This window comes from Phyllobates terribilis, unplaced genomic scaffold (assembly GCF_046119375.1).
Source record: "Phyllobates terribilis strain yellow unplaced genomic scaffold, ASM4611937v1 Scaffold_4__5_contigs__length_816908805, whole genome shotgun sequence".
Lineage (NCBI taxonomy): Eukaryota > Metazoa > Chordata > Amphibia > Anura > Dendrobatidae > Phyllobates > Phyllobates terribilis.
In genome coordinates, this window is record NW_027362764.1 from 228,915,808 (window position 1) to 228,987,896 (window position 72,089).

The 72,089-nt window shown below is 42.8% G+C and overlaps 1 protein-coding gene across 3 annotated transcripts; it reads left to right on the forward strand.

The window, feature by feature from the left end:
* The first annotated feature begins 12,974 nt into the window (after positions 1 to 12,974).
* Positions 12,975 to 31,495, forward strand: CCK (cholecystokinin). Of its 3 annotated transcripts, none has more exons than XM_073678122.1 (3): positions 12,975 to 13,126; positions 15,043 to 15,294; positions 31,108 to 31,495. In XM_073678122.1, the coding sequence occupies exons 2-3, from the start codon at positions 15,045 to 15,047 to the stop codon at positions 31,245 to 31,247; spliced, it is 390 nt and encodes a 129-aa protein (XP_073534223.1). In that variant the 5' UTR covers positions 12,975 to 13,126; positions 15,043 to 15,044; the 3' UTR covers positions 31,248 to 31,495. The 3 variants fall into 3 exon arrangements, with proteins under 3 accessions (XP_073534223.1, XP_073534225.1, XP_073534224.1); XM_073678124.1 differs by having other exon boundaries at positions 31,111 to 31,495; XM_073678123.1 differs by having other exon boundaries at positions 13,067 to 13,214.
* The last annotated feature ends 40,594 nt before the right edge of the window (positions 31,496 to 72,089 follow it).

Here is a 72,089-nt window from a genome sequence, read left to right on the forward strand (position 1 = left end):
TTGAATGCTGTTTATGGACCATGGCTGTTGCCTTAAAATGCAACTATGAAAATCTCAATAAAATCTTATTAGAACACCTAAACTATACTAATACCTGTGGAAAAATGCTGGGCCACGTTAAAAAAAACACTGTATCAATATTTAATTTGACAAGTTACAGCTTTACTTCTTCTAGTCTTAAGTATAGTACTAGGTGAGAACTTTGAGGACTGTACTGTATATTGTTATTATTATACAATTTATTTTAAAATCTATAGTTTAAATAGTGAAAGAAAATGTTCCTTCTCTAACCTTGCAGACCCCTTCCATAATTCCAACTAGATTCATTTTCAGTAGGCCTTTATATCTCCTTTTTCTCATTAAAGTTGCAAAAATGTAATGCCAGAAAACATTATTTGGGTAATGAAGAAATACACAGTTGTAAGAAAAAGTAATTTAATTGCATTGATTACTAATAAAATGTGGTCTAATTGTTATATAAAACATAATTATCAACAAACACAATCTAACTAGTCTAATAACACATAAGAAGTTGCACAGTTAATTTCTTGTATTAAGCATATTGCGTAAGCATCCACAGTGTCAGGAGGAAAACTCCATGAGTTAATTGGCCAAAGGTTATTCAATTATGGAGATTTCCTATGTGATGTATATACAGCAGTCTCAGTGGATCCTATGCGATGTATGCAGCAGTCTCAGGCTATGTGCCCACGTTGCATTTATGAAGCAGAAAATTTCTGCTGCATAAATGCAAGTCCTCTCCCGGAAAAACGCATGCGGAATTCCGCACGCGTTTATCGCGCATTTTTCGCGCGTTTATCACGCATTTTCCACATGCGGAATTGCCTTGCGTTTTTTATGCATTGGACAAAGGCAATTCCGCTTGCGGAAACGCGAAATTAAATGACATGCTGCGGATTTTTGAACGCGGCATAAACGCTGCGGAAAAATCCACAGCATGTGCATAGAACTTGCGGAATCCCATTGGGGACCATGGGGTGCGGATATACATGCGTTTTTCAAGCGTTTACGCTGCGGAAATTCCGCAGCATATACGCTTGAAAAATGCTGCGTGGGCACGCAGCCTCAATGTCTCCTATGTGATCTATACAGCCGTTGCAGTGTCTTCCATGTGATGTATGCAGCAGTCAGTGTTTCCTATGTTATGTATATACACTGCTCATAAAAATAAAGGGAACACTTAAACAACAGAATATAACTCCAAGTAAATCAAACTTCTGTGAAATCAAACTGTCCACTTAGGAAGCATTACTGATTGACAATCAATTTCACATGCTGTTGTGCAAATGGAATAGACAATAAATGGAAATTATTGGCAATTATCAAGACACCCTCAATAAAGGAGTGGTTCTGCAGGTGGGGACCACAGGCAACATCTCAGTACCAATGCTTTCTGGCTGATGTTTTGGTCACTTTTGAATGTTGGTTGTGCTTTCACACTCGCGGTAGCATGAGACGGACTCCACAACCTAAAGAAGGTGCTCAGGTAGTGCAGCTCATCCAGGATGGCACATCAATGCGAGCTGTGGCAAGAAGGTTTGCTGTGTCTGTCAGCGTAGTGTCCAGAGGCTGGAGGCACTACCAGGAGACAGGCCAGTACACAAGGAGACGTGGAGGGGGCTGTAGGCAGGCAACAACCCAGTAGCAGGACCGCTACCTCCGCCTTTGTGCAAGGAAGAACAGGAGGAGCAGTGCCAGAGCCCTGCAAAATGACCTCCAGCAGGCCACAAATGTGCATGTGTCTGCACAAACAGTTAGAAACCGACTCCATGAGGGTGCTATGAGGGCCCGACATCCACAGATGGGGGTTGTGCTCACAGCCCAACACCGTGCAGGATGCTTTGCATTTGCCACAGAACACCAGGATTGGCAAAGTCGCCACTGGCGCCCTGTGCTTTTCACAGATGAAAGCAGGGTCACACTGAGCACATGTGACAGACGTGACAGAGTCTGGATACGCCGTGGAGAGCGATCTGCTGCCTGCAACATCATTCAGCATCACCCGTTTGGCAGTGGGTCAGTAATGGTGTGGGGTGGCATTTCTTTGGAGGGCCGCACAGCCCTCCATGTGCTCGCCAGAGGTAGCCTGACTGCCATTAGGTATCAAGATGAGATCCTCAGACCCCTTGGGAGACCATATGCTAGTGCGGTTGGCCCTGGGTTCCTGCTAATGCAGGACCATGTCGGACCTCATGTGGCTGGAGTGTGTCAGCAGTTCCTGCAAAATGAACGCACTTAAGCTATGGACTGGCCCACCCATTCCCCAGACCTGAATCCGATTGAGCACATCTGGGACATCATATCTCGCTTCATCTACCAACGTCACGTTGCACCGCAGACTGTCCAGGAGTTGGCAGATGCTTTAGTCCAGGTCTGGGAGGAGATCCAACAGGAGACCATCTGCAACCTCATCAGGAGCATGCCCAGGCATTGTAGGGAGGTCATACAGGCACGTGGAGGCCACACACAATACTGAGCCTCATTTTGACTTGTTTTAAGGACATTACATCAAAGTTGGATCAGCCTGTAGTGTGTTTTTCCACTTTAATTTTGGGAGTGACTCCAAATCCAGGCCTCCATTGGTTAATAAATTTGATTTCCATTGATGATTTTTGTGTGATTTTGTTATCAGCACATTCAACTTTGTACAGAACAAAGTATTCAATGAGAATATTTCATTCATTCAGGTCTAGGATGTGTTAAATGAGTGTTCCCTTTATTTTTTTGAGCAGTACTTTTATTTATCAAATGAGTTGCAAAATGAATAGAAAATACAGACCAGACATTGTCAAGGTTAGAAATAATGATTTTTATATGAAAGAATAATTTTCTCCTTCAAACTTTGCTTTCGTCAAAGAATGCTCCCTTTGCAGCAATTACAGCATTGCATACCTTTGGCATTCTAGCTGTTAATTTGCTGAGGTAATGTTGAGAAATTTCACCCCATGCTTCCTGAAGCCCCTCCCATAAATTGGATTGGCTTGATGGGCACTTTTTGCGTACCATACAGTCAAGCTGCTCCCACAACAGCTCAATGGGGTTGAGATCTGGTGACTGCGCTGGCCACTCCATTACAGATAGAATACCAGCTGCCTGCTTCTTCCCTAAATAGTTCATGCATAATTTGGAGGTGTGCTTTGGGTCATTGTCCTGTTGTAGGATGAAATTTGCTCCAATCAAGCGCTGTCCACAGGGCATGGCATGGCGTTGCAAAATGAAGTGCTAGCCTGCCTTATTCAAAATCCCATTTACCTTGTACAAATCTCCCACTTACCAGCACCAAAGCAACCCCAGACCATCACATTACCTCCACCATGCTTGACAGATGGCGTCAGGCACTCTTCCAGCATCTTTTCCGATGTTCTGCGTCTCACAAATGTTCTTCTGTGTGATCCAAACACCTCAAACTTTGATTTGTCTGTCCATAAAACTTTTTTCCAATCTTCCTCTGTTCAATGTCTGTGTTCTTTTGCCCATGTTAATCTTTTCCTTTTATTAGCCGGTCTCAGATATGGCTTTTTCTTTGCCACTTTGCCCTGAAGGCCAGCATCCCGGAGTTGCCTCTTCACTGTAGATGTTGACACTGGCGTTTTGCTTGTACTATTTAATGAAGCTGCCAGTTGAGGAGCTGTGAGGCGTCGATTTCTCAAACTAGAGACTCTAATGTACTTGTCTCGTTGCTCAGTTGTGCAGCAGAGCACCACTTCTCTTTCTACTCTGGTTAGAGCCTGTTTGTGCTCTCCTCTGAAGGGAGTAGTACACACCGTTGTAGGAAATCTTCATTTTTTTGGCAACTTCTCGCATGGAATAGCCTTCATTTCTAAGAACAAGAATAGACTGTCGAGTTTCACATGAAAGTCCTCTTTTTCTGGCCATTTTGAGAGTTTCATAGAACAAACAAATGTAATGCTCCAGATTCTCAACTAGCTCAAAGGAAGGTCAATTTTATAGCTTCTCAAATCAGCCAAACCATTTTCAGCTGGGCTAACATACTTGTGCAAGGGTTTTCTAAATATCCATTAGCCTTCTTACACAGTTAGCAAACACAATGTACCATTAAAACACAGGAGTGGTGGTTGTTGGAAATGGGCCTCTATACACCTATGTAGATATTGCAATAAAAAGATGTTTGCAGCTAAAATAGTCATTTACCACATTAACAATATATAGAGTGTATTTCTGATTCATTTAATGTTAGCTTGATTGAAAAAAAATGTGCTTTTCTTTCAAAAATAATGAAGTTTCTAAATTACCCCAAACTTTTGAACGGTAGTGTATATATCAATCTCAGAGTCTCCTATGTGATATATGCAGCAGTTGCAGTGTCTCCTATGTGATGTATATAGTAGTCGTAGTGTTTCCTATGTGATGTTTGTATAGCAGTCTCAGTGCATTTTTTGTGATGTATACATAGCACTATGTGTCTCCTATGTGATGAATAAAGCAGAATTTCATTATATTCTATGTGATATACCTACAGCATAGTCTAATAGTATATTATATGATATATACAGAAAACTCAGTGTATCCTATGTGATGTTTATACAGCAGTCTCAGTGTATCCTATGTGACGTATACATAGCACTTTCAGTTTTTCCTATATAATGTTTATGTAACAGAGTCTGATTGAATACTATGTGATGCATATATAGCAAGGTCTCATGATAGCCCATGTGATGTGTACAGCAGTCTCAGTGTATCATTTGTGATGTATACAGCACAGTCTCATTGTATCCTATGTGATGTATATACAGCAGTCTGTGTCTCTTATTTGATGTATATACAGCAATCTGTGTCTCCTATGTGATATATACAGCAGTCGCATATACTCCTCTGCAGTGTATACAGCAGTCGCAGATTTTCCTTTGTGATTTTTATGCAGAAATCTCAGTATATCCTATATAATGTATACACAGCATCTTCAGTCTGAGTGCATGCTATGTGATGTCTACAACAGTCTCTGTATCTTACGTGATGTATACAGCACAGTCTCAGTGTATCCTTTATGTTGTATACTTCAGAGTCTAAGTGTATCCTATGTGATATAAATAGCAGTTTCAGTGCATTCTATGTGATTTTTACAACAGTTGCAGTATTTCCTATGTGATGTATAAAGAGCAGTTGCAGTGTCGACTATGTATGTATACAGCAGTTTCATTGACTCCTATATGATGTAGACAGCAGTCGCAGTGACTCCAACGCGATGTATGCTCCAGTCAGTTTATCCTATGTGATGTGTATCCTATGTGATGCATATCCTAAATGATGCATACAGCAGTCCCAGTGTCTCCTATGTTATGTAAACAGCAGATCTCCGATTGCTTGAGTTCTATAAATGTAATGTGATCAGTGATAAATTTCCCATTTTGCTCAGACATCCATTAAAATATGCATCTGTGTTTGGAACAACTTACTGCTGCGAGCTGTTCTTTTCAAAACTTGCCCTCACAAAGATTTGACAACTCTCCAGAGTAGAAACATCATCAATGCCACCTTTAGTCTACCGCGAGCTGCCGGCAAGCCAAGACAAGGACACTGAGGGCCATCAGAATGTAAGTATATATTTATTTTTTACCATTCTTTCGGTCACACTATATAAATCCATGCCGGTTGCATGGATTTATATAGTGTGACCAAGTTGTCAAGCACTTTCCAAGTGATGCTAAAATCACTTGGAAAGCGCTTGACAACCCGCATGCAGAAATGCATGCGAAGAACGCTTCACTTCCTCTTGTCCCTGGCAGGAAAAACGCATGTACAATCCGCATGTACAATCCGCATGTACAATCCGCATGCGTTTTTTCTGCCAGGGAGATGCAGAAATGCTCAGGAAAAAATCTGGAGCATTTTTGCATCGTGGGCACATAGCCTTACATAAACTGTCTACAATTTGAAAAAAACATAACTTTTCCTTTACTGCATTGGAGTGGAAACTATGTTAAGATAACTACAATAGCATCATAGACAATGTTAAAAAGAATGAGAAAAAAACAAGGGTAATAGTAAAAGTCTTACTGAAGATTCTACAGACTGCAAAAATCTCTGTTCATTTGTCCATTATTAGAAAATATGGAATAAGAATAATGTAAAAGAAAAAGCAGTAGTCCATTATCTCATGCTGAAGAATCATTAGAAGATTGCAATTAGATCAATTGCACATAAGTCAATCAACTTACCAATGGTTAAAAAGATTTAAAAAGATTTAGATTTGTTTTTTTGGAATAGTCAAGTTAAAGGGCCCGATATATCAAGAATGGCATTGTTAACGCTAGTGTTGATGAGGAGATGGGCTGGAGTCAGACGCTCCTGAATCATGAAGAGGCATACGGCTCATCATGAATCTGGATTATGGAACAAGTGGCATACACCTGTTTGTGCGCTTCCCAACAAATCCTACTCATGAATTTGACGAGTAACGGTCACCGCGCCCCTATCCTGCCCCAACTCTGCCCACTTTGTCGAAGCAGGGCAGAAATGGCGTGAGACAGCCACAAGTCACATAATTCTAGCGAAGCCGGCAGTTGCGCCAAAATTATGCAACATTTCAAAGCTTTTTATGCCAGAATACTGGTGTAAAAGCTTTGATGAATGGGGCCCAAAGTCTTGACCTTAACCCTGTCAAGGTGTTGCAGCATAGGACTATGCATTCAACATATATCCCAGAAATAACGATAAACTGAAGCACATTTCCAGAAAGGAAAGGTCCAAAATTCATCTTCAAGGTCTTGCAAATCAAGGACTGGGCAGGTTGGGAGCATATTATAAAACCATGGTTTGGGTATCTTACCATTGATGGTTAATGTATTTTCATAAGTAAGATGACGATGATGATGACGACACTTCAGGATAAATTAATTACACTATGTCACAACTTCATGAGGAAATCTTTAATATGTCACCAGTCATGACATTTCTTTCTGAAATATAATATTCTTTGAAGCCCTTATTTATAATGATGGCAAAAAATTGAGAATACTCCTCATTTCAAATACCTAAAGCAACGTGTGCCTTTTATTTAATGAATGTTCCACTGCGACCAGAACACTCTTTTATCATAGAAAGAATGCTGAATCATACTTTGTATTTAGATGAGTATTTGACGCATTCATCCCTTTAAAGTTAAGGGTATTTTTTTTTCAATTTGGACGTCATTCTGCCTCTCAATATGAAGCTGCATAATTCTGAAGAGATTGAAATGAGAGGCTGCACATCATCTCTCCCTATCGTATTAAGGTACATGAAAAATATGTTAATTACTGTTAATTAAAATATTATGTGTGTGTCAACAACAATAATTTGACCTTATTGTTCTATGATAGTATGTATTTTCTAGCATTGTCACTCAAGAGCCAATCAATTTATAATGTGCTGTGTGTGGCTTGGGAACTTTTAAAAGAGCTGGTATTTCAGTTGGTTAACAATGAATTACTTTATATATATATTCAGTGCTATGTAAAAGTATAAAATGCCTTCAAAAATAGAATTGTTAATAGTTTATGAATTACAAAATGGAAAGTAAAGCACAAAAGAGAAATCTAATTCAAATCAATATTTGGTGTGACCACCATTTGATTTCAAAACAGCATCTATTCTTCTATGTACACTTGCACCCAGTTTTAGAAGAAACTCGACATGGAGGTTGCTCCAAACATCTTGGAAAACTAACCACAGATCTTCTGTGGATGTAGGCATGTGCAAAACCTACTGTCTCTTCATGTAATCTCAAACAAGCTTGATGATGTTGATATCAGGACTCTAAGGGGGCCATATCACCTCTTCTAGGACTTCTTGTTCTTCTATAGACTGAAGATAGTTCTCAATGACATTGAGATCATTGTGTTGTGGCAAAATACCTTTTGACCCAATCAGATGCCTCCAAGACGGTCTTGCTTGATGGATAAGTATCTACCTGTATTTTTCACCATTGAGGATACCAAGATAAATTAAGTTAAGTACCACAGATGCAGTGTCTGGGATTACATGAAGTGACAGAATGATTTGTACAAGCCTACATCCACAGACGACCTGTGGTTAATGCTCCGAGATGTTTAGAATAACCTCCCTAATCAGTTACTTCAAATACTGTAGAATGTACCTAGAATAATGGATGTTGTTTTGAACACTAAGGATAGTCACACCTAATAGTGATTTGATTTAGATTTCTCTTTTGTTAATTCACTTTGCATATTGTTAATTAATAAAAAATAACTATTAATTCTATTCTTGAAAACATTCTTACTTTACACCCTTTTTACACATCTGCCTTAATCTTTTGCATAGTACTGTATATGTATTAATATCCATATATATTTTATATATATTTATATATACATATATATATCAGTATTTATTAAATCACTAAAAATGATTATCACGCATTGAAGCCTTGTAATGATTTGTCATCAATTTAATGTACTTGTTGTGCTTGATTGTAGAAAAAAAGGGTTTGTTTTTGGAGAAATGGCGCCATATTTATTTATTGGCTGTTTCTGGTATTGTAAATTTGTAACTCATTCACTTCCTTTTGAATTGGGTTCAACTGCAACAACAGATGCAACCCATAGATAAGTGGTGCTGTCTCTTTTCTAATCACCTAACAGTTGAACAGAAGAGTGACATTTCTTTTTGGCCACATAAACAGTTTTTGAAAATTGGTTCACTTAAAAGCTATTTCCAAACTCTATGGCCCCAATTCATCACCCGCGGTTTTGTTGCTGGTCTTGATGTGTGAGGCTCCTGATTCATGAAGAGGCACATGCATGAAGTTGCAAAAACTTTGTGCAAATCTGAGTTGGGAACATTTTTGCAACTTTTTGAAGCTTTTACGCCAGAATTCTGCCATAAAAGCTTTGATGAATCAGGGCCTATATATTTTTACAAACAGAAAAGACTTTTGTTGTTCGTATGCATATTCTTTCCTGTTCCCTGTTGTTCTCTATTCACCTCATAGAAGATAGCCACGGTACTTCTGTGGCTGGGTGCACAAATAGGATCCTGTCCCATAGATTAATAGACAAAAATTCGGTAGTCCAGATAGTTGTGAGGTGAGGTTTATTATAAAGAGCAATCCAGAATGGTAGCTCTCCTGCATTTTGCTAGCGGTGGACGCCGCAGCATCACACAAGAGCTGAGCTTCTAGCAGTCTCAATATTCCAATGTGTGTACTGATGAAGGTCTGTTGCTGACCGAAACGTTTGGATTACTCTTTATTATAAACCTCACCATTGCATCTATCTGGACTGCCAAATTTTTGTCTATTTTCTCTATTCACCTGACATGATGACTGTGATTTTAGTGGTTTCGACATATCACTTTTACTGCTACAGCTAATGGACCACTGGAGTCCGATAAACACAGACTGAGTGGGTATTTTAGACTATTTGCAACTGTTAGCAAAAAAAATGGGTTGGATAGCTACTCTTAAACCATATGCTGTATTCATGTGGAGGCCTATGGATATACATTCTGCATAACACGTCAAACATCAGTATGAAGCTTTCATCCCTGACATAGTTACATACTGTAGTTCTGGTTCCAGTAAGACATTTTGATATTAGGTTATTGGTGCAATATAGCAAATATTCACTAAAGAAGAATGAATTAAGAAGAATGGTTTGTCTCTAATGACTTTTACTGGCCTGATGACATAACCATTAAAGTCATAATGATCTTGTAAAAGACACCTGTTAACGACAGTGCTCTTCCTGATCGATGTGTAGATATGTCCATGGGGGAGTAGCATTGGGCTGATTTGGGGATATGGAGAGCGTTTAAATGGATTACACATCAGGAAAAAGGCTTCTTGCTGTGTCAACATTATAGATCTCTTAGAGCGCAGTAAATGATAATGTCATGTTTGGAGAAGGGATTTAATCTGTCTCTCATGAGAGTGTAACAGCTCTCAATGACGATGCTTATTGCTGTGTGATCCTGCTGGACAGTGATTAAAACGGAGCAGCACTGTATAGATTTTCAGATGCTTAATCCGGGCAGGCATTGGCAGTGTGCTGGAAATGATATGATGCCGCAATAGCTAGTAAGGATACGCCTGTGTGATGCTGGAGGGGGAAAAAATCAAATACCTGCTTGTAATCCTATTTGTGCTTATAGTCCAGTGATAGACACAGTGAAATAAATCCAGACTTCATCGATTGAACAGATGCCTCTCTTGAATATATAACTCTTACATTATGAAGTGCATTGTCAAAGTATAAGAGAGAAAAAAAATTCAGATCGGGTTTGACACTCAGACATAAACTGCAATTTATCAAGCAGCTTTCGTATAAAACAGTTTGATATGTCGCACAAGTTTGATGCTACTTTTAGTTGCAAAACATTTTTATTACTTTTTGCATTTTTTTATCAGCTGTGCCAAAAGTGAGTGGAGATTAGTGGCAATGGCGTGTCGCTGAGTGTGGCCAAGAAATTCTTCATAATTTACAGCACCAAAGTGGGGTAAGCTAAGAAAGAAATGTACTCCAGTCCTTGACCAGAATACATTTCTTATGTTGATGTGCAGCAGTTGAAAGATGAGTAAAAGTCATTAAAAGGTGCATCTTACGTCAGCGTTCCCTTCGTCCAAACTGGCGTGCAAAATGCCAGTCTAGATGATTCGAGGCCATAGACTGTTCAAACCATATTTAGAAAATATTATGTCTTAATATGTGCATGATTGGACTACTTATATTAGTTAAGGCCTATTTAGACAGACCGATAATCGGGAACATTTGTTTTCTGATTATTGGTCAGTCTAAACTGGTTGGCACTCACCTAGTGAATGAGCAAAATGTTCATTCGTCTGTAAACCAGACATGTGCTCTCTAAGTGCATAGAACAACTGTATTAAAGAGTATCGCAAATATTACTTTTTTTTTATTTTGTACTGATATCAGAAAGTATCCATTTGGAGTACTTATGCTTGCAGTGAAAAAGTCAGATCAGCACCTCTGTCTCACTAACTTTCAGTGGAGGACACAATGCTCAGAGAAGGAGACAGGAGCTTGCCCTTGCAATGCCTGACCAACAAATTCATCAAAATTTGTGACTTAATTTACGTCAGAAATGACGTAACTGGAGTAACATCGCTGGAGAACTGCACACACCACAAACTTGAACTAGGTCTCTTTTGCCCTTTGCTTTGGGGGGAAGCCTATCCCACACTCTGGACTTCTCTGACTTTGTGCAGTGACCATTGCATTGACTTCTGATGAAGGATGTTATACCCATATTCAGTGGGTATGAGATACTCATCATAATAAATCTTATTTAAAGCAATTTCAAGTGCCTTCTGGTGTGCAGTTCCTTCCCTAGAGCAGCTATAGAAATGTTACTCCAGTCTCAGACTGGAGTAAAATCTCTGACAAAGTGCACAGAGGCACACCCCAGTGATAAGATACACCTAATCCATTAAGTGGCATGGTCATCTTAATGAATAAGGTGGGCACATCTTATTCCTCCACACCCATAATACACAACATCAGTCTTAATGAATCAGGCAGGCTCATAATGTTTCATGCTTAATTTTAATGGTGATTGAGTTGTATTCAACAGAATTCCAATGCCAGCAATGGGACTAGTCTACATGTAGTAATACCTCTGCAAACTACTAATGTTAGTTGTACTAGTCATTATAATAAAAACATTAATATAGCATGTACATGATATCTTCGTACAATAAAAGTCAGCAAAATATAAAAAGAATGAGACTGTCAGCCTAAGGAAGAAATAAAGGCAGCCCATTTTCTCCATCCCTGAGGGGATTTGTGTGTTTTTCGTGTTGTGAGTGACCTTTTAAGTGGTATATACTATTCCCCAGATGTATTGGGCATGCATACATATATTTCTTATCTATTACTCTCTATACAGTATGTGCTATATCTACCTGTGCTATAGTTCGGCCATCATATAGATGGGAAGTGAATGGGTTACACTTCTCATTATCATGTGAAAAGGTTAGAGAATGCAGTTGTAGGATCACGTAGTACTAGACATAGACATTATATTCCTCCACTTGTCCTGAACTTCATCCTCACATCACCAGAGGAAAGATGTTGGCGAGTTTACTAATTATTTCCAGTGGGAGATAGACAAGGAAAGAAGTTATGATTCTATGGCCTCAATCTGCTCCACAAAGTAAAGGAACAATAAGCGATAAATATCATTTAGCTGTCATGTGTGGTTTTCTATTGTATGGAAGTAATGCTTAAATCACATTATATATTATACCTTTGTGTTCTGTTTTTGGATAAAGATCTCCCCATAAATAAATCTTGTGCCATTTCTTAAGTCAAATGAATAACTCTCATACACAGCCATGTAGAAGTGTGAATAAAACCCAAGTGCTATTTTCACCTGTTGTTAACTGTGATTATTTTCACATTTTAGTCATTTAAGCAGCTTTATGCAAAAAGAATTCTCCAACACATATCTTATCCTTCTGTAACATATAGGTATAGATAGAAACATAGATTATTTATTCATGCAAAAAAAAAAATATTAACCATTAGTGTACATCCATATATTGTGAGTATAATCAGATATTTAGTCACAATGCAATGAGAAGGTGACACAATGGAGACATATCACAAGGATGTGTCAAGTTTACAATGAAACATTCGCATTTGTAAGCTTTCGAATGTTTGTTTTTCTTGTCGAGCCGGATACCCATGTAACGTGATGAACGCTGCCTTGCAGAATTTCAACAGCAAATTAATAAAAAAAAACATGTTTCTGTCCTTTTTCTCTAAAGCTCAATACTGAGTTAGTCAATCTCCACTGATCATTAGGATGGTCATGGACTGATCGTATAATGCAGAGACTATGTATATAATGACTGGGAGACAGTTACATTGGGGGTGGGTGATGATAGTCATATTAAGAGGTCTATCTGTGGTCTTGCCCGGAGTGACATGAATATGTTATGACCTGATGGCAACCAGGTGGGCATGTAGTGATCCCTTGTTTGCATCAGCTTGTGCAAACAGACGACAGAGAGGGGGGAGTATATAAGCTCCAGCGCAGCAGCCAAGAGCACAGTAACTATTCCTGCACACTGAGCACTGCCCTCTCCTGCTTCTCTTTTGGAAAAGCAGATCTGTGCTGAAAGGTGAGTATTCTGTCTATTCATTGCCATTGAATGCGTCCATCAATGCTATAAAGAGGGAAGAGTATTACTCTACGGAAATACTATTCAGGTAATAGGAACTGCTATTTGAAGAGATACTATACAGGTGATAATGTCTAGAAGAACTAGGAGTCAAAATGTCAGTGTTGTGAAGTTACTGTGAAGTTTGTGGCTTGCAGGTTCTCCAATGAACAACTGATCTTTATCCTCTTTGTCATTTCCTAACCAGATGCTTTACTGGGGGTTTTTATCAATTTTTTTTTGCAGAAAATACTATAACACTATAACACTAGACTGCCTTGATTACTTGATTTTGTAGAATGTATAAATTGAGGACGTAATATATTTTAATTTATGAGTACATGCTGATTATCCTATTTTTTGATATGTCACTTATATAAAACAAAATGTCATATGATGTCGGTGGATATTTTAGAAAGTTGATAACTTTGCCATGCATTAAAAACATCTAAATTATCCATATTTGTATTTACTCTACTTAGTAAGAATCGCACATTATTGGAAAAACATAATTACATTTCCATTTTCTTTTAAACTTGAAATTAGGGGGTCTGATACTTATAGCTGACCATGGTGTCATGTATCCTTAGTATTTACCCAATTATATTTCATTTTATTGACTTTCTTACAGCTGTCTAATTATACCTGCATGTGTAGAACAATGTAAGTGAAAAAATTTATATGAACAAAAATTACACCATTGTGATTATCATTATTGATATAACTATTAGCAGAAAACACTGAGATCTTATTTATACATCAGCTATAACACCTAAAAAAAAAAAAAAAAAAAAGATGACAAAATGAATTATTATATAAAATGATCTCTTTTGGAGAATATGTAAAGACGAGTTATTTTATTAAAGCTGACATTTCATGTTGTGCGCTAAGACAGGTGCTAAATAAAAATATAATTCTTAGAAATGATAATCCGACTGCACGTAGAACATGATATGACAAGATAGCTCAAAGTTAACAGATTGAGCTCAGTATGTAGCAGAGTTAATCGCTGGTGACCAAGGGTCCGCAGGAATACAGAATTACTCCATGTTGATAGATAATTAGAAGTCTTTGACATTTGGAGGAACCTTAAATGCTAAAAAAGAATTAACCATTTGGGTATTAAATAGAAATAATACCCAGAGAATTATAGTGATTGCCTACCAAACAATATTGACGCATGAGGGGCTTGAATAATTTATTGCACCATGTACCTAATTATCATGCATGCAGGAAAATAGGAAAGTCAATTCATTACAAGTGTTAAAACTGCTATGATGACATTTCCCTACTAGTTTTCATGGAGTAGAGGTTGGTTTTAATCTAAAATGTAACAGTCATACGACATGTAGCAATCATTGTCTTGTGTCATCACCCAGGACTAAAAAAAAGTAGATTCTCTGATAATAATTTTCCGTTATCTTGCTACACTGAAATTTCAAGTGTACTGCTATATTGCAAGTATTCCATGAAATATTAATAAGCTGTTGAGTCTCTTGCATAAAGATTGAGCAGTTCTATACTGTTGGATGGACTCTTCTTAGGAAACGTCTCTGTATGAAAAGGTGCTGAATAGTGAAGCATAATCATTGAGCGGAGTCTATAACTGAGGTTGCATGGTGTATACATAGTAATATTTATTTTCCTTTAAATTCTTCACAGTGTGTTTGCCTATCATTTTATGTAAAGCAGGTGATGATATCCTCCGCTCCGTTGCAGCTTGTACTTGTTTGATACTATATGACAATACATATTCAGAACACCTTTATATGTTTTGGCACAATTACATTATTTCATTACTTATAGTAAAATTTTAATATGCTTATTGGACTTTACAACAAATTCAAAATGTATCACGGTTTATAACTTTCCCTTAGCTATGTACAGAGGAATATGCATCTGTGTACTACTTGCCGTGCTGTCTGCAAGCTCAACAGGACAGCAAACTGTGGGCTCTATGAATGAGGATCTAGGGACCCATGAAATAGAACAGCAGAACCCAATACATCACCCAAGACAGATCCGTGCCTCATCTGGCCAGTTAAAAAGCTTCCACCGTTTTGATGGAAATGGAGACCAAAAGGCTAACTTTGGGGCAATGTTGGCCAAATATCTCCAAACCAGGAAAGGTAAGATTAGATTTTTGTGTTAAGATCCTATACCCTATTCATCATAGCTTATTCACTATAGAAAATTCATGCAGTGGATTAGAAGCAGATCAAAGGGCGGGAGAAATTAATAAGTAGATAAAAGCAGAAAGACAAGGGTAGAAAAGGGAGAATAGATAAATCTACGTGATGGCTTAAATTCAATATGATAAATATTCTAAGATACTGTATGTGCCCTATAAATGGATTACTTGATAATTCCCTGAGAAGGTTTTAATTGGACATTTTAATTTGCATTTATAATGAATGCTACATATTTTAGTATAATTCTAGTGGAAAACATAACAATAGCTTGTTGAAAAGCTTATGACTGGTGAACTAGGGTGATGGCTGATGGCCATGTTACCTGGGTGCTGCGTCTAAACAAGCAACTCTGCATTGGTCAATGTGTGACAAAGGACTGGATCGTGGCGGCTCTCATAGTACATAAGTAATACAAAGATGGTGCCTATTCAATCCATACTCAAAAACTATTCAACATGAAAACATTATAGTTAACTTTTTTGTAAGAAGAAAATTTGCTGTTTTCCTGTAATTATCTGCTCGCAAAACCTTTCCTATGAATAGAACTTGGGTTAGTGATTTTCTAATGAAACGAAACATCATGAGAAAATTTAGATCATAGACATGAATCACCTATTCCAGATCTTTTTCTGTTACTGAAATCCAAAAGCTTAGTCTGAGGAAGCTTCTAATCCGGGAGGATGATTGACACTCATTAACCAAAATTAAAGGCACAGAGGTCCTTTGATTTCAATGTGTCACATTTTTTGGTTACAACCAAACCAAAGGATGAAACATATAGCCTACCCCATACTACTGTCAGCAAAAAATAGCTATTACTACATACCATAGAACTGGAGACTATTCTAGAATCTCCTGAATAGAATGGACGATGTTGGATAAAGATAGAAGAAAATGACACATGTTAAGGTCTGGAGCTTTAAATGATTTTCCAAATTTTGCCCCTAAGATATCAGATACAGTATTTTTGTCTTATTCTTTGTTTTATTCTCACTAAATTGGTGCCATTAAAAGTTACATAACTGAAATTACTATCAAAAGCGTACAACAGATTTACCAACACGATATAATTAACTTAATTTATCTTTGGACATATCAAATTTCTTAGTTACTGAAACTAAAAATAAGATACTAAGGTCTCATACAGATATCTGTGGATCTCAATCTGATTTTGGACCGCAATACACAGACTAGCCATGAGTTTCTGAACCTGAGCGTGATAGCCTCATAGAAACATATGAAGCGCTCATGCTAAAATCGGGAGACCCACAAGCCCAAGCATTGTGGTCCGTTATCGGACTGAGATCCACAAATGTCTTTATGACCCCTAAGATTTAATTTGCTGATGGTTTGTTTTGTCCTGATGGTTGAGTCTACCAATTTAGAATTTCCTCATGTTGTCATTTTTGTCTCTTATGGCTGTGAAATTGTAGCTCCACGCTCATCATTGTATTGAGCTGACCAAATATTGCATTACATGATACAATGCGTTTTTAGTGCGTGTTTGAGCATTACCTAGGTAGTCAGCTGGTTTACGCTTTAATAGTCAGGGTCAGACTTGCATGTAAGCGTGATGAGAAATTGGAAGCAGAATCATGTAATGAATTGGGGAATTGTGAGAACAGATGCTGGATTGCTTTCATTCAGAAGTTAGTACAGATGACAGATGCTGGGATAACAGCTGGCATGTGATACACAACATTTATTGGGTAGGTATACCAATGCCAATTTTACTTCAGATGAGGACATCGGTTGTTGTTTGCCAAAATAAGGAAAAGTGGGTGAATTAAATATGTATCAAAAAGGCACATCATTTAAAGAGCAATGTACCTTGAGCAAAACTGTGTATTCACATTTTTAAAAATTAGAGTTAGAAGGAACAGAGCAACCTCTATTCATATGGATATATAAATAGAGAGAGAGATTATATATAGATATATGGATTTTGCTGAGAGTATTTTGGGGTAAAGAGAAAACCTATTGAATTCAAGTTTTTAAGATTTATTGAGGAACCAGAGTGTGCCAGGAAAACATTCCCCACTCCATTATTCCACCTCCACCAGCCTTAACAGTTCACATCTGACAGGAAGGGGTCATCGATTCATGATGCTTGCCTCAAATTGCGACCCTCCCAACAGCATAGTGCAACAGAAATTAGGATACATCTCACCAGGCAATATTTTTTCCACTTGTCAGTGATCCAATTATTGAGCTCTTTTACCAAGTCTTGCTTTTCTGTTTCCTTTAGACAGCAATGCCTCTCAAGCTGGATGTCTGCTTTTATAACCCATGGGTGCTAAGGAGCGATGAGTTGTCAATTAAGACATGTTAGCTGGAGCACAATCTTTGTGTCCAACTGCTATTTGATTGCAATGCCCTTTTAACAGAATGATTCTTTACATCTTCCTCTATTCCTTTTCATCGACAAGATGTTAATGTCCACAGTATCCACTTTTGCTAGCTCTTTTTTCCCCTATTACACTGTTTTCTGTATACTCTCAAAATGGTTGCAAGAGAAAGTCTCATCATGTTAACAATTTCTAAAATACTGGCCCTGGTTAGTCTAGCACCAATAACCACTCGTTGTTCAAAATGCACAGATCAATACATTTTCCCATTCTAATGATGATTCACCCTGAAATGAATCAACAGAAAACTTTTTCACTTGATTTACACTTCTTTGACTTGTGTCTAATAAAGAGACCATTCATTGTATATAACCATGAAGACACAAAGTAAAGCTTAGGAATGATGCATCATTCTGCCAAAGGCAATAGGTTGTGTACAATATGATTTTCCCTGTCCTCTGTTTCTTTTTTCATCTTAGATTGGTATTTTAGTAGTCTAATCTAGTCACATTCATCTACAAGCTTTTCTCTTTCATCCATAGTGATCAGTAATACCTCTTAAGCCCCCATCTCACATAGCGAGATCGCTAGCTAGTTTTGGTGACGCAACAGCGACCTCACCAGCGATGTCGCTATGTGTGACACTTTGCAGCGATCAGGCCCCTGCTGTGAGGTCGCTGATCGCTGCAGAATGTACTGGACCATTTTTTGGTCTTTGCCCTCCCGCTGGTCAGCACACATCGCTGTGTGTGACCAGCGGGACCAACGATCAGGCTGGTAACCATGATAAACAGCGGGTTACTAGGGGCGCACGCGCGCTTAGTAACCCGCTGTTTATCATGGTTACCACTCTTCTACGGTGAGCGGTAACCTCCCGCTCACCGTAGCAGAGTGGTAACCGTGATAAACAGCGGGTTACTAGGGGCACGTGTGCCCCTAGTAACCCAATGTTTATCATGGTTACCAGCCTGCTCCTGCTTCAGCAGGATGGTAACCAGGAGCAGGACATCGTGGAAAGATTCTTTCCATGATGTCGCTGCTCCCCTGATCGCTGGTGAGCCTGCCTGTTTGATAGCTCACCAGCGATCACATAGCGACGCAGCAACGATCCCTGACAGGTCGTATCGTTGTCGGGATCGCTGTAGCGTGCTAAGTGTGACGGGGCCTTTAGGCTTCTTGGACATTGGAGGTGGGACCACTCAGTTACTAGACCCTATAGTAGCTGTGATGTAGGCTACACTGGTAGTTATGCCCATGTTGTCTATGCAATTACAGTAACAGGCATTGGATACTGTTGCTAGAACTATTACATTGCAACCGAAAAAATATTGGGACGCTGTAAAAAATGCGATGATTTGGAATTCTCATATAGCCATATTTTATTCAGAGGAGAACACAAAACAGTTATCGGAAGTTGATAGTTAGACATTTTTCCAGCTCATATGAAAAAAAATAACAATTAGAAACTGATAGCAATACAACTTAAAAAGTTGGGATAGGGTTAACAGGGTTGGAAAAGTAAGTGGTACTAATGAAAAGCAGCTAGAGGGTCAATTTTCAGCTAATCACATGACTGTATAAAAAAAGCTTGTTAGACAGGCAGAGTCTCTCAAAAGCAAAGATGGTCAGGGGTTCATCAATCTGAACAAATGCATCTAAAAATTGTCGATCAATTTCATAAAAACGTTGCGAAATGTAAAATTGCAAAAACTGCACTCCTGCAAAAACTGGAGAATTCCTCGTGCACAAGGGACAAGGCCAACGGTCAATATTGTATATTTCTTATCTACAGGCCCTCAGGCGATATTGCATTATAAACAGGCATGATTCAGAAGTGCAAAACAGTGCATGGGCTCAGTAATACTTCCAGAAATCATTACCTGTGAACACAGTTCGCAATCCACAAATGCATGTGAAAACTTGATTGTGTAAAGAAGAAGCCATATATCAACACAATCCAGAAACACTGCCGTCCTCTCTGGGCCAAAACTCATTTAAAATGGACAGAAAAAAAATAGAAAACTGTTCTGTGATTTGATGAATCAAAATCTTAATTTTTTTAATGGAAACCATGGACGCCGTCCAGCAGACTGAAGATTAAAGTGACCATCCAGCTTGTTATCAGTGCACAGCTCTAAAGCCTGCATCTCTGATGGCTAGGGGGCTATATTAGTGCCTATAGCAGGGGCAGCGTACACATCTTGAAAGGCACCATCGATGCTGAGCAACGTATGCAACAACATATGCTCCAATCCAGACGTCTATTTCAGGTAATGCCTTGCATATCTCAGCAAGACAATTTTAAACCACACAATGCATCCATCACAACAGCATGGCTTCACAGAAGAATTCAGGTAATTAACTGGCCACCTGCAGTCCAGACCTTTCACCAATAGAAAACATTTGGTACGAAATGAAATATAAAATCCAACAATCACCCAGGACTATTGAGCAGCTAGAATCATCAGACAAGAACGGTACAACATTCCTCTCCCAAAACTCCAGCAATTGGCCTCCTCACTTCACAGATGTTTACAAACTATTGTAAAAAGAGGAGATGCTGCAAAATTGTAGACATGTCACTCACTGTCTTAACTATCTTTGAGCTTTTGCCTTTAACTAAAATATTTTTTATTTTTTTCAAATGAAATGGAAAAATTTCTAACTTTGAACTTCTGATCTGTGTTACATGTTCTGCTGTGCATAAAATGGGGATATAAGATTTTTCTAAATCATTGCATACTTGTTTTCTTTACATTTTATATAGTGTTTCAACTTTTTTAGAATTGGAGTTGTATATTTTTTTTTTATTGCAGCTCAAGCAATTTACTTGAATGGAGATGCTGTAATATCAGATATAGTCTCTAGTCATGTGTAGCAAGGTTTAGGGAAAAAGCAGCCATTTCTTCTACAGCCATTTTGAATTAGGTCAATAATCTGGCTTTTCTTCATTGAAATTGACTTTAATCCAAGAGGCAATTAGATAAATTCTTGTCAGTTGTCAAGATGTTCATTGGATTAAAGCAATTTGATTTTGGTACAGTAGATTTACATCAATGGACTGCAATATGAATATTCATCAGAAGTCCACATATGAATTAGAAGTCTGCACCTTACAGGCCATAGGTCACACACCACTAATATTAATGTGTACATTCATTTGTATTCCTAATTATATCTTCCATTTTGAGCTTGAACACAGTAAAAATTTGCAAGAATAGCTTTTAGTGATAATGATAATGCAAATTATTGGTATTACCAAGGAATATTGATTTTTAATTTTTGATAGAAGATATAAATCACTAATTATGTTATAAGAGGCCTGTCCCCAGTTTTCCCAATACAAATTGGATATATTAATTATTAGATATTTCGACCTAATTAAGCTGGTGTATTTATGATGAAAATTCAGTTCAAAGTAGCTGTAAAATCATTATTAAAATAATACCAGCTAGAAAGTGAGAGAGCTCATAAATCAACCATCAAACCTGACTGAGTGCTGCAGCTTGTACTGAGTAGTGTGAGATCTCAGCAGCATAAGGACACTAAACTGCTGTTAGTCAGGCAAGGAGGATAGAGATTGAACAGCAGGAAGGAGGGACAGTGAGGAGCTGTCAGTCAGGATAGGTGGGCAGTGATTGAACATTCACATAGGATTATCCATATCATTTGGACATGGATTATCATGTCAGAATGACTGCATATCAGATCTAAGAGATATGTTTAATAATGTATGCAGTTTACATAGTGGAATCTGGTTACAGATAGGTTTTAATGAAATGTACTTCTTCAAGACACCAGAAAAATTACAAAATATGTTAGAAAAAAATAATTAAGTCAACCTCACCTGATTTCCAATGAGCAGTCTATCCTGATAAAGGTAGAACTGAGGACAGTAGATAAAGAAAAAACTGGACATTACTTCTAGTCAACAGTTGCACTTCAGTAACACAGCCCTCACTGATTATATTCCCTTGCCCCCAAAATGATTTGCTCATTCACAGTCATCTTATCTATAAAAAGTCCATGCTGGATTGTGACACTGACTGAGACACTGTACGTTGAATGGAGCCCTAAGTTCTGATAATACAAGATAGACCATTATTGGAAAATATTGTAACTTTATCCCATTATAGCATGAGGGACCTCTGTACAATATAGTGAACATTAAATACAAACACATGGGCCATGCACACAGTGAACAAGTCTGTAGGACAGTGTTCACACCACCAAAAGACTGAAACACACAAAGACACAGTAAAACAAACGTATAAAAATACTCTGTTGTAAAAAAGTAACAGTAAACAGCAAGTGCTAGTCAAAAGGTGATAAAAAACAGGGTATTTATTTGACACATTTTTTGCAAAAAATGTATACTAAGCCGCTTTACCAACGTCAAGGTAACCCAGATCAGAGCAGTCCCTATCTGATGTATTTAAAAACTGATCATGTGTATGGTACCTATATGAGAAGATCTAACAGGTGATCTCCATGTGGACACGCTGCAGAGGACGGCATTTTATGTGCATGGCCCACAAAGGAGGGGTGGAGACCTCCCTGATCTTGCAAAAGCAAGAAACAAATAAAGTAAACATTAAGTAGCTTAATTTTACTTTGAGTGACTTGTTGTTCGATTAACAATCACATGTAAATCACTAACTGTGGGCCATGCTTGATTACTCGGTTTCTCCATTATGACACAACTATTATCTTTTATAATAACTTTGTAAATGAAGTTTAGATGTAGTTTGAATTTTCCTGTCTAACCAGAAGGTCAGGCTGCTGCTTGTCCATCTTCTCACCGTGCATTGAAGTTCTTCTTATTCTGAGTGGCTGCTGTGTATAATCATGGACCTACCACAAGGCCCAACATAAGTCAAAAAAATTATCAGGTAGCTATCACAGATATACACATCAGAGAGCTTGAAGGGTTATTATTTCCATCTTCATAAATGGTTCTTTTGGATAATGTTTATGAAATTTACTGCTTCTTAAAATTTGCTGCCATTGTTGAGATATTAACCCTTTTCTTTAATTTACAGTTTGTTGCCAAGGAAACCGACCACCGCTGCGGTGTAGCTTGTAAGCACTAAGCTGAAGCTGGCTAGGATTGGGAGGTAACAGGGCACTCTTGCGATCTTGGCCAGCTTCAAAGCAGTGCTTACAAGCTCAATAGAAAATAGCTTGTAAGCACTGTGCATGTTCTGCTGGGTTGGTCAGTCTCCAAGGCAACAAGCTGTAAACAAAAGTGTTAATATCTCAAGAACTGTTAAAAATTTTAATAAGTAGTAAATTGCTTGTATATACAATCAGTATCTGACAATAACAATTTATGCGATGGGAATGACCCTTTTTATTTAAAGGAGGCTTTTAAATATGTTGTCTGCTTTAGGGAGAATCTCTCTGCTCCCTCTCTGGAAGATCTGGTTCACTTGTGCACTGGAGAGACAGCACAATTAGTTATATGCGTCATGTAACGACGGATCACTTCTTTTACACCGATGGTTACCAATACTGAATACTAGTCAATAATTGTAGTAATTTCAGTGTCTACAGAGGCTTTCATATACAGTCATGGCCAAAAGTTTTGAGAATGACACCAAAATTATATTTTCACATGATCTGCTGGCCTCTGGTTTTTATTAGTGTTTGTCTGATGTTTATATCACATACAGAAATATAATTGCAATCATATTATGAGTACCAATAGGTTATATTGACAGTTAGAATGAGTTAATGCAGCAAGTCAATATTTGCAGTGTTGCCCCTTCTTCTTCAAGACCTCTGTAATTCTCCCTGGCATGCTCTCAATCAACTTTTGGACCAAATCCTGACTGATAGCAGTCCATTCTTGCATAATCAATGCTTGCATTTTGCCAGAATTTGTTGGTTTTTGTTTGTCCACCCGTCTCTTGATGATTGACCACAAGTTCTCAATGGGATTAAGATCTGGGGAGTTTCCAGGCCATGGACCCAAAATCTCTATGTTTTGTTCCATGAGCCATTTAGTTATCACCTTTGCTTTATGGCAAGGTGCTCCATCATGCTGGAAAAGGCATTGTTGGGCGCCAAACTGCTCTTGGACGGTTGGGAGAAGTTGCTCTTGAAGGACATTCTGGTACCATTCTTTATTCATGGCTGTGTTTTTAGGCAAGACTGTGAGTGAGCCGATTCCCTTGGCTGAGAAGCAACCCCACACATGAATGGTTTCAGGATGCTTTACAGTTGGCATGAGACAAGACTGGTGGTAGCGCTCACCTCTTCTTCTCCCAATAAGCTGTTTTCCAGATGTCCCAAACAATCGAAAAGGGGGTTCATCAGAGAAAATGGCTTTGCCCCAGTCCTCAGCAGTCCACTCCCTGTACCTTTTGCAGAATATCAGTCGGTCCCTGATGTTTTTTCTGGAGAGAAGTGGCTTCTTTGCTGCCCTCCTTGAAACCAGCCCTTGCTCAAAGAGTCTCCACCTCACAGTGCGTGCAGAAGCACTCACACCAGCCTGCTGCCATTCCTGAGCAAGCTCGGCACTGCTGGTAGTCCGATCCCGCAGCTGAAACAGTTTTAAGATACGGTCCTGGCGCTTGCTGGTCTTTCTTGGGCGCCCTGGAGCCTTTTTGACAAAAATGGAAGCTCTCTCCTTGAAGTTCTTGATGATGCGATAGATTGTTGACTGAGGTGCAATCTTTGTAGCTGCGATACTCTTCCCTGTTAGGCCATTTTTGTGCAGTGCAATGATGGCTGCACGTGTTTCTTTAGAGATAACCATGGTTAACTGAAGAGAAACAATGATACCAAGAACCAGCCTCCTTTTAAAGTGTCCAGTGATGTCATTCTTACTTAATCATGACTGATTGATCGCCAGCCCTGTCCTCATCAACACCCACACCTGTGTTAATGGATCAATCACTAAAACGATGTTAGCTGCTCCTTTTAAGGCAGGACTGCAATGATGTTGAAATGTGTTTTGGGGGTTAAAGTTCATTTTCTGGGCAAATATTGACTTTGCAAGTACAGTAATTGCTGTTAAGCTGATCACTCTTTGACATTCAGGAGTATATGCAAATTGCCATTACAAAAAATGAAGCAGTAAACTTTGGAAAAATTACTATTTGTCTCATTCTCAATACTTTTGGCCATGACTGTAGTTACTATAGACCCCAAACAGATACAATTGTAACATTTTTTTGAAAAAAATACTTTTTTTTTATATAATCAGTAGTCAGTAATGCATTTTCAGTTGCAGGTTCATTTTTTGCTTTAGATTTTTGGCTGTGAACCCAAAAACAAGAAAAAAAAACATCAAAATTTAGATTACCTACTGTACTGTCAAGTACAAAAGGTGATATAAAGAATATCAGCACACATTGGCGCCTATGTGGATACTTGTGTTTATGAACACATCAAAGAAAGAAATCAAAAAATGAAGAATGGTAGGAAAATAGAGGGTAAAATGGAAGGTGAAAATGGATGAGTAAAGGGAATACCCCAGAATTAGTACATCATGTATAATTGAGAAGTGTAAAATTTGCAAATTCCTGATGAAGAAGCAAATGCAAGCTTCAAAGGCAGGTCCCTGGTCCGTCAGCACTTGGTCCGGGTACCCGTGTGGACGGCAAAAGTGCTGCTGGAAGGCTCTAGCTGCTGTTCGAGCCGTTAAGTCCTTGACGGGGACGACAACCAGAAACCGGGAGTAATGATCCACGATGGTTAACGCGTAGACGTAGCCACTTCTGCTGGGGGTCAGTTTTACATGATCCAAGGCTACCAGTTCCAACGGTTGCCGGGTGACGATGGACTGCAGGGGAGTCTTCTGGCTGGCCCGGTCCTTCCTTCTCAGATTGCACGGGCCACAGTCTCTGCACCACTTCTCGATGGTTCCCCTCATGCCTACCCAGTGGAACCGCTCGCGCAGCAGGAACTCCAGCTTTTTCCACCCGAAGTGTCCAGCTCCGTCGTGGTATGCCTCCATCACCATGGCTGCGTCTCTTCGTGTCACCACTACTTGCCAGAGTAGTTCATGCGTCCTGGAGTTAACCATTCTGCGGCACAACTTCCCCTTGTAAAGGAACAGTCGACTCTTCTCTGCCCATAGTTGTTTGGCTTCCTCTGGAGCGTCTGATTCCAGGCTAGCCTCCGGGCGAGTCAGCATCTCCTTCACCAGTCGGACGGCAGGGTCGCTGTCTTGCGTTTCCGCCCAGTTGTAGTGAGGTAAGGGGTTCAACGTAGCAGCCTGCTTACTCCTTACCCGGTGGGAATACTGGATAGTCCCATGACGGTGGAACGCAGGGAGTTCAACTTCTTCCAGTCCCTCCGGATCTTCTCCTCCGTCCGGCAGGTTGGGCATCCTGGACAGGGCGTCCGCGTTGGTATTGGAGCGCCCTGCCCGGTATTTAATTGTGAACTCGTAGTTGGACAGACGGGCCATCCACCTCTGCTCCAGGGCACCGAGTCTTGCCGTGTCCAGGTGTGTCAGCGGGTTGTTATCCGTGTATACGGTGAACCGGGAAGAAGCGAGGTAATGCCTAAAGCGCTCGGTGACTGCCCATACCACGGCCAGGAACTTAAATGAGCTTAAATGAGCTGTAATTTTCGGGGTTCCTTTCGGTGGGTCGCAGTTTTCGGCTGGCATAGGAGATTACTCGTTCTCTCCCCTGCTGAATCTGGGACAGTACGGCTCCTAGCCCGATGTTACTGGCGTCGGTGTAGAGGATGAAGGGCTGGCTATAGTCCGGGTACGCCAAGATTTCATCCCCCGTGAGGGCCATCTTCAGCTGGCGGAAGGACTCTTCTTCTAGCTTTTCCCATTTGAAGGGCGGCTTCTGGTTCTTGGCCTTCCGGGACTGGCCTATCAGGAGGTCCTGCATAGGTGCTGCCTTTTTGGTGAAACCGGGAATAAACCTTCGGTAGTAGCCTACCAACCCTAGGAACTGCCGCACTTCTTTTACGCTGGAGGGGCTTGGCCATCCCTTAATTGCGGTGATCTTATCGGGGTCGGGAGCCACTCCGTCAGCGCTCACCACGTGTCCCAGGTATTGCACCTTTGGTTTCAGGAGGTGACACTTGGAGGGTTTCACCTTTAGGCCGTAACTCGCCAGAGCTTCGAACACCTCCGCCAGGTGTTTCAGGTGGTCCTCATAAGTTTTGGAGTATACGATGACATCGTCCAGGTACAACAGGACCGTCTCGAAGTTTCTGTGGCCCAGACAGCACTCCATTAATCGTTGGAAGGTTCCTGGGGCGTTGCAGAGTCCGAACGGCATGCAGGTGAACTCGCTAAGTCCCATCGGGGTGGTGAATGCGGTCTTCTCCCGGTCCGCCTCTGCTACAGGAACCTGCCAGTACCCGCTAGTGAGATCCAAGGTAGAGAAGAAGTTAGCAGATCTTAAAGCAGCCAATGACTCCTCTATCCTTGGTAAGGGGTACGCATCCTTGTGTGTGATACGGTTGATTTTCCGGTAATCTACACACATCCTCATGGTGTTGTCTTTCTTTTTGACTAAAACTAGTGGGGCTGCCCAGGGGCTACAGCTATCCCGGATTACCCCAGCCTCCTTCATGTCTCTAAGCATCCCCTTGGCGTGTTGGTAATGTGCAGGGGGTACGGGTCGATACCTCTCTTTTATGGGAGGATGATCTCCCGTGGGGATGCGGTGTTCTACCCCCTTGACTCGCCCGAAGTCTAACGGGTGTTTACTAAACACTCTCTCATACTCTTGAACCACCCGATAGACTCCTTGTTTCTGGTGTGAGGGAGTGGAGTCAGTACCCAGATGTAGTTGCTGACACCAGTCCTCCATGTCTTTCTTAGAGCCGTTACCTTCCTCCGGGTGAGATGGAGGCAAGGGTTCCACAGATTGTATAGAATTTTGATTAGTGGTATATAATTTGGCTAGCGTGGCATACCGGGGCAGGTACACTTCCCTCTCCCCGATATTTATTATGCGAACGGGCACCCTCCCATGGCGTACATTGACCACCCCCCGTGCTGTCAAAATGGTGGGCCTACTGTCTGAGTAAACTGGTTCTACCATTGCCTGGTAATCTCTACCTCTCAGACCAATAGCTGCCCGGCACCAAATCATCATTTCACTTTTTGGGGGCATGGCAATAGGAAAAGGGTCACACATTCTTACGCTACCAATCTCACCGCCGGAGAGTTCCACTTGTTGCCGTTGCATCAGTGCCCGGATCTCTTTCTGGAGCACCCGCTGCTCGCCGGAGCTGGCATTCTTGGCAACCTGCTGTAAAAGGAAAATCACCTCTGCAAGACAATTTTCAATTACATTAGTTCCTAGAGTTATTTTTGGGTGACTCTCATGTTTGTCAATATCTACAATGATCAGTCCCTGTGCGGCCAGTTCGACTCTACCAATTTTGATGGTCACCTCTTTAAATCCGATCTGTGGCACGGGCTGACCATTGCTGGCGATGATACTCAAGTCGTCGTCAGGGTAGCGGGTAATATCCGAGTCATTCCAGTACTGCTTGAAGAGCACGTACGGGATGGTGGTGACCTGTGACCCGGTGTCCAGTAGGGCACTCATGGGAATGCCATCCAGTACCACAGGCAAGACTGGACGTCCTCCCACATATCTGTCGCGCCAGTTCGATGGGCCTGGTGATCTTTTTCCTGGGGGTTGGCCCTCTACCCCAGGTTGTGCCCGTTTAAAGAACAGTACCTTTCCATATGTCCGGGTTGATTGCAGCGGCGGCAGATGGGTCGTCCGTCCTCGCTGTATCGGTCACTGGGTCTTCCTCTGGCCGGTGGGGTCCTCCTTGGTCGACGCCACGGGATGTCCTCCGGTCCGGATGCCAGCTGGATCTTCCCTGGAGTGGAAACCTGTAAAGACTGCACAGTTCGGGTTAGCGCAGCAACGCTTTTAGCTAGCTCTTGGACCTGATGGTGTAGGTCTGGAGCCGGGTCATTGTCCAAAGCCTGCGCATCAGCTCCCACAGGCCCTGCTGACAAGGGCGCCGCCTCCTGGTAGTAAGTGGTAGTGGGGCGTCTGTGGGTCACAACGCCACCTGGTGCCGGTTCTCGGAGCACCCGGATGGCTCTGTCCTTGAACTGTGCAAATTCTAGATGAGGGTCCTGTAAGGCCATTGCCCGCAACTGGGTGCGGTGGGCATTGCAATATAAACCCTCTATAAATTGTTCAGTCAACAGCCTGTCCTCGTTTCCCACTCCATTAGGGTCGGTCTGCTTAATGGCCCTCAGGGCCTCTTGTAGGTTGAGTGCATAGTCCCTTATACTCTCATGCGCTCGCTGCTTGCACCCGTAGAATCTAAGTTTAATCTCGGCTGAGGTGCGGGTATCAAAGGTGTCCTTCAGCCGGGTTAGTATCCCTGCGACAGTCTTCCTCCCAGGTGGCCAGGATTTTACTTCCCTTTTGGCTGCCCCAGTTAGTTGGGCCACCAGGATGCTCACTTTTTGCTCTTCTGTGAGGGGGTACACCTGGAAGAGGCTATCCAGCTTTTCTCTAAAGTCATGCAGGGTATGTGACTCCCCTGAGTACTGGGGTAGCCAAGCTGCTCCCGGGATATAGGGCATGGTGAAGGGCATAACTGCAACAGCGGTAGCGCTGGCGGGGGTTGAGGCAGTGGAGCTCTCCTCCGTATCCGACATCTTCCTCCCCCCTAGTGGACCGTGGCCTACCTTGCGATGATCCTGTTCCGTAGGCCGCGGCTCCGCAGTGGATCGTCAGGGTTGAGGACCTTCCGTCGCGCTCCTGTGACGTCGGCGTCTGCTGGGCTCCTTCCAGGACCTTACGCAACGTCCGGACGTGAGGCGGGGCTTCAGTTCTCGCGCGCTTTCGGAGTCCACGCCCCTCTTCTTCCCGCGCGGCGTCCTCAAGATGGCGTCCAATGGCGGGAAAACTCCACGGATGGCGGGAAGAAGGCTGAAGATGGCGCCGGATGGCGGGAAACTTCACCGATGGCGGGAAGAAGGCTGAAGATGGCGCCGGATGGCGGGAATCTTCACCGATGGCGGGAATCTTCACCACTGGTAAGTTTGAACAGTCTTTGCTTTTCAGGCACGCAGTACCCGGTGGTTGCGGGCACGTGATCCTGCCGACTACGCCAAAGTTGACGCGCCCCTGGGCCTGTGTCGCGCTGCGTTGCGCACGCGGGAGCTTACCCGGAGCCGGATCTGTTTAGGGTTGTAGTCTCGTGGCGGTGACCCGGTCCGTGCCCAGGGAGTCAAACTGGACGGCAGTCTGTTAGCGGTAGAAAATGGTTGATGACTACGCCACCCGTTGAATGCAGCCAGGGGGCTGCTGCTGCAGGGCAGACCGCTGAGGCCGGTGGAAGGATGGTGCAGCGTGATAGTATAACCCCCAACGGGAGGGGTATGGCCTCAGGGCAGCCGACGTGGATGATGGGGGTAGCAGGAACCACTCAGAGACGGTATGGTAGCGTTCAGGGTCTTTACTGGTAACAACGATAGACCCTCCCGGAGTACTTGCTAGCGAACGGGGCCTGGTCAGTCCTTGAGCAGATGGGATCTCCCCTGGCCAGGCGTAGTTGTAGGCCTCCCAAGCTGACTGTACTCTTCTGGCTACCTTGCTAGAAGCTGATGTAAGTAGCCCACGTCCCTGAGTGTACCGTGTGGTGCTCACCCGTATGGCCGGTGACTCGGGGCCTTCTAATGGCTTCCGCTCCACGATGGCGGTGCTGGTCCCACGCGTGTGACCGGGCCTTCGGGCTTCTGGGCCAGGGGACCTGAAATCCCCTGCCTGACGGATTCTGCTGCTGGGTAGAAGTTAGTCCCCACAGCCTCGGACTCCGGGTCCGGTAAAGAATCTTCTTAGTCAGGGCGAGCTCTTTAGCTGCCAGCCCCTGACTCCTTGTGACTCTGCTGCTTCCTATGCTGCTCTTGTCTCTACTCTTCCTGGACTCACTAACCCTGCCTCAGCCCCGGGTTTATACAGGGGAAGTTCTTCCCCTCCCAAGGCTGGGCAGGAGGTGTGGCATGCACAGGATCCCTGACCAAAGGACCTCCCACCTGCTCTCAGACGTAATATCTCTATCACTGTGACAACCAGACCCCTGGGGTGTCACACAAGCACAAAGAGAGAAATGTATCAGATCTGTCATGCACCCATATGACATCAGTTTCTCAATCTTGATTTATGGGTTGTCCAAGATGAGAAAAAAATGGTGGCTTTCTTTCAGAACAAAGGGGCACATCTGGGTTTGTTATTGCTGCTAAGCTTCATTGAAGTGAATAGGATTTAAAAAGCAATTGAAAGCAAGTGTGGCCCTGTCTCTCATGTAATAACAAAATGCATCGGGATTGGGATGGTATACGAGGCTCAAGATTAGACTACCACTTGACTAATGATCATATTAAGACTATATACATCTGTTTTTATCTGCAAACATTGTATATTTTATATTTTAGCAGGACCTTCTTCTGGACGTTATGCAGTTTTGCCAAGCAGACCCATCATTGACCCAACCCATCGGATAAACGACAGAGATTACATGGGCTGGATGGATTTCGGCCGCCGCAGTGCTGAAGAATATGAATACTCTTCTTAAAATGCCCCAACCCAAAAAAACACATTCCAGATTCTGTACAGATGAAATAAATTAATTTGTTGTCTTTACAAATCAGTGTTCTAAACATATATTTATTATGTACTTGTTGTAAATTTGTTTGTAACATTTTACAATGCAATACACATATGCAGAATTTTCCAGAAACATTTTTTCTTCTTTATTTTGCCTTTTTTTATTTTGTATCATACGCTACCGATATTCCATATTAAAAATTATTTAGTTTACCACCTCTTGTCAATCCAAGTCGCTGGGTATTACACAATAAACTGTAGATGAAAGATTGCCAATGCCTACTAAATAAAAATACAATATATAAAAACAAATACAGAAATATACAAAAATAAAAACAGTCTTCATCAGCAACTTCCTTATAGGAATTCTTTTTACTGGGCCCAGATAGTGGCAATATTCAGTAGAATTTCTATAAAATAAATGTTTTATTCAGTGGTTTACATAAAAGATGAGAAACCTGAAAGCAAATATCAATGTTGTACCCTTTATCTAAAAACTGATAAAGGAACAATCTCTTCTCAAAATCAGAGGACTTTCTCTTTTCTTTGAGTAATTAATTACCATATTATTAGTAGCACTAAAATCAGAGGGAACAAAGGGTCATTTGTTTTGGCACCATAGGACAATCGAAGTACACTGCTCAACAAAAATAAAGGGAACACTTAAACAACAGAATATAACTCCAAGTAAATCAAACTTCTGTGAAATCAAACTGTCCACTTAGGAAGCAACACTGATTGACAATCAATTTCACATGCTGTTGCGCAAATGGAATAGACAATAAATGGAAATTATTGGCAATTATCAACACTCACTCAATAAAGGAGTGGTTCTGCAGGTGGGGACCAGAGACCACATCTCAGTCCCAATGCTTTCTGGCTGATGTTTTGGTCACTTTTGAATGTTGGTTGTGCTTTCACACTCGTGGTAGCATGAGACGGACTCTACAACCCACAGAAGTTGCTCAGGTAGTGCAGCTCATCCAGGATGGCACATCAATGCGAGCTATGGCAAGAAGGTTTGCTGTGTCTGTCAGCGTAGTGTCCAGAGGCTGGAGGTGCTACCAGGAGACAGGCCAGTACACAAGGAGATGTGGAGGGGGCCGTAGGAGGGCAACAACCCAGCAGCAGGACCGCTACCTCTGCCTTTGTGGAAGGAGGAACAGGAGGAGCACTGCCAGAGCCCTGCAAAATGACCTCCAGCAGGCCACAGATGTGCATGTATCTGCACAAATGGTTAGAAACCAACTCCATGAGGGTGGTATGAGGGCCCGACATCTACAGATGGGAGTTGTGCTCACAGCCCAACACCGTGCAGGACGCTTGGCATTTGCACCAGAACACCAGGATTGGCAAAGTCGTCACGAGCCCCCTGTGCTCTTCACAGATGAAAGCAGGTTCACACTGAGCACATGTGACAGACGTGACAGAGTCTGGAGACGCCGTGGAGAGCGATCTGCTGCCTGCAACATCCTTCAGCATAACCGGTTTGGCAGTGGATCAGTAATGGTGTGGGGTGGCATTTCTTTGGAGGCCGCACAGCTCTCCATGTGCTTGCCAGAGGTAGCCTGACTGCCATTAGGTACAGAAATTAGATCCTCAGACCTCTTGTGAGACCATATGCTGGTGCGGTTGGCCCTGGGTTTCTCCTAATGCAGGACAATGCCAGACCTCATGTGGCTGGAGTGTGTCAGCAGTTCCTGCAAAATGAAGGTATTGAAGCTATGGACTGGCCCGTCCGTTCCCCAGACCTGAATCCAATTGAGCACATCTGGGACATCATGTCTCGCTCCATCCACCAACGTCACGTTGCACCACAGACTGTCCAGGAGTTGGCGGATGCTTTAGTCCAGGTCTGGGAGGAGATCCCACAGGAGACCATCCACAACCTCATCAGGAGCATGCCCAGGTGTTGTAGGGAGGTCATACAGGCACATGGAGGCCACACACAATACTGAGCCCCATTTTGACTTATTTTAAGGACTTTACATCAAAGTTGGATCAGCCTGTAGTGTGTTTTTCCACTTTAATTTTGGGGGTTACTCCAAATCCAGGCCTCCATTGGTTAATAGATTTGATTTCCATTGATGATTTTTGTGTGATTTTGTTGTCAGCACATTCAACTGTGTACAGAACAAAGTATTCAATCACAATATTTCATTCATTCAGATCTACGATGAGTTATTTGAGTGTTCCCTTTATTTTTTTGAGCAGTGTATATCATTCTGTTGGCAGACAGTGATCCGGGTAAAATATTGGCATGAAAAAATACAGGATTTTTTGCTTTTTAGGCCACGTTCACTTGTCACTTTTAATCAGGATTTTCCATCAGTATTAGTAAGTCAAAACCAGAAATGGAGCAAACAAAGAAAAAGTATAATGGAGCCACTTGCATTTCTACAGTTTTGACCCACTCCTGGTTTTGGATTACAAATACTGATGTGAAATACTTATCTAACTTCCACCATGTGAAAGTAGCCTTATACAGCCGTGGTTGAAAATGTTGGTACCCTTGAAATTGTTACAGAAAATTATTGCAATTACACATGTTTTGTTGTACACGTTTATTTCATATGGGTGTGTTGCAACGACACAAAAAAATTGAGGAAAAAAAGGGAAATTGGATATAATTTCACACAAAACCCCAAATATGAGTTGGACAAAATTGTTGGCACCTTTCCAAAATTATGGGTAAACAACTTTGTTTCAAGCATGTGATGCTCGTTCAAACTAAGTGTGGCAAGTAACAGATGTGGGCAATATGAAAATCCCTCCGGAAACCAGATAAAAAGGGGAAAAGTTGATTCAATCTTTACATTGTGTGTCATAGTGTGCCACACTAAGTATTAAAAACAGAAAGAGGAGAATAGAACTGTCTGATAACTTGAGAGTCAAAATTGTTGAACAATATCAACAATCTCAAGGCTACAAGTCCATCTCCAAAGGTCTTGATGTTCCTTTGTTCACGGTGGGCAACATAATCAAGAAGTTTACAACCCGCGATACTGTAGCAAATCTCCCTGGAAATGGACATCAGAGAAAAATTGATGAAAGGTTGCAGCCCAGGATAGTCTGGATGGTGAATAAGAAGCCCCAATCACGTTTCAAAGAAATTCAAGCTGTCCTGCAGGCTCAGGGTGCATCAGTGTCAGCGCTAACTATCCATTGACATTTGAATGAAGTAAAATGCTATGGCAGGAGACATAGGAGGACCCCACTGCTGACACAGAGACATAAAAAAGCTAGACTGCAGTTTGCCAAAATGTACGTGAGTAAGCCAAAATCCTTCTGGGAAAGCATCTTGTGGACAGATGAGACCAAGATAGAGCTTTTTGGTAAAGCACTTCATTCTACTGTTTACTGAAAATGGAATGAGGCCTACAAAGAAAAGAACATAGCACCTACAGTCAAATATGGTGGAGGTTCAAATATGTTTTGGGTTTGTTTTGCTGCCTCTGGAACTGAGTGCCTTGGCTATGTGCAAGGCATCATGAAATCGGAATATTACGAACATATTTTGGGTCACAATGTAGTGCCCAGTGTCAGAAAGCTGGGATTGCATCCTAGGTCATGAGTCTTCCAGCAGAACAATGACCCCAAACATACTTCAAGAAGCACCCAGGGATGGATGAAATCAAAGATCTAGTTAGTTCTTAAGTGCCCAGTAATGAGTCCGGATCTAAATCCCATTGAACACCTGTGGAGAGATCTTAAAATTGCTGTTGGGAGAAGGTACCCTTCAAATCTGAGAGACCTGGAGCAGTTTGCAAAAGAATGGTGGTCCAAAATTCCAGTTGAGAGGTGTAAGAAGCTTGTTGATGGTTATAGAAAGCGATTGATTGCAGTTATTTATTCCAAAGTATGTGCAACCAAATATTAAGTTGAGGGTGCCAACAATTTTGTCCTGCCCATTTTTAGGGTTTTGTGTGAAGTTATGTCCAATTTGCATTTTTTCTGTTTTTTTTGTGTTGTTCCAATACACACAAAGGAAATAAACATGTGTATTACAAAATGTGTAATTGTAGTATTTTCTAGGAGAAATACTTCATTTTCTGGATCAATTTCAAGGGGGCTAACCCTTTCAGTAGCGTAGCTGTTATACTTATTGTATTACCTTGATTCCATCTCTGATCGTCCAACTAATGAATCCAGAGCTGGTGAGAAGAAACTGCTTCTAGTTCTCTGATTCTTATTAGGTGGCCTGTGCAATAGCAGAAATCATTATACAAAAAGGTGTTTGAAGCAGGAATGAGCTACTGAGTATGTGTGACCACTAACACTGGAAACATTAGGATGATGTTCTAAGAAAAAAATGAAAAGAACACCAGTGGCCACCATAACAAGTATGTAATAACAATACCTAGACACAAAAGTGTTTTTTTAATTATTTCAAATAAAAATGTGTTTTATGTGATCGAAGACAATAAATTAATATTTTTATGGGGTGATTCATATCCACTGTTGCTATGAAAGAGCAGTCATTTGCAAAAGTGTTGGAACATCTTACTTCCAATATTAGAGATTGGATAGGTGACACCATAATACGGGATTAAAAAAAATTTCAAAGACAAAATAATTTCATTACAGTAGTTTGAATCACAAAATGCAAACAAAAAAAATAATAAATCTTTTAGGAATTTATCTGTCTCTTTTGCTAGCTCTTCCCATCTAGCAGATATTGGCACATAGTATGGCATAGTTTCATAGCACCATAACATGAACAATGAGAGGGCCGCATTGGCACTCTTTCTGTACAATATGCAAATGTTATTAATCCAGTGTCAGTCCCTTGTCTCTGTATATAAAGGGAAGAACAGACCTGAGATTACACAACTGTAATTCCTAGTAATTTCAGATCTAGTTAGATTAGATCAACCTTGGCTTTATCGCTAATAATTAGTCAAATCTATCATATTTGTGCTATATCTTATTGCCCTTCCTCTTCTTACTAACTTTTGATCAGTGTAGGAATATGGATCTAGAAGTGTTCTCGATAATTCCTAAAACCCATCATAATTCTAATATCTAATCTATTAAGAAGTACATGACAAGGGGAAATCCAGTATTGCATACAGACAGATAAACAGGTCAGAAGAATAATAGACTAGCTTACTAGATCCAGTAACCAAAAAAAGTAGCCATTACAAATGAAAGAAACACGGATGGCTGATTAATGAATGTGTTTTCTATAGACTTCAATGTTAAAAAAAGGATCCAGCAAAATTGTTTCCAATGGATTGCTGCTGGATGCGTTCTAACTGATGTTTACTGGATATGTGAACATAGCCATACTTCGGTCCTTTCAAGAAGAGTTTTTCCCAACACTTCTTATCAGCAGAGGCAGGATTACAATGACAGGTAACACCTCCATACACAGCTGATAACACCGGATCCACCAATCACAATAGGTGATGTCATAGATGACTCTGCTCCCCTTCCTTTTAAAATATCCTTTGCACAGGCTCATTGCTCATTAGATACTTCAATACAAAATATAGAGTTTTAAAGGGAAGCTATCATCAGAAAATGACCTATTGTTTAAATCAGATTTTTGTGTTAAATGTATTATTTAAAACAAATAGAAATGTTGTGGGGTTTTTTTTGCATATTATAATCTGTATTAAAAATAAAATATTGAAATCTTGCAATAGTCAGGCCATTGCAGCTATGTTCATGTATTGTTTCCTAAAACAACAGGAAGTTAGAGTCTAAAAAAACCCAGTGGCCAGTGTGAAAATTGTAAGATTTTGATATTTTATTTTGTTCTTCAATAATTTTTTATTGCCTTTTTTTATTAGCTATATATACATGAGTAAGGACTACCTCTTGAAGCTCATGAAGAGAATGCCAAGAGTGTGCAAAGCAGTCATCAAAGCAAAAGGTGGCTACTTTGAAGAACCTAGAATATAAGACATATTTTCAGTTGTTTCACTCTTTTTTGTTAAGTATATAATTCCACATGTGTTAATTCATAGTTTTGATGCCTTCAGTGTGAATGTACAATTTTTATAGTCATGAAAATACAGAAAAATCTTTAAATGAGAAGTTGTGTCCAAACTTTTGGTCTGTACTGTATATATATATATATATATATATATAAATATATATATATATACACATATACATACCTGATACATAAGAACGTGTCCTAATACAATGCCTTTCAGAAAGAGAGTATGCAGGCTAGATGCACAAACTGATCTTCAACTGATAACAGAATTCTTTGTTTTGACTATAAATATGAATACGGTTTTTAAAAAGCAAGGCATAGCTTGTGCCTGCAGCAGTGACCACTACATCACTTCTGTGGCTAGTAATTGACTGCAGTGGTCGTCCCTGCCTGAAGAGGAAACAAGGAGATCAGCAGAAGACTTGGGCAGCAACATGGAGGAGTGGAAGCAGATCAGTAGGTAACTTTATATTTTTTTACAGTATGTTCAAACCTTGCTGCCACTGTCTTTAAAAAAAGAAGGTGAGCAACACTTTTAAAAGCATTTGTAATGAGCTGGGTTGTGGTGGTAGTGATGTTAAAGCAAATGAGGATTTGGGTTTTGTATTTACCCAGGTTGAGCAATGGCACACCAACATGGTTGCAGCTGGAAAAATGTTCATTCCTTCCAGACAGTTTTTCACCTGTAACTGCAGTACGCAGAAGGAAAAAACTACTGCTTCTTGCACCCTGCCCAGCTCTCACTATCATCAGGTTTGGCACTGTTCTACTCTTCAGCAGTTTTCACACTTCTTAGCTTTCCATTGCCCTTTTACCTGACTCCAATCCACCAGTGATCTTATTTGGCTCACCAGCACTCACTAAGTGGCAATCAACAATGTCATATCAACAACCCAATTGGTGCTAAAAGCTCTCAAGATTCAATGTGTCTTCCTCTCCTTCTCAAGAGCTGTGGATCAACACACTAGACTTCTGCGCGTTTCAACCATCTATCCTCTATCCATTGGTAGTCATCACAGTGCACCATATAACACAAAAGTGCAGACAAAATAACATACACGTAAACTAAAGGCTGTGTACATGGTACAAAATAACATTTTGCAAATCTAGCGTCTAACTTAAAGGGTTATTGTCAAGTTCTTTAATTGGCTCTCTATTCTCAAGAACGGAGGGATTTTTTATTTGTTTATTGTGTGTTGCCTAGGTTACCAGCTACTGGTAGTTGGTCTGCAGAGGCTACGCTGCCTCTGTTTACAGCGTAGGAGAGCGCACAGCTCAGGCCAACATCACAACATAATTGACAGGCAGCAGTGTCAGGAATGTACATAAAAACATTTTTTTTTCTCCCCTCCATTTGGAGAAACAGGAAACCGAAATTACTGGTACCAAATGTTTTATCGTTCAGCAGGATGGCTCATTTGTAGTATTGAGCGAGTATGTTCTGTTAACCCTTTCGGCGAGTACGCTCAGGCCGAGCACTGAGTATTTATAGCTGCTTGGTGATATGCTTGAATCACTTCCGATTTGCGACTGTTTAACAGTTTTAATACATGGGAGGAATGTCTATTTCTTACACATTCCTCACATGTAATAAAACTGTCAAACAGTCGCAAATCATGCACAAGGGAGCGATTCAAACATATCACCGAGCAGCTATAAATACTCGGAGCTCGGCCCGAGCGTACTCGGACAGAACATACTCGCTCAACACTACTTATTTGCTTCAGCTCTATGGATGAGTGCTTTTATCCCCCTGTGACGGTGTCCGATCATAAAAAGGCAGTGACCACAGGTAGGAAAAAGTAGACATCCATAGTTCTGATCTAAATGACCTGCACATTACGGTCAGGAACTGACAATGCCTGCCTACCTCCCTAACAGTAATATTTAGGCTATGTGCCCACGATGCTGAATTGAAGCAGAACATTTCCGCAGCGTTTGTGCATGTCCTTGGCAGTAAAAACGCTTGCGGATTTTACACGCGTTTTTTAAGCGTCTTTACATGCGTATTTGACTTGCGTTTTTCAAATGCATTGAGTAGTCAAATCCACATGCGGAAACGCACAAATAATGGACATGCTGCGGATTTTTCCGCACAGAAAATCCGCTGCGGAAAATTCCGCAGCATGGGCACAGAACATGTGGATTTTCATTGGGGACAATGGGGCACGTATTATCAAGCGTTTTTAAAGCGTTTCCGCTGCGGAAATTCCACATAAAAAACGCTTGAAAACCTCATATTGGGCACGCAGCTTAACCCTCAGTCCTTACCCTGCAGTAACACTTTCCCTGCATTGGATAGCAGCATCAGAGTGAAGAGCATGAAGGCAGCAGCCAAGATCTAAGCATATGCAATATTGCTAGGGAGGCATCGTCAGCGTGGTCCTGTGAGACAAAGTCTGACGTGACCATGCTGGTACAGTTCCCGACCTCAATGGGCATTTCAGTTCAGTCAGAACTTTGGTTATCTGCTTTTTACTACCTATGGACACTTCTTTTTAATCATTGCACAGCGTGGGATAAAATTACAAGCCCATAGAGCTGAAGGAAATAAACCACCCAGTTGAATGATAATATTGATGCCAGTAATTTTGGCACTCTGTATCTCCACAATGGAGTGGAGAAAAAAAATATTAAAAAGCAAAAACATTTTATGTACGTTCATAGAATCATAGTAATCATAGACTCATAACATTTTAAAGTTGGAAGGGACCTCCAGGGTCATCGTGTCCAACCCCCTGCTCAATGCAGGATTCACTAAATCATCCCAGACAGAGGTCTGTCCAGCCTCTGTGTGAAGACTTCCATTGAAGGAGAACTCACCACCCTTCGTGGCAGCCTGTTCCACTCATTGGTCACCCTAACTGTCAAAAAGTTTTTTCTAACATCGAATCTGTATCTTCTCCTTTTCTCTTGCTACTATGTGTAGGAATGTAAAGCTTACAAAGCAAACATTGGAGATCCTTCCACAGGCACACCTTACTCACTTGTTCCCACTATTGATAAAGATGGAGACTATAGAATGTAACATGCCCCTATGATACAGGTGGTGGAAGTGCTAATGTGCAGTTTGGCAGATGTCCCAAAGAACATTGGTATAAGGGCACTTTGAGGATTTGCCCATGGCAGCACTGTTACAGGCAGGGGTGGATTAAGAGTAGCAAGGGCCCCGGGCAGTTTAGAAGGCGCGCCACCACCCTCCCCACACACACACACACCTGATGTATCACATGTCACATGATCCCCTGTGATAGATCATGTGATAGTTCACGTGAAATTAATTTGGCACAAGATCGATATATTAATTATAATAATTTTTTTTAGGCTGTGTGCCCACTATGCGTTTTTTAAGCGTTTCTGCAGCGGCAATTCCACTGCATAAACACTTAAAAAATGCTTGGTAGAAGGTCTGCCATGTTCCCCAATGATAATCCGCATGTGCTGTGCACATGCTGCGGAAATTTCCGCTGCAGATTATCATTGTGGAAAAATCCGCAGCACTACCAATTATTTTGCGGAAGCGCTGCGTTTTCGCCGCCATTGACTTGCATTGGAACGCATGGAATCTGCTAAAATAAAAAATAAATATTATACTTACCTTCTGATGGCCCCCGGTGTCTTTATCCGATGCGTCCTGGCTTGTGGGCGCTTGCGGTAGACTAAAGGACCTGTGGTGACGTCATTTAGTCATGTCACGGGTCACGCGACCGCTGACGTCGGCAGGCCATCAGAAGGTAAGTATATATTTATTTTTTATTTTTTACCATTCTTTTACGGTCACACTATATAAATCCATGCCGGTTGCATGAATTTATATAGTGTGACCAAGTTGTCAAGTACTTTTCCAAATGATGCTAAAATCGCTTGGAAAGCGCTTGACAACCCGCATGCGGAAATGCATGTGAAGAACGCTTCACATCCGCTTGTCCCTGGCAGGATAAACGCATGTACAATCCGCATGCGTTTTTTCTGCCAGGGAGATACAGAAACGCTCAAAAAAAATCCGGAGCATTTCTGCATCGTGGGCACATAGCCTTACATTAATTGTATGGCTTAATATTGAGCACACGCAGCCATCTATACACAGCAGGAGGCCGCACGTAGCCATCAATACACAGCAGGAGGCTGCACGTAGCCATCTATACACAGCGGGAGGCCGCACGTAGCCATCTATACACAGCAGGAGGCTGCACGTAGCCATCTATACACAGCGGGAGACCGCACAGCGCCATCTATACACAGAGGGAGGCCGCACGGCGCCATCTATACACAGCGGGAGTCCGCACGTAGCCATCTATACACAGCAGGAGGCCGCATGTAGCCATCTATACACAGCAGGAGGCCACATGCAGCCATCTATACACAGCAGGAGGCCGCACATAGCCATCTATACACAGCGGGAGGCCGCACATAGCCATCTATACACAGCAGGAGGCTGCATGTAGCCATCTATACACAGCAGGAGGCCACACAGTGCCATCAATACACAGCAGGAGGCCACACGTAGTCTTCTATACACAGTGGGAGGCCGCCCGTAGCTATCTATACACAGCGGGAGGCCGCACGTAGCCATCTATACACAGCAGGAGGCCATACGTAGCCATCTATAAACAGCGGGAGGCCGCACGTAGCCATCTATACACAGCGGGAGGCCGCACGGTGCCATCTATACACAGCAGGAGGCCGCACATAGCCATCTATACACAGCAGGAGGTCGCACGTAGCCATCTATACACAGCGGGAGGCCGCACGTAGCCATCTATACACAGCAGGAGGCTGCACGTAGCAATCTATACACAGCGGGAGGCCGCACGGCGCCATCTATACACAGAGGGAGGCCGCACGGCGCCATCTATACACAGCGGGAGTCCGCACGTAGCCATCTATACACAGCAGGAGGCCGCATGTAGCCATCTATACACAGCAGGAGGCCACATGCAGCCATCTATACACAGCAGGAGGCCGCACATAGCCATCTATACACAGCGGGAGGCCACACATAGCCATCTATACACAGCAGGAGGCTGCACGTAGCCATCTATACACAGCAGGAGGCCGCACGGTGCTATCAATACACAGCAGGAGGCCACACGTAGTCTTCTATACACAGCGGGAGGCTGCCCGTAGCCATCTATACACAGCGGGAGGCCGCACGTAGCCATCTATACACAGCAGGAGGCCGTACGTAGCTATCTATAAACAGCGGGAGGCCGCACGTAGCCATCTATACACAGCGGGAGGCCGCACGGTGCCATCTATACACAGCAGGAGGCTGCACGTAGCCATCTATACACAGCAGGAGGCTGCACGTAGCCATCTATACAGCAGCAGGAGGCTGCATTTAGCCATCTATACACAGCAGGAGGCCGCACATAGCCATCTATACACAGCAGGAGGCCGCACATAGCCATCTATACACAGCAGGAGGCCACACGTAGCCATCTATACACAGCAGGAGGCCGCACATGCCATCTATACACAGCAGTAGGCCGCACGTAGCCATCTATACATAGCAGGAGGCCGCACATAGCCATCTATACACAACAGGGGGCCGCACGTAACCATCTATACACAGCAGGAGGCCACACGTAGCCATCTATACACAGCAGGAGGCCGCACTTAGCCATCTATACACAGCAGGAGGCTGCACGGCGCCATCTATACACAGCAGGAGGCCGCACGGCGCCATCTATGCACAGCGGGAGGCCGCACGCAGTCACGCACGCACACAAACCTATACAGACATATACATACACGCATAAACACATTTGAAACACAAAAATACATATAAACAGACATCACACAAAGATATCTGCCTGCACACACATACACACTCACTCAATCACTCACGCACAGGGTCGGACTGGGGTGTGTGGGGCCCACAGGGAGAACTGACTCTAGGGGCCCACCTACAGCCATATGCAAATATCTGTTATCCGCTATCCCTGTTATAGTGGAGCATTGACTGGCGGCTCCTGCACATCTACTGTGCACCACTATAACTGGGATGTACAATTACGGTAGTTTGCATTAAAGGGCTTCTTTGGTTAAAACAAGTTATCACCGATCCATGGGATCCACAGGATCGGTGATCACTTATTGATCGTTTGGGTCCGAACATTGGAAAAGGCGCCTATCAGAAGAATGGGGAAGTTTCATCCCTGACAGGACACTTATCCCCATTTTAAAATGCAGCTTCTAAAAAAGAGCAGCGCTCACAGTCACTGAGGGAATGACTGGATGAGTGGTCGCATCTCACATGCCGCTCCAGTCTAATGGGGAGAAAAGCTCCACATTCTGCCGATTGTGTCCCAGCAGTCAGACCCCCACCAATCAATATCATCACTGATCCTGTGGAGAGGTGATTACTTGTTTTCACCAGAGAACCCCTGTAAGTGCATCTCTGCCGCTCTGGTCCAAGTATTTAATCTCTAAGGCTGCAGCCCCACTATCAGTATTTGGTCAGTAATTTTTCTCAGGAGTGGGAGCCAAAACCAGGTGAGGAACAATCAGAGAAAAGGTATAATAGAAACAAGTCACCAATTCTGTATTTATCACCCACTCCTGGTTTTGGCAGCTACTCCTGAGAAAAAATACTGACCGAATACTGATGGTGGGGCTGTGGCCTAATGGAAAAAAATCTTTTCCTAGTTAATATCAGCAAGAACAAAATGACTGCCATACACAACACAGTCCACTATATCAACACCAATAATACCACATACAAAAGAGACAAATATCGCCACACCATGACTAGATCACATATTACCACCACATAGTGACCAAATAATACTACATACAAGGAACAAATACGGCCACACCATGACCAGACCACATATTACCACCCCAAAGTGACCAAATACTACAATACTGATCATGAATACAAACCACAATACTAACAACACTGTTATTACCACCAGTGACATTATACACAGGAGCTCTGTATATAGTGTCAGTGTACAGGTAATACAGGGATCACCAGTGACATTATACACAGGAGCTCTGTATATAGTGTCAGTGTACAGGTAATACAGGGATCACCAGTGACATTATACACAGGAGCTCTGTATATAGTGTACAGTGTACAGGTAATACAGTGACCACCAGTGACATTATACACTGGAGCTCAGTATATAGTGTCAGTGTACAGGTAATACAGGGTTCACCAGTGACATTATACACAGGAGCTCTGTATAGAGTGTCAGTGTACAGGTAATACAGTGATCACCAGTGACATTATACACTGGAGCTCTGTATTTAGTGTACAGGTATTACAGTGATCACCAGTGATATTATACACAGGAGCTCTGTATATAGTGTACAGGTAATACAGTGGTCACCAGTGACATTATACACAGGAGCTCTGTATATATTGCACAGGTAATACAGTGGTCACAAGTGACATTATACACAGAAGCTCTGTATATAGTGTATACATAATATAGTGATCACCAGTGACATACACAGGAGTTCTGTATATACTATATACACACGTGGTCAGAATTGTTGGTACCCCTCGTTTAATGAAAGAAAAACCCACAATGGTCACAGAAATAACTTGAATCTGACAAAAGTAATAATAAATTAAAAATCTATGAAAATGAACAAATGAAAGTCAGACATTGCTTTTCTGCTTCCACTGAATTTAAAAAAATAAATAAACTCATGAAATCGGCCTGGACAGAAATGATGGTACCCCTGAAAATAATGTGACAAAAGGGACATGTTAAATAAAGTTGTGTCCACTAATTAGCATCACAGGTGTCTACAATCTTGTAATCAGTCAGTGGGCCTGTATATAGGGCTAAAGATACTCACTGTGCTATATATAGGGCTGCAGATACTCACTGTGCCTGTATATAGGGCTACAGATACTCACTGTGCCTGTATATAGGGTTACAGATACTCACTGTGCCTGTATATAAGGTTACAGATAGTCACTGTGCCTGTATATAGGGTTACAGATAGTCACTGTGCCTGTATATAGGGTTACAGATACTCACTGTGCTTGTATATAGGGCTACAGATACTCACTGTGCTTGTATATAGGGCTACAGATACTCACTGTGTTGTTTGGTGACATGGTGTGTACCACACTCAACATGGACCAGAAGAAGCAAAGGAAAGAGCTGTCTCAGGAGATTAGAAAGAAAATTATAGAAAAGCATGTTAAAAGGTAAAGGTTATAAGACCATCTCCAAGCAGCTTGATGTTTCTGTGACTACAGGTGCACATATTATTCAGAAATTTAAGATCCATGGGACTGTAGCCAACCTCCCTGGACGTGGGTGCAGGAGGAAAATTGATGACAAATCAAAGAGACGGATAATATGAATGGTAACAAAAGAGCCCAGAATAACTTCTAAAGAGATTAAAGGTGAACTTCAAGCTCAAGGAACATCAGTGTCAGATCGTACTATCCAACGTTGTTTGATCCAAAGTGAACTTCATGTAAGACGACCAAGGAGAACACCATTGTTGAAAAAAAAAATAGTAAAAAAGCCAGACTGGAATTTGCCAAACTACATGTTGACAAGCCACAAAGCTTCTGGGAGAATGTACTATGGACAGATGAGACAAAAATTGAAGTTTTTGGCAAGGCACATCAGCTCTATGTTCACAGATGGAAAAATGAAGCATATCAAGAAAAGAACACTGTCCCTACTGTGAAACATGGTGGAGGCTCTGTTATGTTCTGGGGCTGCTTTGCTGCACCTGGCACAGGGTGTCTTGAATCTATGCAGGGTACAATGAAATCTCAAGACTATCAAGGGATTCTAGAGAGAAATGTGCTGCCCAGTGTCAGAAAGCTTGGTCTCAGTCGCAGGTCTAGCAACAGGATAATGACCCAAAACACACACAGCTAAAAACACCCAAGAATGGCTAAGAGGAAAACATTGGACTATGCTGAAGTGGCTTCTATGAGCCCTGACCTAAATCCTATGGAGCATCTTTGGAAAGAGCTGAAACATTCTGGAAAAGGCAACCTTCAAACACGAGACAACTGGAGCAGTTTGCTCATGAGGAGTCGGCCAAAATACCTGTCGAGAGGCGCAGAAGTCTCATTGACAGTTACAGGAATCGTTTGATTGCAGTGATTGCCTCAAAAGGTTCAACAAAATATTAAGTTAAGAAGAAGAACCATCATTTCTGTCCAGGCCGATTTCATGAGGTTAATTTTTTTTTAAATTCTGTGGAAGCAGAAAATCAATGTCTGACCTTCATCTCTTCATTTTCAAAAATTTGTAATTTATCAGATTGAAGTTATTTCTGTGACCATTGTGGGTTTTTCTTTCATTAAACGAGGAGTACCAACAATTTTGACCACGTGTGTAGTGTAAGTGTACATGTAATACACTGACTCACCAGTGATGTCTCTAGGTGAAGTCCTTTATCTTCGCTTTTCTTCTTCATCTGGCACAGACAGCCATCACTTCTTCCAGCCAGGAATCATCTCTGCAGAAAATAACACACAGTTATTAATAACTGATCTCTTCTAGAGAATATTCCCACTTTCCCCCCCCCCGACCTCTACACTACACCAGTTGAAGAAAAAAAGCAACATAGTGCCGTCCTGCACAGTAACAGGACCTCTCTTTTGTCCCATTCCATGGAAAACAATTTCCTAAAAAGTAAATTATATTACAGAAGTAATAATGTAATAATAATTGGAATCTAAAGTAATAATGTTCCCCACTGGTCACCATAAACTAATAAAGTATGTTCCTCAATCTGGCTCCCAAACAGTAATTAAGTCCCTTGTCTAGCCAGGCACCCCCATATGTCCCTTCTGGCCACCATTTGTCTAGTGTGACCCCTCCATATATTTATCCTAGCACATGTGTATCGAGCCTGCCCCCTCCCATATACCCATCCTAGCCCCCCCATGTGCCAGTCTGCCCCCCCACATATCCATCCTTGCCTCTATGTTTCCAGCCTGCGCCCCCATATGTCCCCCCATATATCCTCCATGTGTCCAGCCTGCCCTCTACATATTCATCCTGGCCTCCATGTGTCCAGCCTCTCCCCTCATATATCCATACTGCCCTTACCCCCTGCATATATCCATCCTGACACCCCCCATATATCCAGCGTGCCCCTCCATATATTTATGCTAGCCCATGTGTATCGAGCCCGCCCCCCCCACATATTCATCCTAGCCCCCCATGTGTCCAGCCTGTCCCCCCCCATATATCCATCCTGGCCTCCATGTGTTCAGCCTGCCCCCCCTCCCCCATATATCCATCCTGGCCTCCATAAGTCCAGCTTGCCCCCCCCCATATATCCATCCTGGCCTCCATATATCCATCTTGCCCCCCATATATCCATCCTGCCCCCCCCATATATCCATCCTGCCCCCCATATATCCATCCTGGCCTCCATGTGTCCAGCCTGCCCCCCATATACCCATCCTGCCCACCCCCCTTTGCCTGGGTCCACCTTGGTTCCCCCTTGTGTGTCCTGCCAGGGCTCCCCCTTGTGTGTCCAGCCAGGGCTCCCCTCCCTTGCATGTCCAGCCAGGGCTCCCCCCTTGCGTGTCCAGCCAAGGCTCCCCCCCTTGCATGTCCAGCCAGGGTTCCCCCCTCGTGTGTCCAGCTTGGCCCCCCCTCGTGTGTCCAGCTGGGCCCCCCCTCGTGTGTCCATCCAGCTGGGCCCCCCCTCGTATGTCCGTCCAGCTGGGCCCCCCCTCGTGTGTCCGTCCAGCTGGGCCCCCCCTCGTGTGTCCGTCCAGCTGGGCCCCCCTTGTGTGTCCATCCAGCTGGGCCCCCCTTGTGTGTCCATCCAGCTGGGCCCCCCCTTGTGTGTCTGTCCAGCTGGGCCCCCCTTGTGTGTCTGTCCAGCTGGGCCCCCCTTGTGTGTCTGTCCAGCTGGGCCCCCCCTTGTGTGTCTGTCCAGCTGGGCCCCCCTTGTGTGTCTGTCCAGCTGGGCCCCCCCTTGTGTGTCTGTCCAGCTGGGCCCCCCCTTGTGTGTCTGTCCAGCTGGGCCCCCCCTTGTGTGTGTGTCCAGCTGGGACCCCCTTGTGTGTCTGTCCAGCTGGGCCCCCTTTGTGTGTCTGTTCAGCTGGGCCCCCCCTTGTGTGTCTGTCCAGCTGGGCCCCCCTTGTGTGTCTGTCCAGCTGGGCCCCCCCTTGTGTGTCTGTCCAGCTGGGCCCCCCCTTGTGTGTCTGTCCAGCTGGGCCCCCTCTTGTGTGTCTGTCCAGCTGGGCCCCCCCTTGTGTGTCTGTCCAGCTGGGCCCCCCCCTTGTGTGTCTGTCCAACTTGGCCCCCCCTTGTGTGTCTGTCCAGCTGGGCCCCCCTTGTGTGTCTGTCCAGCTGGGCCCCCCTTGTGTGTCTGTCCAGCTGGGCCCCCCCTTGTGTGTCTGTCCAGCTGGGCCCCCCCTTGTGTGTCTGTCCAGCTGGGCCCCCCTTGTGTGTCTGTCCAGCTGGGCCCCCCCTTGTGTGTCTGTCCAGCTGGGCCCCCCCTTGTGTGTCTGTCTAGCTGGGCCCCCCTTGTGTGTCTGTCCAGCTGGGCCCCCCCTTGTGTGTCTGTCCAGCTGGGCCCCCCCTTGTGTGTCTGTCCAGCTGGGCCCCCCCTTGTGTGTCTGTCCAGCTGGGCCCCCCTTGTGTGTCTGTCCAGCTGAGCTCCCCCTTGTGTGTCTGTCCAGCTGGGCCCCCCCTTGTGGGTCTGTCCAGCTGGGCCCCCCCCTTGTGGGTCTGTCCAGCTGGGCCCCCCCTTGTGTGTCCTGCTGGCCCCCGCCTTGTGTGTCCAGACCATTACACACATACACACACACACCTCTTACCTTCCTGCGATCCCGTGCGGTGTCCTCCTTCTCCTGAGTTGCGCGCCTCCTTCACAGCAGGCGCATGACGATGACGTCATAAGCCGGCCGGCGAAGGGAGACACGCAGCTTCAGCTGCTTCACTAGGACGTGCGCCGCGGTGGTTCAGGTAATGAACGCTGCGTGCGCGCGTCCCTGCATACACTGTGCCTGCGCTTTTAAAGGGCCCGTGCCCCTTAAAACCGCAGGATTTTTTTTTGTTCTCTTCTCCCCCCTCTACTCTGCAGCAGGGGGCGGGGCCCACCGGGAAATTTCCCGGTATCCCGCCAGCCCAGACCGACCCTGCTCACGCACACACTCACACACACTCTTACACACACACACTCTCACACACACACACACTCACACACACACACTCACCATCCCCCGGCTCGGCTCCAGTCCTCCAGCTCCTCTCCGATGCAGCATTGCAGCGCGCACTGCGTGACGTCACACTAGCAGACACGGCCGCGCACAGGATCGTGTCTCCTAGCAGTGACGCGGCCAGGCCAGCACTGCACCTGTTAACTTCCCTGTGTGCTGGCCTGGCCGCGTCACTGCTAGGCTGAAGAAGAAGTAGCGGCCGTGCGCCGCTGATGGGGGAGCGGTCCGGGGGCCCCCCCGCCTCTGACTGCCGGTATGTCCTGCGGCGCCGCACATATTATAATGAGGGCAATCTAGCCATGGACCCCCCGGAGCCCCGGGCCCCCTGGGGCCCTGGGCGGTAGCCCATATTGCCCTCATTATAATCCGCCTATGGTTACTGGAAAGGCAGATTTGTCTTAATGAAGGTGTAATAACCCTGTTGCCACACAGGAAGAGCCACATCACGCAGTCTGTACATCATTAGCAAAGGAGTTACACAGTGCTAGAAATGTGTCAGGGATATGACTAAGTTATTATATGAAATATGGTAACTGCAGGCTGGCTATCAGCAGAATCACAAGTCTATCACAGTGCAGGTCCAATTCATCCAGTCTGATTTATCCGGTGTCATTTCCCTTAAAAATGCCTTTGTTGCACTTTACTGGGATTCATATAATGTGACAATAGCTAAATATGTGTCAGCAAAACTGACAGACAGTGGATTTATTTGCAAACAAATAAACTGCCATGCATTTAAATGACATTAAGCCTAGTGCCAAGACAAGGAGCGAATGAAAATCAATACAGAACTAAGAAATGATAAAATTATTATATCCGCCTTTAACTGTCTTCTTTTCTCCTGAGAGTGAAATTGCTTCAAAATGTATTAGGCTGAAAATGTAGGGTACAGACAGTTTTCTCCATACTATTATTTGCATATGTAAAGGATGGAAAAAGGACACAAGGAACCTGCCGCAATACATACATTCTGTTGCTTGGCTATTAGTTTGGTCTCTGTTATTTCTTGTAAGTCAGTATTTTTTATTCGCTGTTGTTAGTATTAGGCCATGTTCACACATGTTGGTTTTTTTCAGCGTCAGAAATCTGCAGCAAAACGCAACTCTGGCAGGAAATCAGCTGCGTCAAAAAAGCAGGTTTTGCGGCGTTTTGTGTTTTTTTCAGCGTTTTTTTCCACTGTCCTTCTATCTCTGTTTATGCATGTGCATTAAGTTCTGTGAAAAAAAAAATCTCATTCTGGTTTTGGCATAGTGGAGGAGGTGAATTGTTCAGGAATAGTTTAGACACTGACAATGCATTGAGTTTGCATGACACTATTTACTTTCACACTATGGGGTCTGCCATTCAATTGCACAGGCATTGCACATGCAACCGCGGCGACACTTTCATTGATGCCAAGCACGCCGCAAATACTCGGTGAGCACCCGTGCATGTTTGTCGAAGGGGTTAACAATTCATACTCGCTCAACACTATTAATTACCTAACTAAAACCAAATTCTGATTTCAAAGATTGTGTGTGTAAGAGTGTGTGATTCCTATATTTTGAGATGTGCAAGCAGTTTATTTTTATAAAAAAAAAAAAAATCGACATAATCTTGAAATTTAAATACAACTGTTTACTTAAGAAAGTGTGTGTATTGGTTAAAATATTATTTTAACCTGCTTATTGCCCTAAGGGTACATGCAAACGATCAGTAATTGCTGTGGATCACCCGCGGTTATGGACATGTGGCGCATATTTCCAGACCGCAGCATGTCAATTTCTCTTGCGGAGACACTATGTCAAGTTACATATTAACAAACTCATCTCAGCTATCAATGTATCCAATTATCAACTCTCTTTGGCTGCAATCCATTAACTAACTACTGCTATCAAGTTTATGCCTGCTAATTCTTGTGCTATATTACACTTTCAGATCTGCTGTGTCAAATTACATGATAATAAACTTCAAGATACCAGAAATGTAATACATTTCTGTTATTCCTGTGTGTAAACACTCTTCTGTTTGCAAGATATGAATATGTATGTGTGCAATGCCACTTCTGTCAGGAAGATACCAGTTTGAATATACATCTCTGCTATTGTTGCAGCAAAATATCAGTTGCCTACACATATATGCTGTTCCTATACTATCCACATCTTGCTTAGCTGAATCTAGTGCTTCTAGCTCTGCTTGCCCAACTGACATCCTGTATACCTTGCTGTATTAAGCCTCAATGATCCACTTTCTGTCTGACAAATCCAACTGCATCATCACCTCCATTTCATGCTGCTTACCATGACCTATAATTTAGAAAATCCAATTCACCAGATGAGCCCATAACAGCAAGAAGACGTAACATGGAGTGCTAATTGGGAAATAAAGACATACTGTATTCTTAGTTACTGTAAACATTTGAATAGTTTCCCTTTAATATCAGGATGGAAACTTTCCAAAAGAGTTATACTCCAATTCTATTTGATTTTTATCCTCTGTATATTGCGTAACACATACATGTACAAGACTCACGTGTTGCAAAACACCTGACATGCTGCCCCAATGACCTGGGGCCAGTGCCAGAACTGGTCCCGACTATTTAACACTCTAGATGTAGCTGGCAATCATGCCTTTAAAATGATTGACAGAGGGAGAGAAATCCCTCTGTAGACCATCGGTACCCCTGTGATGAGATTGTAGGTGCCGTTGGTTGCTCTTGGAACTGGAGGTCTAACAGTAGTCTCCATGTCTGCCAGCTATAGAAGCCTATTATGTACTGCTAGTAGCAAAGTCTAATAGGCTGAATGTCAGTGGGAAACCAAGGTGTAATACACAGCAATACAGAAGAAATGCAGTGTAATGCCCCACTGATCATAGGGGTAAATATTCAAGTACAAAGTAAGATTAACCCCTTCGAGAACCCTTTTGTAACTGTACGCCACAGTAAAGCTGCGTATGTATGGAGTGGGCTTTGAAGCTGAGACCGTTCCACACAAGGCAGATGCCATCTGTAATACACAGTCAGCATTTGCCTGTAACTATATCAATGATCACAAGGATCTGTTAGGAATCGGATAAATTCTTTTAAATCTTTTTAATTATGACCGTAGGGTAATAAGAGCTTGGTTAGTATAATATTACAAAAACAATCTGAATAAGATGTTTGTATGGTCAAACACTTGGCAGATGAGATTTAATATTGAGTACTGCACCTAGAACGGAGTAATCCTATTGCTGTATATACATTAAATGGAAGTATACTCTGGACTACAGGACAGAAGAACTTAGGTATTCTGGTTACAAGTAAGCTGAGCAGCAGTACTCAATGTCAAGCAGCAGCTGCAAAAACAAACACGATTTCAGGGTGTATAAAAAGAGATAAAATCCTGGGATCCCATTGTATTGTTACCCCTCTATAAATCACTTGTAAGGCCATAACTAGAATTTGGGATCCAGTTTTGGGCTCCACATTTTCAAAAGGATATTCGCAAGATAGAGTCAGTTCACAGATGGGCAACTAGATCATTACAAGGGATGGAAGGCCTCTCATGTGATGAGAGGTTGTAAAAGTTTGGGCTTGTGTAGCGTAGAAAAAAGACGTTTCAGAGGAGATCTCATTTTTATTTATAAATATGTGTGGTTGAAGGGGTACTGCAGGGAGATAAAACATTTTGCACTGTCACTGCCCTCATACACTATGAAGATGAGATGCCCAGTACGATTTAAATATCTTTATAACCCTTGTAATTCCATGTGACAGGAGCTACTCCTCACTTCTCCCCCTCCCATCTGGGTTATTACATCACACACCAGTGTGCAGCTCCCCCTGCAAGGAACAGCCAGTTTCCTGTTAATAGCAGTGGGTATGGCTGCTCCAAGCTGTGCTTAGCTGCCTGCCCCATGATATCTGTTTCTATTTAGTCCAAGAACAAGGGACATGTTCCCTTCCAGTAGTAGTCATGTTAACAAGAAGATGCAAATACACACTGTGATCCTCTGCTGTACAACCCACAACCCATGAGGGTATGTGCACATGATCAGTAATCACTGCAGATTGGACTTAGCGCACTTGCTCTGCTTGCAAACTGCAGCAGCCAGATGTAACAGCATAGTTGATGGGATTTCAAGAAACCCCATGCCCACTATACGTCTCCATGCACCTGCAGATCACCTGTGGATACTGACATGCGGAGCAGCTTTCCAGACCGCAGCATGTCAATTTCTTTTGCCGATTTGCTAGTCTCTGCAAGAGAAATTAGATCAATACAATGTATTGATTACCGTGAATCCGCATGATTCAATGAACACATGCGAATTCACCTGCGTGCAGCGCTTTGGACAGTACTTACCATGTGCACATATCCTGACAGTGCATAATATATCCTGCCATGTGTCATACAGGGAGCAGAGGCACAGCACTGCATAGGTTTATTCAGTACTGTCACGGTCAATCCCCCAACCCCCATATCATCTTGGTAGTGTCCTGACTCCTGCAACTTTACACTCTGGAATCTGGATTGTTAGGTGTCTCCTCAGTCTGACGAAAGCATCCAGCCATCTGCTGCAGCATCTGTCAGACATGGTATAAACCCCCCAGATCTCATTGCTCTGTTTCTTATATTGTGCATCAAACATACACGGGCTTACAAAAAAATATCTATCTATCTTCTTTCTATCACATCTAAGTATCTATCCATCTTCTTGTTGACATGACTGCTACTAGAAGGGAGCATGTTCCCTGCTCTTGGGCTACATAGAGAAAGATATCATGGGGCAGGAAGCTAGGAACAGCCTGGAGCAGTCACGGCCTGCAACACTCCCTGTTCTTAGACTGAATAGAGACAGATATCAGGGGGTGGGCAACTAAGAATAGCCAGCCACAGGCCACGCCCCTCTTCCCTGGCTGGCTGTTACTCATAGGGGGAAGCTGAACACAGGTGTGTGATGCAATGACCCAGACAGGAGGGGGGAGTAGTGAGGGAGCAGCTCCTGTCACACGGAATTGTAGCACCCTGAGGACTCGGTTGCTACAGGGGTATTGCACCTCGAACCAGAGGTGTGGTATTCCACTCCCGGGTAAGGATGGAGTGTGGAACTGGGCTCAGATAGCTGCATGCACCACACTCACCCCATTTCCGGGGGACAGATCAACGGTACTCCCACCAGATAGATGTGCAGGTACGACAGCTTCTGTCCCTGGCTGGAGTGGGGAGGGGGGAGGAACATCCTAGTGGTGTAGAAGCAGACAGGGGAGGGACTCTGGGCATAGGTAGGAGCCCATTGGGTGCTTGTCACCTGGGCTCGGGTGTCAGAGGGAGTATATAAGGTGGGCACTGACGCGCCCCTGGGCCTGTGTCGCGCTGCGTTGCGCACGCGGGAGCTTACCCGGAGCCGGATCTCTTGAGGGTTGTAGTCTCGTGGCGGTGACCCGGTCCGTGCCCAGGGAGTCAAACTAAGTGGCGAGTCTATTAGCAGTAGATGTTGGATGACTACGCCACCCGTTGAATGCAGCTTTGGAGCTGCCGCTGCAGGGCAGACCGCTGAGGCCGGTGGAAGGATGGTGCAGCGGGGATGGTATAACCCCCAACGGGAGGGGTATGGCCTCAGGGCAGCCGACGTGGATGATGGGGGTAGCAGGAACCACTCGGAGATGGTACGGTGTAGTTCAGGGTCTTTACTGGTGACAAAGATAGACCCTCCCGTAGTACTGGCTAGCAATTGGGGCCTGGTCAGTCCTTGAGCAGATGGGATCTCCCCTGGCCAGGCGGAGTTGTAGGCCTCCCAAACTAACTGTACTCTTCTGGCTACCTTGCTAGAGGCGGGTATAAGTAGCCCACGTCCCTGAGTGTACCGTGTGGTGCTCACCCGTATGGCCGGTGACTCGGGGCCTTCTAGTAGCTTCCGCTCCACGACGGCGGTGCTGGTCCCATGCGTGTGACCGTGCCTTCGGGTTTCTTGGCCAGAGGACCTGAAATCCCCTGCCTGACGGATTCTGCTGCTGGGTAGGAGTTAGTCCCCACAGCCTCGGACTCCGGGTCCGGTAAGAAATCTTCTCAGTCAGGGCGACCTCTGCAGCTGCCAGCCCCTGACTCCTTGTAACACTGCTCCCACAGAGCTCCTGTTGTTTCTTCCCATAGCTGCTTCTCTTCTCTGTCTCTACTTCTGGCATGGCCCAGGAGCTGGGCCCAGCCGGAGCCACAGCTCCCTGTCAGCCCTCCTGGCTGAACTCTCCCTCTGAACTCTCCAACCCTGCCTCAGCCCCAGGTTTATATAGGGGAAGTTCTTCCCCTCCCAGGACTGGGCAGGAGGTGTGGCATGCATAGGATCCCTGACCAAGAGACCTCCCACCTGCTCTCAGACATAACATTGCTGTTACTGTGGAAACCAGACCCCTGGGGTGCCACAGGCACCATCTTAGGACAAGGTCTTTTTGGTCTGCTCTGTGCAGAGAGGAGCTCAGCCAGAGAGGGCTGACAGGGAGCTGTGGCTCAGTCTGGGCCCAGCTCCAGAGCCAGGCCTGGAGAGGAGGCCTGAAGCAGAGAGAGAGAGAGAAGTCAGAGGAAGAAGGAACAGAAACACCAGGAAAGGCCCAGAGACGCAAGAGAAGAGGGAACCCTGAGATCCCACGAGAGAACGGAAACGGGTGAAGGGTTGGCAGAGCAGGGTACCGGATCCCAAACTGGTGGAGGCCAATTATCCTCAGCCAGGAACCGGAGGTCGTGAACAAGTTTTGGCGCGACCCCTCGCCATATCCACCAGGAAGGCATACCACGTATAGGGTCAGGGAAGCCGGGAGAGGTTTCACCACCAGAAGGCCCGAGGGAGCTGGACAAAGGTGGATCCCTGGTGGGGACGGCCAGTAGGAAGGAAGAGAGGGGAGCTCAGGACCACGCTCTGGAACTGCCTGGGAGTTGGCCGAGTCCCGCACCTGGTGGACGCAGCACGGCTCGGGTGGTCACTCTTGGCCGAAGTGATCTGAACACTAACTGTGAGTAAAGCTGTGAAAACTGCAATGCACGTCTCTGAGCTTCCTTGTCACACCACTACCACTATCATCTTTTCCTGCTTCATCAGCTGCCCTGAGGCTATACCCCTCCCGTTGGGGGTTATACCATCCACGCTGCACATCCGTACCACCGGCCTCAGCGGACTGCCCTGCAGCGGCGGCTTCATAGCCGCATTCAACGGGTGGCGTAGTCGGACACTAATACCATCATATCAATAACGCCACTTAGTTTGACACCCTGGGCACGGACCGGGTCACCGCCACAAGGACTACTACCCCTATCGGATCCGGCTCCGGGTATTCCCCGCGTGCGCAACGCTACACAACATGGCCCAGGGGGCGCGTCAGAATTACAAGGGTTATAAGGATTAAAGTGCACGGTGCACCTCATCTTTATAGTGTAAGAGTGCAGGAACAGTACAAAATTTTTTATCTCCCCGGACTACCCCTTTAATACACATGATGTATTCTTTCCAAAGGCCTTACAAAGGTCCAGGAGGCACTCACTACAGGTGGAGGAAAGGCAATTATGACAACTAAATAGGAAAGGGTTCTTTACAGTTACAGCAGTCAGACTGTGGAATACCAGACCACAAGAGGTAGTAACGGCAGACACTATATACTGAAAATTCTAATCTAGTGATAGGGACTTTATAACTGGTGCAGAGGGGTTGAACTTGATGGACCTGAGTTTTTTTTCAACCTATATAACTATGCAACTAGCCTCAATCACTGCTGCTTAACTACTTAAATGCCGCCATCAGTCACTGACAACAGCACTGAAATAGTGCTCCCCGGCTTCCATCGATCACCTGGGACTTGATTACATGAGACTAAGGTACTACCATGGCAGCCAGCGTCCTGCTGAAGGCCTTTGTTGCTGACATCTTAGTATTCTTCTGAAGAGGAGTCACATGCTGAGTTTTCAAAGGAGACTGTGATTTATACTATACTGTATACTGCAATACTGTGGTATTTCAGTATATAGTATAAGCAATCAAACCATCACACATTCAAGTGCTCTAGGGGGACTAAAAAACAAAAAAAATGTTTTGAATATATCAGTATAGCTGCAGCGTGGTTTTACTTCATTATCTGGTTCTAGCAGAGCTCAACTGACCTGCACTTTTCCATAACGCAAATGAAGAGTCGTGTTTTTTGCCTGTTCATGCATATAACAGAAGATAATCTTTTGTAATATGCATAAATTGAGAGACATTTGCAGCTTCAAATTCTGATCTCTCAGCAGCAAGCTGCAAACACAGCTCAACTTATTTCAGCTCTTATACACAGAGCTTCTTCCTGCAGTATATTGCTTCTCACAGTCCCTCTACAGAGTTCCCTCCTGCAGTATTTCTGCTCTCAGCCTCTCTATGCAGAGGCTCATCCTAGAGTACATCACTCTTCCCAGCAGCTATATACAGAGCCTCATCCTACAGTATATCTCTCCTTCTCTCCCCATTATGTACAGCCAATCCAGCCAGTGCCAGCATTTGGGGGAGTGGACTGAACACGTGCCAAAACAACAATAAATACATGGTCAAAAATATATATTGCACCTTCCCAAGGCCTTTGGGCATGTGTCCCAGTAATGAGGGCTCCGAACGTTCCATAAAGGGGAAGTTTCAGCACTGAAATTTCAAGGTATAGAAAAAGTGTATAGACCTATCCAGGGGGAAGACCATAGACGTAAACTGCTAAATAGGGAATCAAATTGGATTTTTATGTTATAAACTCAAGTACCCTTTGGATTGAATCTCAGGCAGGACCTAATACTGCAATATTAGTGACAATTTGGTTTACATCTTGGACATGGTATATCGCTAGTTTTTATATTTATTCTATATTTGTATCACAAATATTTTTATTGTTTCTACATGTCAATGGTATTAATTTTAGAGGAAAATAATATATATGTGTCACTAACGTTTTTATTTCACTTTTGTCTATGCTAATCATACTGACCTCAGAGACTAGTCAGGACATGATAACTATTATCTTTAATTACAACCTACCTTTATATGCTCACTAGTCCACAGTTCAGACAGACCACGATTAAGACTGCATGTCGAAACGCGTAGGTCGAGACAGTTGTGATCCTTGTGTGCACTAAGATTTATCATGGTGGTAGCAGCATTTTTTAATGGCTCAATAAAAGCTATGTTTTATTCAAGTTTTTAGCCTGATACTCTGGATCATTCCTCCTAGTTTCTATCTTATATTATGGTTGCAAAGTAAATAATGACCTGCAATGGCCACCTGAGCATCGGCATTGAAGCCAGAGGTGATTTAATAGGGTAGTCTTGGCACTAAGCTGCAATGATTTTGTGGTGTATCTTATGTTTCGGCATAAAAACAAATAATGACTGCAGAGACCACCCGAGCATCGGCATTGAAGCCAGGGGTGGTTTAAGAGGGTAGTTTGAGGGACATGTGACATTTTTAGTCACTTTCTATTCTGTTGTTTGAGAGGTAGGATTTACAAAAAGATAGCAATTCTGCCAATGTTTTTTATTCTTTGACTATAACAGTGTTGTTGGTGGAATATTTCCGTATTGAGGGCCCCACTTTGAATTTCGCCCAGGGCCACAATTTGTTTAAAACCAGCCCTGTATTCAGCAATATATCTTTTCTTTCTGTCCCCTGTATATACAGCCCATCCTGCAGTATATCTCTTATTTCTGTTCCCTATGTATACAGCCTGATCCTGCAATACATTAGTTCTTGTAGTTACCAGCCCGCAGACACCACTGTTTCCTGATTTGAGCTCTATACTGTAATGAAGGAGGCTCCATTCTAGACACAGTAAAGCTACTCTGGCAGGATGTCAGCTGAGAGACAGACTGCACTCAGCAGGATCAACCAGGGCCCCAGGAACTACATGACAGCTACAATAGCAGCTGAAGAAAAAATAGAGCTTGGAGGGACATTCTTAGGACTGTGATTTGTACAACATGGGGCACATTTTAAAATGGGTTTATATTAGTGTAAATTAAAGAATATATGTACACATTATTTTAAGACTATATTATGATTGTTATTTTGTATCTATCTCCACCCATTCTTCTGTGATTGACAGACCTGGCAATACAGGAGTCAGAGGAGTTGAAGATAGGTGAGAAGAAGCACTGAATTCCTCTGTTACACCAAGCGAGTACCGAGCACCTTATTATATACATGAATAAAGATTGATTTCTGGCCAACACAGCAACAGAATTTAACAGTAAAGCTATAAATTTTATTACCATATTTTTCGGACTATAAGACGCACCGGACCATAAGACGCACCCCAAATTTTGGGGTGGAAAATATAAAAAAATATTTTTTATAAGATGGGGGTCCATCTTATAGTCTGAATAGGTACTGTATCTTACCTGGGGGCGGTGGAGCGAGCGTCACAGGAGGCAGGGTCACTCAGGAAGCCGGCGGCTGCAGCAGAAGAGGTGAGATGCTGTGGAGCCTGTGGTGGGGCTTGTGACTGGCTGGGGCCCTTAGCCTGGCCGGTTCCTGTGCTGAGGCCTGTGGCTGAGGCCAGGGCCTGTGGCTGATGCCGAGGCCTGTGGCTGAGGCTGATGCCGGGGCCTGTGGCTAATGCCGAGGCCTCTGGCTGGGGCTGAGGCCGGGGCCTCTGACTGAGGCTGGGGCCGGTACCTTTGGCTGGGCTTTTGGCTGGGACCTCTGGCTGGGCCTGAGGCCGGCGCCTCGGGCTGGGGCCTGTACCGGGCTGGGGCTGGTGCCGGGCTGTGAGTTGCATCGGGCGGCGAAGCAGAGCAGCCTGCGCAGGTTTCCGGTGTGAGCGTCCATCTTCCTAGAGCTGTGATCTACAGGAAAATGGCTACCGGTCTGCGCATGTGCCTGCTCGGACTGCCATTTTCCTGTCGATCACAGCTCTAGGAAGATGGCTGCGCACACCAGAAAGCTGAGCAGGCCGCTCTGTTTCACAGCCCGACGCCGCTCACAGCCCAACACCAGCCCCAGCCCCATTACCGGCCAGGCACAGGTCCCGGCCCCAGCCGCTCTGCCTCACCTCTGCTGCTGCCACTACCACCACCGCGTTCCTGAAGGACCGAGGGCCCTGCGATCCCGCTTCACCACCACCGCAGGTAATGTTCAGACCATAAGGCGCACCCCCCATTTTCCTCCCAAATTTGGGGGGAAAAAGTGCGTCTTATGGTTCGAAAAATACAGTATATTATTTTTATGTTTGGTTTCAACAGTCACTTTATTCTGACAGATTCCCTTTAGTTGAAAGAACATATTAAGTGTTTATTTAAAGTGTTTTTTTTATTTATTATAAGCACAATAAATATACACTGGAAAACATTTTACATTTAAGTGTGAGGACATTGTATCAATAGGGATACATATTTAATGCCAAATTTGCCTTACGCAAGATTGTATTTCCATTATTTTTTTGTAAGAGTCATAGCCATCTACAAGGAAATAAGTGCCAATTTCCATTAGATTGTACAATTCTTTATATCTCATGTAAAGTTTATCCAAGATAGGCTTGTTTTCAGCACTTACATTTGGAAACGCTGATGTAACAAAGCCCCTATTGCAGGTCTATTACAGTCTCAGGTATTTACAGATAATGGTGGGATTCAAAGCTGAAATAGGTGCTCTTGAGAATTAATTTAGCAATATGAAAGTGTGGGATGATGAAAAGGTTAAGGTTGAGACAGCTACAAAAATTAGCAAAAGTGTTTAACCCCAAAACAGCCACCAATACACCTTTACAAAGGTCATTGAGAATTTATTCCTCAGTGTTACCTTTATATGATGCTGAGGAAAAAGTAAATAGCGCCTCCCAGTGGGCAAAAATGCAGCCGTTGCCAGTTGTATATTTTAGCTGACACCCTACTGCATCATTTTTGGTTTTAGCACCAAGCGTGGCCATTTAACCACCTAGATGCCAATCACGACAATAGAGATTCAATGAAGGGAATCTGTCAGTGAAGTGGCTACAGGGATGTGAGTATAGCCGTTAGAATTTTACTTGGGGGAAACAGAGTGATTAGAAAGGGGTTGCCAGAGTAGTGGACAACCCCTTTAATTAGGTATGTGGAAAAATCTGAAAGAATTTGAGTGATTTAGTCTATAAATAGATCCCTGGGTTTTGTCAGTTAAGTCTGTGTTCACAGTGTGCAGTGTGGAGGCCACAAGGAGAGCATGGCAGATTAGTACCCAGAGTGTGTGTGATAATCAATGGTAGCATGAAAGTAACTGGATTGTAGGTGTGTCTGTTTGCATCCCAGACACAGCCAGAACACCCTTGATGACCTGGAAAGTAGACCACCGAGAAAGAAAGAAGAGCTCAGCTGCAGCGGCAAACCTGTGGGTTTGTGTGGACCCTGAGACAGCAAAGGAAGCTTGTGCAGAGGCATTGTATAGGCTATACCTGGAATTGTTAATGAAGAAATACTGAGCTTGCCAGGCTGGGGCATGGGTAATGTGCAAATAGGGCTGTAGACAGAAAAGGGGAAAGATGTCTGAAAGTATGGAGGCCTTAAATCCGCTATGGTGTGTAATTGAAATGCTGCTTACAAGTGATATGCCAACATATGTAACTGTTAAGCTGGTGCCTTTGTTCATTAATCACTAAGCTTCATATATGCCACAAAGCTTTCCATCTAAGATTTGTACCTTACTATTGGCTACTTCCTATGGAGTTCAGCGCTCCTGTGTCATCTAAAAGTATGCAGCCATAGAGGAAGACATGTACAAAGGTCACTAGCACACACCATGAGAAATGCCTTTCATTGGTATTTAGCATTGCAGTACAACACCTTGGACAAAGCAATGCTTATATTGACACTAACAATGCAGTTTTTGTTTAAAAACAAAAATAAACAAAAAAATCATACACTTAATTAGTATTGCCGTGTTGAGATTAATCTGCACTATAAAACTGTCACACTATTTGCCACATACCAACACTGTAACAAATTTTAAGAACATATAAAAAAAACAGCAAAAAATGTAGCTTTTTCAACATACTGACATGCAAAAAAGGTAATAAAAATTGGTTAAAAAGTCGCATGTGAACAAAGTTGTATCAACTGTTCTTGCAAAAACAAGTCCTTATATGGCTCTGTGGGCAGAAAAATATAAAAATTACAGCTCTCAAAATTTGGTGATGCAAAAACTAATTATTGTTTCTAAAATATTGTTTTTAATAAGCAAAAGTAGCAAAGAATAAAAAACAGATATAAATCTGGTATTACTCTAATTGTACTGAGCAGAAGAATAAAACTGTTATATCATTTTTGACTGCACAGTGAACTGTGTAAAAATGTAAGTTAAAGCAGTTCCTGAATTTCTGGAATTTGTTCATTCTGTGGCCAAAAAATTTGAACAAAAAGTGAATATGAAATTTTATATATCCCAAAATGGTACCAATAAAAATTTCAACATATAAGCCCTCATACAGCTCTGCCGACTGATGTGGTGACCCTCTTTCTTAGGGAGAACTTTGGAATAGACAGCAAAGGGTCTTCACATTGCCAGTGAGATTCAAATTAAAATACTTCATCGATGAAGGAAGAGAAACAAAATACATGCGACATGCATTGCCAGCAGCTAGAGTCTGTCTGAGATGGCTAAGACTCACCATATTTATTAGCTAGAGAAAACGGAACTACAATTGTTACATACAACTGAACAGGAAACCGAAATAGACTATCAGTGATAACACACTTCCCATGGTCCAACTTAAAACCTTCTTGTCAGGGAATTCACAGGAAACCAGTATCTCAGTCAGACATTCCATGATGCAAGTTTTAAGCAAAGACTACAGACATAGAATAGATATATAATTGTTTTTAAAATAATAATGAAGCCAGATATAAAATATTAACAATAACAACCCTCATACAGCTCTACCGACTAAAGAATAAAAAAAATGTATAGCTCTCAGAATACAGCAACAAAAAAAATATTTTTTTTAATTAAAAAGATAATTTATAGTGTGCCAAAAGCAACATAATATATATATATACATATGTAACAAACACTACGTGAATCTGTTTTTACTGTAATTATACTGACCCGAAGAATAAAGCAGTCTCATCACTTATATATCACAGTAAAAGGCATGAAAAATAAATTAATAAAAGCAATTCTTGAACTGGTTTATTTGGATATTTTGCCTCCAGTGGCAATGGCGGCAGGCCACGCGACTGCTATGGGGCCCGTGAGCTGGGGGGGCCCCATAGCAGTCGCCCCCCTCCTGCACTCCCCGCTCAGCTGCTTGATTGCCGCCGCCGCCCACCGGCACTGTCTTCAGGCATGGCCGCGTGCAGTGCGCTGTGCTGCTGTGTATTGTAGTAATACACTACACCTTTAATTGTGCTTGTGTCGCCCCTGCCGTCATTACTAGCAGACACAGCCGCACAGCGCACTGCGCGCAGCCATGCCTGAAAACAGTGCCGGGGGGCAGCGGCGGCAATCAAGCAGCGAAGTGGGGGGTGCAAGAGGGGGGCCCCGAGAAGAAGGGGTCCTGATGAAGAGAGGCCCTGATGAAGGAAGGCCCCGAGGGGGGCCCTGATGAAGGCAGGCCCCGAGGGGGGCACTGATGAAGGGAGGCCCCAAGGGGGGTCCTGACGAAGGGAGGCCCCGAGGGGGGCCCTGATGAAGAGCCGTCAATTAAGCAGCGCCAGTGGAGCAGGAGGGGGGCCCTGATGAAGTGCCGGTGTGAGCCCCAATGGCGAGTGGGCCCTTCTGATGGTCCAGGGCCTGTGATGGCCATCAGACAAGCTGGCGGCCCTGCACAGCTGGACCGGACACAGGCCAAGGGGCAGGTGAGTGAGGCTTGTCGCTAGATTCCCCAATCCCCATATTAAATATATTTCTAATGTGTCTTGTGTGTATGTCAGTGTATATGACTGTGTATATATATATTTATGTCTGTTTTATGTGTTTTTAAGAATGTGTTCAAATATGTACGTATGTACCACCCATGGAGGGATGCGTTTTTCTCTCTCTGGATGTAGTGGCGCTCTACAATAATATTTCACATACATTGGGAATAAAGGTCATCAAAGAGGTTTTAACTGGAGACACTAATATGCCTATAGATCAAAGAGAATTCATTCTGAGCGCAATAGCGTTCATATTGGAGAACAATGTGTTTTCCTTTGAGGATGGGTTATATAAACAGATCAAGGGCTGCGCGATGGGGACGAGATTCGCACCAAGCTATGCTAACCTTTTTATGGGTGCGGTGGAATCCGTCCTCATCGCGCAGCCGGGATCATCCACGAGTGGAGTACTTTTCTATAGGCGCTTTATAGATGATTTATTCATTATATGGCATGGATCAATGGAGGAGGCATTGAGCTTTGCGGACAAACTAAATCACAATGATTGGGGGTTAAAATTCACGGCCACAGCATCATCCACTTCTCTCCAATTCTTAGATCTATGGGTACAGTTCGACCACCTGGGGAGAATATTCACATCCACGTTTTTTAAACCAGTAGATGTGAATAGCTACCTCAAATTCAACAGTGGACACCTTCCTGGATGGATCAAAAATGTGCCTTATGGGCAGTATTGGAGAGTCAGGAAAAACTGTACTCTGGATTCTGACTTTAAGGTGGAATCCAAGATTCTCAAAAAGAGATTTTTGGAAAAAGGCTATCCAAAAAAACTTTTAAAAGATGCATATAAAAGAACATGCACTCTATCACAGGACTCGTGCTTGGACAGAAGGGAGAATCCGGATAGGGCTTCTGTAAGGACAGAGGAAAAGACAAAGTGGAGTTTAATTACTACATTTTGCCAATCCAGGTCGGTAGTACGGGAGTTATTACAAAAACATTGGTTTATTTTAAAAGGTGACCCCATTCTCTCCAAAAGTATCCCAGAGAAACCAAATATTATCTTTAGGAAGAATAGAAGTTTAAAAACCTTGCTTGCTCCTAGCAACACGAATAGAAAAAAGAAAAAAATAAGGGATGTGACGACTAATCCTAACACAGGAGGCTGCTTCACATGCAATACACCTAAATGTATGTGTTGTGGCGTTATAATCAATAATGCAAAAACCTTTAAATCTAATACCACTAATGAGGTTTTCCAGATCAAGCAGAGATTAACATGCCAATCCACCTATGTAGTGTACTTGCTGGAGTGCCCTTGTGGCTTGCAATACATCGGCCGGACAATTCAGACCGCCCATGCCCGATTAAATAAACATAGATCTAATATAAGGGCAGGATATCAATTACATAGTGTCTCCAGACACTATGCAAACCATCACCACAAAGACCCGAGTAAGATGAAAATAACCATTATTGACCACATTGTGGATAATGGACCAGAACGATTGAGTACACTTATAAAGAAAGAAAGTTTTTGGATATACAAAATGGGCACTTTGTACCCTGAGGGTTTGAACCTTACGATTGAAAACACATCAAACCATTAAATCTGAGAAGGTTTAATGTTGTCCCTCTCATATCTTTCTCGGGTTATCATCAGCCGTTTAATGATGGCTTGCGGGGCTACCTGCACAGGATTAAAGGTATGGTATGACGTAGCATAGCAGGAGATTTGCTTGCCCTTTCGGGCTGGTATTTAGTTCTTTTTTCATGTTGTCGTCAGTTACTTAGTTTACTGGAAGCATAGGTTCCGATCATGATAATGGATAGCATTGGGTTTTATGAGTTTTATTATAGCAGTGGGCAATTGTACAAGGTTATTTTCGGCTATTTTATATGAAAGTGTACTGTCTCTTTAAGAAACTTAACTTTAGAATTGGGGGTTGACAATCGTAGTATAGCATTGTCAGGACACTCTGGTAAGGTTCCCAGGGTGTTTTTAAACATTTATGGGGTTTATAATCGCAGTGGGCAAGGGTACAAGGTTATTTTCGGCCATTTTATATGAAAGTGTACTGTCTCTTTAAGAAATCCAACTTTTGAATTGGGGGCTGGAAACTGCAGTATAGCATTGTCAGGACACTCTGGTAAGGTTCCCAGGGTGTTTTTAAATATTTATGGGGTTTATAATCGTAGTGGGTAATTGTACAGGGTTATTTTCGGCCATTTTATATGAAAGTGCACTGTCTCTTTAAGAAATTCAACTTTTGAATTGGGGGCTGAAAACTGCAGTATAACACTGTCAAGACACCCCAAGAAGGTCCCCAGGATGATTTTAATAATTTTTAATAGTTGGTAATAAATATATTTAAAAAAAAAAAAAAAAAAACTTATTTATTTTTTTACAAATAGGAAGTTTTTACTAAGAATTGTGATTTTAAGAATCCATGTAGGGATTTTTTAGTGCACAATGCTGTTTCCAGGGGAAATAAGAGGTTAATTGGTTAAGAATGTATTATATGGAGTTTTTCAATGAAAGGGTTAATTGATTACAACACGTGGTCTAAATTTTGTAAAATACCACCCCTTTATAAAGCTGTCATTGTAACATTCCCCGTTACCCCACCTGATGAAGACGGCTTAGACCGTTGAAACGCGTTGTGGCAGTGGTATTGGAGGAAGAATAAAAGTCGGTTGACATCTACTAAATTGTCCAGTATTCCTTTGGCGCTCCCTGAGACCGCTGCACCATTGTTTACTTGTGAGATATCTCCATGCGGAGCTAAAGCGGCAGGAGCGGCCTGGTCTATTTGGATGTTTGAGGACCTGCGGTATCCAACCACCGGGTTAAACTACTGAGGACCTGCGGTGACGTGGTATCTGGTCCAGCAGGATCGTGTGACCACTTGAGGAGCACGGAGTTGCGAGGCAAACACCGACAGGACGGTACTACAAATAGAGGTGACCCGGAGCCTCATTAATTACACGCTTAATCTTGGTTGTGTAGACGTACACAACCTTCACAGGTGAGTGTACTGGCACTTTTTAAATTCAGCAAATAGCCCTGTGAGTCTACACATGCGCCCTTTCTTTTCTTTTCACATGTGATTAACGCTTTGGCGTTGGTTGAAACAACCACTAAGGCTGCTGCAAGTGGACACCAGGAACTGTTTAGAGGATTATTCATTACATGCATAAAGATCGTCTTACTAGGACCACGTGACTGATTGAATTGTGATTTGTGAACTGAGAATTAATATCAAAAAAATAACGGCAAGAGGAGTTCGATAAAAGTGACATTGGTGTTTAGCCTCATCTGTCGAAACAATTTGAACTGTTGGAGTGATGGATTTTTTTATGATGAATAGATGTACCCACAGGGAATTATTGATTGCAGATGCAATAGGTCTGGCTAATAACATTCAAGGTACAGATAGAATTAATCAGAATCCTTTATCCCACCTTAGTGAAGCTGATAAAAAACATATGGCTGACCTGTTTTTTGAATTAGAAAACAAAAGCAAGGTGGAGATTGTTAATCATATTGACACAATGTTTCTTGGACGTTATATTGAGGAAAACATAGCTCCCAGGGGACTGAGGCTAATCCAAAAATCCTCGTTCCCGCAAGATCTGGAATTTACAAAGAAATGGGATGAATATTCCACATCTTGCTCAATGGGATTTATGAAAATGTTAATTTGTAAGAGGGACTCACTAGCCATGATAGCATTGGAGAGGGTTAAATGTCTCAGGGACAACCTGGAAATGTATTCCATGTCTCCTGACTTCAAAGAATTTGATTTGGCACTAAAAGTCAAATTAAATAAATTTGAAGAGGATCTAATTAGAAAGAAAGCTATGAAATTATGGAGGGATAGAAAGGAAAGGATAAGTGAGTATGAAAAAATGCCTACCACCATCCCAATAAATGCACCTGAGGAGCGATCAAGAGCACAATTAGATGTGGAAGGGAGGGATAAAAAAGGAAAAGGAGAAAAAATGGATACATCTACCAATTCCAATAAGGAAAGGTCATTTACTCTCCTTAAGACAGAGAAACAGAGAGCGTATTATGAACAACATATGAATAAAATCACTAATAATCAGAAAAAGAAAAAAGAAACGAAATCAAACCAACAACAAGCAACTAGTATTATAACTTCCAGGGCAAATGATTCCAATATAAGAGTAGATAATGGAACTAGCACTAATAAATCTTCACCAAATAAAGAATGCACGTCAAATAAAGAGAGAAAAGCATGCATACATGGAGAAATAACAACACTGGACATGCAAGTAATTAACAGAGAAACTCAGAATATCAGTTTCTCTGAAATTACTATACACGAGGTGACTTCAACTCAAACAACGGGTGGCTCTGGGTCAATGGCTCAATTGGAAGATATGGAAATTCCAATTGGAGATTCTCCCAGTGAAACATACATTTTAGAATTGGACATCAATACAGATAAAATTGAAAAAAATATAGATCAGAACACTGAAATATGGACACAGGATATAATAACAAACGAAAAGGAAAATAGTAATATGAAAAACACGGGTGAAAATGAGTATATAGATAGTTTCGCTGGTATTACGGTCGGGGGTCAATTGGAAATTTTACCTGTAATCACAGAGACATCAAATTTAAATATGTATGCACCTCAAAAGGAAAGAAATTCCAACGAAGGTAACTTACCAAAATCTATTACCCAAACAAACCTAAAAGACTCAAAAATCACTCAATTTTTTCGGGTGGCCCCAGGGCGACACCCCAAAAGAAAAAGAGAACAAGAGGGTGTAGAGGCAGTGGAAGAACTAGAAGAAGAGAACCCCATGGCACAGAGCACCAGTCTGAAAAAGACGAAATCAGGTTAAACCCCATAAGCATGATACAAATAGAGAAACCTGATGATCAGGATAGTGGTATATATAACTTATCGAGCTATACACTTACTAATGATGAACGCTCCCTTCTCAGTAAGGGGCTCTCATTTTGTCCCACAGCAGAAATGGATACATTCTCGCTTTACCTTGACTTTAATGAGTTTTTTAGGAAACTCACTGTACAAAGACATTTTTTTACTTGAAGAAAAAAATGGTAAAAATGTTAAGAGAAAACCCCCCTATGATGAACAAGAGACAGAAAAAGATAGAACCACAATAGATGAAATGATACATGTAGACATCAAACACCCAAATAAAAAATTTTATCCTTTACACCATAAGGGGTCACATATTGAGGCATTCCAACAATTAATATTAAAGGAAGTAAGGTCAATTCCCCGCATGAAAATGAGAGATAATTTGAAAAAAGAAGAGAGAGCAGCCATTGAATCTATCAGAGAAAATAATGATATTATCATTCGTAATGCAGATAAGGGAGGAGGAATTGTCCTTATGGATAGATCTTGGTATGTGGAAGAGGGCATGAGAATATTGAGTGATACGGAATTTTATGAGAAGTTGGAGGATGATCCTAATATCAGTATCTTTATAAAGTATAATCTTCTAATTAAGAAAGCTTATGAAAAGGGAATACTCAATAAAAAAGAAAAGAACTTTTTAGACATTGCACAATATAGAATACCTTTTTTCTATTTTCTGCCCAAACTGCATAAAGACCCAAAAAATCCTCCTGGACGCCCAATAATATCAGGGATCCAATCCATTACAAGTAATCTATCGCATTATGTAGATTTATTTTTGCAGACATATGTTCTGAGATTAACATCATATCTAAAGGACTCGTCACAATTAATTAAAGAATTAAGGGCTCTACCACCCATGGAGGGATGCGTTTTTCTCTCTCTGGATGTAGTGGCGCTCTACAATAATATTTCACATACATTGGGAATAAAGGTCATCAAAGAGGTTTTAACTGGAGACACTAATATGCCTATAGATCAAAGAGAATTCATTCTGAGCGCAATAGCGTTCATATTGGAGAACAATGTGTTTTCCTTTGAGGATGGGTTATATAAACAGATCAAGGGCTGCGCGATGGGGACGAGATTCGCACCAAGCTATGCTAACCTTTTTATGGGTGCGGTGGAATCCGTCCTCATCGCGCAGCCGGGATCATCCACGAGTGGAGTACTTTTCTATAGGCGCTTTATAGATGATTTATTCATTATATGGCATGGATCAATGGAGGAGGCATTGAGCTTTGCGGACAAACTAAATCACAATGATTGGGGGTTAAAATTCACGGCCACAGCATCATCCACTTCTCTCCAATTCTTAGATCTATGGGTACAGTTCGACCACCTGGGGAGAATATTCACATCCACGTTTTTTAAACCAGTAGATGTGAATAGCTACCTCAAATTCAACAGTGGACACCTTCCTGGATGGATCAAAAATGTGCCTTATGGGCAGTATTGGAGAGTCAGGAAAAACTGTACTCTGGATTCTGACTTTAAGGTGGAATCCAAGATTCTCAAAAAGAGATTTTTGGAAAAAGGCTATCCAAAAAAACTTTTAAAAGATGCATATAAAAGAACATGCACTCTATCACAGGACTCGTGCTTGGACAGAAGGGAGAATCCGGATAGGGCTTCTGTAAGGACAGAGGAAAAGACAAAGTGGAGTTTAATTACTACATTTTGCCAATCCAGGTCGGTAGTACGGGAGTTATTACAAAAACATTGGTTTATTTTAAAAGGTGACCCCATTCTCTCCAAAAGTATCCCAGAGAAACCAAATATTATCTTTAGGAAGAATAGAAGTTTAAAAACCTTGCTTGCTCCTAGCAACACGAATAGAAAAAAGAAAAAAATAAGGGATGTGACGACTAATCCTAACACAGGAGGCTGCTTCACATGCAATACACCTAAATGTATGTGTTGTGGCGTTATAATCAATAATGCAAAAACCTTTAAATCTAATACCACTAATGAGGTTTTCCAGATCAAGCAGAGATTAACATGCCAATCCACCTATGTAGTGTACTTGCTGGAGTGCCCTTGTGGCTTGCAATACATCGGCCGGACAATTCAGACCGCCCATGCCCGATTAAATAAACATAGATCTAATATAAGGGCAGGATATCAATTACATAGTGTCTCCAGACACTATGCAAACCATCACCACAAAGACCCGAGTAAGATGAAAATAACCATTATTGACCACATTGTGGATAATGGACCAGAACGATTGAGTACACTTATAAAGAAAGAAAGTTTTTGGATATACAAAATGGGCACTTTGTACCCTGAGGGTTTGAACCTTACGATTGAAAACACATCAAACCATTAAATCTGAGAAGGTTTAATGTTGTCCCTCTCATATCTTTCTCGGGTTGTCATCAGCCGTTTAATGATGGCTTGCGGGGCTACCTGCACAGGATTAAAGGTATGGTATGACGTAGCATAGCAGGAGATTTGCTTGCCCTTTCGGGCTGGTATTTAGTTCTTTTTTCATGTTGTCGTCAGTTACTTAGTTTACTGGAAGCATAGGTTCCGATCATGATAATGGATAGCATTGGGTTTTATGAGTTTTATTATAGCAGTGGGCAATTGTACAAGGTTATTTTCGGCTATTTTATATGAAAGTGTACTGTCTCTTTAAGAAACTTAACTTTAGAATTGGGGGTTGACAATCGTAGTATAGCATTGTCAGGACACTCTGGTAAGGTTCCCAGGGTGTTTTTAAACATTTATGGGGTTTATAATCGCAGTGGGCAAGGGTACAAGGTTATTTTCGGCCATTTTATATGAAAGTGTACTGTCTCTTTAAGAAATCCAACTTTTGAATTGGGGGCTGGAAACTGCAGTATAACACTGTCAAGACACCCCAAGAAGGTCCCCAGGATGATTTTAATAATTTTTAATAGTTGGTAATAAATATATTTTTTTAAA

Coding starts and splice junctions, on each gene's coding strand:
- CCK (XM_073678122.1), top strand. CDS start 15,045: ATGTACAGAGGAATATGCATCTGTGTACTACTTGCCGTGCTGTCTGCA. Junction 15,295..31,107: donor ATATCTCCAAACCAGGAAAG/GTAAGATTAGAT, acceptor TTTATATTTTAG/CAGGACCTTCTTCTGGACGT.